The sequence below is a fragment of the Anser brachyrhynchus genome, assembly GCF_964034855.1.
Source record: "Anser brachyrhynchus genome assembly, chromosome: 23".
NCBI classification, from domain to species: Eukaryota; Metazoa; Chordata; class Aves; order Anseriformes; family Anatidae; genus Anser; species Anser brachyrhynchus.
Window position 1 is genome coordinate 897,649 of NC_137716.1, and position 72,089 is coordinate 969,737.

The window sequence follows — 72,089 nt, forward strand, 5'->3', positions numbered from 1 at the left end:
CCAGTGCACTCTCTAGAGTCACTGCACTCCAACCCCACTGGTACCAGTGCACTCTCTGGACTAACTGCACTGCATCCCCACTGGTGCCAGTGCACTGTCTGGAGTCACTGCACTGCATCCCCACTGGTGTCAGTGCACTCTCTGGACTCACTGCACTGCATCCCCACTGGTGCCAGTGCACTCTCTAGACTCACTGCACTGCATCCCCACTGCTGCCAGTGCACTCTCTGGAGTCACTGCACTGCATCCCCACTGCTGCCAGTGCACTCTCTGGACTCACTGCACTGCATCCCCAGTGGTGCCAGTGCACTCTCTGGAGTCACTGCACTGCATTCCCACTGGTGCCAATGCACTCTCTGGACTCACTGCACTGCATCCCCACTGGTGCCAGTACACTCTCTGGAGACACTGCAGTGCATCCCCACTGGTTCCAGTGCACTCTCTCAACTCACTGCACTGCATTCCCACTGGTGCCAGTGCACTCTCTGGACTCACTGCTTTGCATCCCCACTGGTGCCATTGCACTCTCTGGACTGACTGCACTGCATCCCCACTGGTGCCAGTGCACTCTCTGGACTCACTGCACTGCAACCCCACTGGTGCCAGTGCACTCTCTGGACTCACTGCACTGCATCCCCACTGGTGCCAGTGAACTCTCTGGACTCACTGCACTGCATCCCCACTGGTGCCAGTGCACTCTCTGGACTCATTGCACTGCATCCCCAGTGGTGCCAGTGCACTCTCTGGAGTCACTGCACTCCATCCCCATTGCTGCCAGTGCACTCTCTGGACTCACTGCACTGCATCCCCACTGGTGCCAGTGCACTCTCTGGACTCACTGCACTGCAACCCCACTGGTGCCAGTGCACTCTCTGGACTCACTGCACTGCATCCCCACTGGTGCCAGTGCACTCTCTGGACTCACTGCACTGCATCCCCAGTGGTGCCAGTGCACTCTCTGGACTCACTGCACTGCATCCCCACTGGTGCCAGTGCACTCTCTGGACTCAATGCACTGCATCCCCACTGGTGCCAGTGCACTCTCTGGACTCACTGCACTGCATCCCCAGTAGTGCCAGTGTACTCTCTGGACTCACTGCACTGCATCCCCACTGGTGCCAGTGCACTCTCTGGACTCACTGCACTGCAACCCCACTGGTGCCAGTGCACTCTCTGGACTCACTGCACTGCATCCCCAGTGGTGCCAGTGCACTCTCTGGACTCACTGCACTGCAACCCCACTGGTGCCAGTGCACTCTCTGGACTCACTGCACTGCATCCCCACTGGTGCCAGTGCACTCTCTGGACTCACTGCACTGCATCCCCACTGGTGCCAGTGCACTCTCTGGACTCACTGCACTGCATCCCCAGTAGTGCCAGTGTACTCTCTGGACTCACTGCACTGCATCCCCACTGGTGCCAGTGCACTCTCTGGACTCACTGCACTGCAACCCCACTGGTGCCAGTGCACTCTCTGGAGTCACTACACTGCATCCCTAGTGGTGCCAGTGCACTCTCTGGACTCACTGCACTGCATCCCCAGTGGTGCCAGTGCACTCTCTGGACTCACTGCACTCCATCCCCACTGGTGCCAGTGTACTCTCTGGAGTCACTGCACTGCATCCCCACTAGTGCCAGTGCACTCTCTGGACTCACTGCACTGCATCCCCACTGGTGCCAGTGCACTCTCTGCACTCACTGCACTGCATCCCCACTGGTGCCAGTGCACTCTCTAGAGTCACTGCACTCCAACCCCACTGGTACCAGTGCACTCTCTGGACTCACTGCACTGCATCCCCACTGCTGCCAGAGCACTCTCTGGAGTCACTGCACTGCATCCCTACTGGTGCCAGTGCACTCTCTGGACTCACTGCACTGCATCCCCAGTGGTGCCAGTGCACTCTCTAGACTCACTGCACTGCATCCCCACTGGTGCCAGTGCACTCTCTGGAGTCACTGCACTGCATCCCCAGTGGTGCCAGTGCACTCTATGGACTCACTGCACTGCATCCTCACTGGTGCCATTGCACTCTCTGGACTCACTGCACTGCATCCCCACTGGTGTCAATGCACTCTCTGGACTCACTGCACTGCATCCCCCGTGGTGCCAGTGCACTCTCTGGAGTCACTGCACTGCATCCCCACTGGTGCCAGTGCACTTTCTGGACTCACTGCAGTGCATCCCCACTGGTGCCAGTCCACTCTCTGGAGTCACTGCACTGCATCCCCACTGCTGCCAGTGCACTCTCTGGACTCACTGCACTGCAGCCCCACTGCTGCCAGTGCACTCTATGGACTCACTGCACTGCATCCCCAGTGGTGCCAGTGCACTCTCTGGACTCACTGCACTGCATCCCCAGTAGTGCCAGTGCACTTTCTGGAGTCACTGCACCGCATCCCAAGTGGTGCCAGTGAACTCTCTGGACTCACTGCACTGCATCCCCACTGGTGCCAGTGCACTCTCTGGACTCACTGCACTGCATCCCCAGTGGTGCCAGTGCACTCTCTGGACTCACTGCACTGCATCCCCACTGGTGCAAGTGCACTCTCTGGAGTCACTGCAGTGCATCCCCAGTGGTGCCAGTGCACTCTTCGGACCCACTGCACTGCATCCCAACTGGTGCCAGTGCACTCTCTGGACTCACTGCACTGCATCCCCACTGGTGCCAGTGCACTCTCTGGGCTCACTGCACTGCAACCCCACTGCTGCCAGTGCACTCTCTGGAGTCACTGCACTGCATGCCCACTGGTGCCAGTGCACTCTCTGGACTCACTGCACTGCAACCCCACTGGTGCCAGTGCACTCTCTGGACTCACTGCACTGCATCCCCACTGGTGCCAGTGCACTCTCTGGGCTCACTGCAGTGCATCCCCAGTGGTGCCAGTATACTCTCTGAAGACACTGCACTGCATCCCCACTGGTGCCAGTGAACTGCCTGGACTCACTGCACTGCATCCCCACTGGTGCCAGTGCACTCTCTGGACTCACTGCACTGCATCCCCAGTGGTGCCAGTGCACTCTCTGGAGTCACTGCACTGCATCCCCACTGGTGCCAGTGCACTCTCTGGACTCACTACACTGCAACCCCACTGGTGCCAGTGAACTCTCTGGACTCACTACACTGCATCCCCACTGGTGCCAGTGCACTCTCTGGACTCACTGCACTGCATCCCCACTGGTGCCAGTGCACTCTCTGGAGTCACTGCACTGCATCCCCACTGGTGCCAGTGCACTCTCTGGACTCACTGCACTGCATCCCCACTGGTGCCAGTGCACTCTCTGGAGTCACTGCACTGCATCCCCACTGGTGCCAATGCACTCTCTGGAGTCACTGCAGTGCATCCCCACTGGTGCCCGTGCACTCTCTGCAGTCACTGCACTGCATCCCCAGTGGTGCCCGTGAACTCTCTGGACTCACTGCACTGCATCCCCAGTGGTTCCAGTGCACTCTCTGGACTCACTGCACTGCATCCCCAGTGGTGCCAGTGCACTCTCTGGACTCACTGCACTGCATCCCCACTGCTGCCAGTGCACTCTCTGCACTCACTGCACTGCATCCCCACTGGTGACAGTGCACTCTCTAGAGTCACTGCACTGATCCGCAGTGGTGCCAGTGCACTCTCTACAGTCACTGCACTCCAACCCCACTGGTGCCAGTGCATTCTCTAGAGTCACTGCACTGATCCGCAGTGGTGCCAGTGCACTCTCTGAACTCACTGCACTGCATCTCCACTGGTACCAGTGCACTCTCTGGACTCACTGCACTGCATCCCCACTGGTGCCAATGCACTCTCTGGACTCACTGCAGTGCATCCCCACTGGTGCCAGTGCACTCTCTGGAGTCACTGCACTGCATCCCCAGTGGTGCCAGTGAACTCTCTGGACTCACTGCACTGCATCCCCACTGGTGCCAGTGCACTCTCTGGACTCACTGCACTGCATCCCCAGTGGTGCCAGTGCACTCTCTGGACTCACTGCACTGCATCCCCACTGGTGCCAGTGCACTCTCTGGACTCACTGCACTGCATCCCCACTGCTGCCAGAGCACTCTCTGGAGTCACTGCACTGCATCCCCACTGGTGCCAGTGCACTTTCTGGACTCACTGCACTGCATCCCCACTGGTGCCAGTGCACTCTCTAGACTCACTGCACTGCATCCCCACTGGTGCCAGTGCACTCTCTGGAGTCACTGCACTGCATCCCCACTGGTGCCAGTGCACTCTCTGGACTCACTGCACTGCATCCCCACTGCTGCCAGTGCACTCTCTGGAGTCACTGCACGGCATCCCCACTGGTGCCAGTGCACTCTCTGGACTCACTGCACTGCATCCCCAGTGGTGCCAGTGCACTCTCTGGAGACACTGCAGTGCATCCCCACTGGTTCCAGTGCACTCTCTGGACTCACTGCACTGCATTCCCACTGGTGCCAGTGCACTCTCTGGAGTCACTGCTTTGCATCCCCACTGGTGCCACTGCACTCTCTGGACTGACTGCACTGCATCCCCACTGGTGCCAGTGCACTCTCTGGACTCACTGCACTGCAACCCCACTGGTGCCAGTGCACTCTCTGGACTCACTGCACTGCATCCCCACTGGTGCCAGTGAACTCTCTGGACTCACTGCACTGCATCCCCACTGGTGCCAGTGCACTCTCTGGAGTCACTGCACTGCATCCCCAGTGGTGCCAGTGCACTCTCTGGACTCACTGCACTGCATCTCAACTGCTGCCAGTGCACTCTCTGGACTCACTGCACTGTATTCCCACTGGTGCCAGTGCACTCTCTGGACTCACTGCACTGCAACCCCACTGGTGCCAGTGCACTCTCTGGACTCACTACACTGCATCCCCACTGTTGTCAGTGCACTCTCTGGACTCACTGCACTGCATTCCCACTGGTGCCAGTGCACTCTCTGGACTCACTGCACTGCAACCCCACTGGTGCCAGTGCACTCTCTGGACTCACTGCACTGCATCCCCAGTGGTGCCAGTGCACTCTCTGGACTGACTGCACTGCATCCCCACTGGTGCCAGTGCACTCTCTGGACTCACTGCACTGCATACCCAGTAGTGCCAGTGCACTTTATGGAGTCACTACACTGCATCCCTAGTGGAGCCAGTGCACTCTCTGGACTCACTGCACTGCATCCCCACTGGTGCCAGTGCACTCTCTGGACTCACTGCACTGCATCCCCACTGGTGCCAGTGCAGTCTATGGAGTCACTGCACTGCATCCCCAGTGGTGCCAGTGCACTGTCTGGACTCACTGCAGTGCATCCCCACTGGTGCCAGTGCACTCTCTGGAGTCACTGCACTGCATCCCCACTGGTGCCAGTGAACTCTCTGGACTCACTGCACTGCATTCCCACTGGTGCCAGTGCACTCTCTGGACTCACTGCACTGCATCCCCAGTAGTGCCAGTGCACTTTCTGGACTCACTGCACTGCATCCCTAGTGGTGCCAGTGCACTCTCTGGACTCACTGCACTGCATCCCCACTGGTGACAGTGCACTCTCTGGACTCACTGCACTGCATCCCCACTGGTGCCAGTGAACTCTCTGGACTCACTGCACTGCATCCCCAGTGGTGCCAGTGGACTCTCTGGACTCACTGCAGTGCATCCCCAGTGGTGCCAGTGCACTGTCTGGACTCACTGCACTGCATCCCGACTGGTGCCAGTGCACTCTCTGGAGTCACTGCACTGCATTCCCACTGGTGCCAGTGCACTCTCAGGACTCACTGCACTGCATCCCCACTGGTGCCAGTGCACTCTCTGGACTCACTGCAATGCATCCCCAGTGGTGCCAGTGCACTCTCTGGAGTCACTGCACTGCAACCCCACTGGTGCCAGTGCACTCTCTGGAGTCACTGCACTGCATCCCCAGTGATGCCAGTGCACTCTCTGGACTCACTGCACTGCATCCCCACTGGTGCCAGTGCACTCTCTGGAGACACTGCAGTGCATCCCCAGTGGTGCCAGTGCACTCTCTGGAGTCACTGCTTTGCATCCCCACTGGTGCCATTGCACTCTCTGGACTGACTGCACTGCATCCCCACTGGTGCCAGTGCACTCTCTGCACTCACTGCACTGCATACCCACTGGTGCCAGTGCACTCTCTGGACTCACTGCACTGCAACCCCACTGGTGCCAGTGCACTCTCTGGACTCACTACACTGCATCCCCAGTGGTGCCAGTGCACTCTCTGGACTCACTGCACTGCATCTCCACTGGTGCCAGTGCACTCTCTGGACTCACTGCACTGCATCCCCAGTAGTGCCAGTGCACTTTCTGGACTCACTGCAGTGCATCCCCACTGGTGCCAGTGCACTCTCTGGACTCACTGCACTGCATCCCCACTGGTGCCAGTGCACTCTCTGGAGTCACTGCACTGCATCCCCAGTGGTGCCAGTGCACTCTCTGGACTCACTGCACTGCATCCCCACTGCTGCCAGTGCACTCTCTGGAGTCACTGCACTGCATCCCCACTGCTGCCAGTGCACTCTCTGGAGTCACTGCACTGCATCCCCACTGGTGACAGTGCACTCTCTGGACTCACTGCACTGCATCCCCACTGGTGCCAGTGAACTCTCTGGACTCACTGCACTGCATCCCCAGTGGTGCCAGTGCACTCTCTGGACTCACTGCAGTGCATCCCCAGTGGTGCCAGTGCACTGTCTGGACTCACTGCACTGCATCCCGACTGGTGCCAGTGCACTCTCTGGAGTCACTGCACTGCATCCCCACTGGTGCCAGTGCACTCTCAGGACTCACTGCACTGCATCCCCACTGGTGCCAGTGCACTCTCTGGACTCACTGCAATGCATTCCCAGTGGTGCCAGTGCACTCTCTGGAGTCACTGCACTGCAACCCCAGTGGTGCCAGTGCACTCTCTGGAGTCACTGCACTGCATCCCCAGTGATGCCAGTGCACTCTCTGGACTCACTGCACTGCATCCCCACTGGTGCCAGTGCACTCTCTGGAGACACTGCAGTGCATCTCCAGTGGTGCCAGTGCACTCTCTGGAGTCACTGCTTTGCATCCCCACTGGTGCCATTGCACTCTCTGGACTGACTGCACTGCATCCCCACTGGTGCCAGTGCACTCTCTGCACTCACTGCACTGCATACCCACTGGTGCCAGTGCACTCTCTGGAGTCACTGCACTGCAACCCCACTGGTGCCAGTGCACTCTCTGGACTCACTACACTGCATCACAAGTGGTGCCAGTGCACTCTCTGGACTCACTGCACTGCATCTCCACTGGTGCCAGTGCACTCTCTGGACTCACTGCACTGCATCCCCAGTAGTGCCAGTGCACTTTCTGGACTCACTGCAGTGCATCCCCACTGGTGCCAGTGAACTCTCTGGACTCACTGCACTGCATTCCCAGTGGTGCCAGTGCACTCTCTGGACTCACTGCACTGCATCCTCTCTGGTGCCAGTGCACTTTCTGGAGTCACTGCACTGCATCCCCACTGGTGCCAGTGCACTCTCTGGACTCACTGCACTACATCCCCACTGGTGCCAGTGCACTCTCTGGACTCACTGCACTGCATTCCCACTGGTGCCAGTGCACTCTCTGGACTCACTGCACTGCATCCCCACTGGTGCCAGTGCACTCTCTGGACTCACTGCACTGCATCCCCACTGGTGCCAGTGCACTTTCTGGAGTCACTGCACTGCATCCCTAGAGGTGCCAGTGAACTCTCTGGAGTCACTGCACTGAATCCCCGGTGGTGCCAGTGCACTCTCTGGACTCACTGCACTGCATCCCCACTGGTGCCAGTGCACTCTCGGGACTCACTGCACTGCATCCCCACTGGTGCCAGTGCACTCTCTGCACTCACTGCACTGCATCCCCAGTGGTGCCAGTGCACTCTCTGGACTCACTGCACTGCATTCCCACTGGTGCCAGTGCACTCTCTGGACTCACTGCTTTGCATCCCCACTGGTGCCAGTGCAGTCTCTGCAGTCACTGCACTGCATCCCCACTGGTGCCAGTGCACTCTCTGGACTCACTGCACTACATCCCCACTGGTGCCAGTGCACTCTCTGGACTCACTGCTTTGCATCCCCACTGGTGCCAGTGCACTCTCTGGAGTCACTGCTTTGCATCCCCACTGGTGCCAGTGCACTCTCTGGACTCACTGCACTACATCCCCACTGGTGCCAGTGCACTCTCTGGACTCACTGCACTGCATTCCCAGTGGTGCCAGTGCACTCTCTGGACTCACTGCACTGCATCTCCACTGGTGCCAGTGCACTTTCTGGAGTCACTGCACTGCATCCCTAGTGGTGCCAGTGAACTCTCTGGACTCACTGCACTGAATCCCCGGTGGTGCCAGTGCACTCTCTGGACTCACTGCACTGCATCCCCACTGGTGCCAGTGCACTCTCTGGAGTCACTGCAGTGCATCCCCACTGGTGCCAGTGCACTCTCTGGACTCACTGCACTGCATCCCCACTGGTGCCAGTGCACTCTAAGGACTCACTACACTGCACTGCATCCCCAGTGGTGCCAGTGAACTCTCTGGACTCACTGCACTGCATCCCCAGTGGTGCCAGTGAACTCTCTGGACTCACTGCACTGCATCCCCAGTGGTGCCAGTGCACTCTCTGGACTCACTGCACTGCATCCCCACTGGTGCCAGTGCACTCTCTGGACTCACTGCACTGCATCCCCACTGGTGCCAGTGCACTCTCTGGAGTCACTGCTTTGCATCCCCACTGGTGCCAGTGCACTCTCTGGACTCACTGCACTACATCCCCACTGGTGCCAGTGCACTCTCTGGACTCACTGCACTGCATCCCCACTGGTGCCAGTGCACTCTCTGGACTCACTGCACTGCATCCCCACTGCTGCCAGAGCACTCTCTGGAGTCACTGCACTGCATCCCCACTGGTGCCAGTGCACTCTCTGGACTCACTGCACTGCATCACCACTGCTGCCAGTGCACTCTCTAGACTCACTGCACTGCATCCCCACTGGTGCCAGTGCACTCTCTGGACTCACTGCACTGCAACCCCACTGGTGCCAGTGCACTCTCTGGACTCACTGCACTGCATCCCCACTGGTGCCATTGCACTCTCCGGACTCACTGCAGTGCATCCCCACTGGTGCCAGTGCACTCTCTGGACTCACTGCACTGCATCCCCAGTGGTGCCAGTGCACTCTATGGAGACACTGCAGTGCATCCCCAGTGGTGCCAGTGCACTCTCTGGTGTCACTGCTTTGCATCCCCACTGGTGCCAGTGCACTCTCTGGACTCACTGCACTGCATCCCCACTGGTGCCAGTGCACTCTCTGGACTCACTGCACTGCATCCCCAGTAGTGCCAGTGCACTTTCTGGAGTCACTTCACTGCATCCCTAGTGGTGCCAGTGCACTCTCTGGAGTCACTGCACTGCATCCCCAGTGGTGCCAGTGCACTCTCTGGACTCACTGCACTGCCTCCCCACTGGTGCCAGTGCACTCTCCGGAGTCACTGCTCTGCATCCCCACTGGTGCCAGTGCACTCTCTGGACTCACTGCAGTGCATCCCCACTGGTGCCAGTGCACTCCCTGGACTCACTGCACTGCATCCCCAGTGGTGCCAGTGCACTCTCTGGACTCACTGCACTGCATCCCCACTGGTGCCAGTGCACTCTCTGGACTCACTGCACTGCATCCCCAGTGGTGCCAGTGCACTCTCTGGACTCACTGCACTGCATCCCCACTGGTGCCAGTGCACTCTCTGGAGTCACTGCACGACATCCCCACTGGTGCCAGTGCACTCTCTGCACTCACTGCAATGCATCCCCACTGGTGCCAGTGCACTCTCTGGACTCACTGCACTGCAAACCCACTGGTGCCAGTGCACTCTCTGGAGTCACTGCACTGCATCCCCAGTGATGCCAGTGCACTCTCTGGACTCACTGCACTGCATCCCCAGTGGTGCCAGTGCACTCTATGGAGACACTGCAGTGCATCCCCAGTGGTGCCAGTGCACTCTCTGGTGTCACTGCTTTGCATCCCCACTGGTGCCAGTGCACTCTCTGGACTGACTGCACTGCATCCCCACTGGTGCCAGTGCACTCTCTGGACTCACTGCACTGCATCCCCAAGAGTGCCAGTGCACTTTCTGGAGTCACTGCACTGCATCCCTAGTGGTGCCAGTGCACTCTCTGGACTCACTGCACTGAATCCCCGGTGGTGCCAGTGCACTCTCTGGACTCACTGCACTGCATCCCCAGTGGTGCCAGTGCACTCTCTGGACTCACTGCACTGCATCCCCAGTGGTGCCAGTGCACTCTCTGGGCTCACTGCACTGCATCCCCACTGGTGCCAGTGGACTCTCTGGACTCACTGCACTGCATCCCCACTGGTGCCAGTGCACTCTCTGGAGTCACTGCACTTCATCCCCAGTGGTGCCAGTGCACTCTCTGGACTCACTGCACTGCATCCCCACTGCTGCCAGTGCACTCTCTGGACTCACTGCACTGCATCCCCACTGGTGACAGTGCACTCTCTGGACTCACTGCACTGCAACCCCACTGGTGCCAGTGCACTCTCTGGACTCACTACACTGCATCCCCACTGGTGCCAGTGCACTCTCTGGACTCACTGCACTGCATCCCCAGTGGTGTCAGTGCACTGTCTGGACTCACTGCACTGCATCCCCACTGGTGCCAGTACACTCTAAGGACTCACTACACTGCACTGCATCCCCAGTGGTGCCAGTGAACTCTCTGGACTCACTGCACTGCATCCCCAGTGGTGACAGTGCACTCTCTGGACTCACTGCACTGCATCACCACTGGTGCCAGTGCACTCTCTGGACTCACTGCACTGCATCCCCACTGGTGCCAGTGCACTCTCTGGACTCACTGCACTACATCCCCACTGGTGCCAGTGCACTCTCTGCACTCACTGCACTGCATCCCCACTGGTGTCAGTGCACTCTCTGGAGTCACTGCTTTGCATACCCACTAGTGCCAGTGCACTCTCTGGACTCACTGCACTACATCCCCACTGGTGCCAGTGCACTCTCTGGACTCACTGCACTGCATCCCCACTGGTGCAACTGCACTCTCTGGACTCACTGCACTGCATCCCCACTGGTGCCAGTGCACTCTCTGGGCTCACTGCACTGCATCCCCACTGGTGCCAGTGGACTCTCTGGACTCACTGCACTGCATCCCCAGTGGTGCCAGTGCACTCTCTGGAGTCACTGCACTGCATCCCCACTGGTGCCAGTGCACTCTCTGGACTCACTGCACTGCATCCCCAGTGGTACCAATGCACTCTCTGGACTCACTGCACTGCATCCCCACTGGTGCCAGTGCACTCTCTGGACTCACTGCACTGCATCCCCACTGGTGCCACTGCACTCTCTGGAGACACTGCAGTGCATCCCCACTGGTTCCAGTGCACTCTCTCAACTCACTGCACTGCATTCCCACTGGTGCGAGTGCACTCTCTGGACTCACTGCTTTGCATCCCCACTGGTGCCATTGCACTCTCTGGACTCACTGCACTGCATCCCCACTGGTGCCAGTGCACTCTCTGGAGTCACTGCTTTGCATCCCCACTGGTGCCAGTGCACTCTCTGGACTCACTGCACTACATCCCCAAAGGTGCCAGTGCACTCTCTGGACTCACTGCTTTGCATCCCCACTGGTGCCATTGCACTCTCTGGACTGACTGCACTGCATCCCCAGTGGTGCCAGTGCACTCTCTGGACTCACTGCACTGCATCCCCAGTGTTGCCAGTGCACTCTCTGGGCTCAATGCACTGCATCCCCACTGGTGCCAGTGGACTCTCTGGACACACTGCACTGCATCCCCACTGCTGCCAGTGCACTCTCTGGACTCACTGCACTGCATCCCCACTGGTTCCAGTGCACTCTGTCAACTCACTGCACTGCATTCCCACTGGTGCCAGTGCACTCTCTGGACTCAATACACTGCATCCCCACTGGTGCCAGTGCACTCTCTGGACTCACTGCACTGCATCCCCACTGGTGCCAGTGCACTCTCTGGACTCACTGCACTGCATCCCGACTGGTGCCAGTGCACTCTCTGGACTCACTGCACTGCATCTCCAGTAGTGCCAGTGCACTTTCTGGAGTCACTGCACTGCATCCCTAGTGGTGCCAGTGCACTCTCTGGACTCACTGCACTGCATCCCCAGTGGTGCCACGGCACTCTCTGGACTCACTGCACTGCATCCCCACTGGTGCCAGTGCACTCTCTGGAGTCACTGCACTGCATCCCCACTGGTGCCAGTGCACTCTCTGGACTCACTGCACTGCATCCCCACTGGTGCCAGTGCACTCTCTGGACTCACTGCACTGCATCCCCAGTGGTGCCAGTGAACTCTCTGGACTCACTGCACTGCATCCCCACTGGTGCCAGTGCACTCTCTGGACTCACTGCACTGCATCCCCAGTAGTGCCAGTGCACTTTCTGGACTCACTGCACTGCATCCCCACTGGTGCCAGTGAACTCTCTGGATTCACTGCACTGCATCCCCACTGGTGCCAGTGCACTCTCTGGACTCACTGCACTGCATCCCCACTGGTGCCAGTGAACTCTCTGGACTCACTGCACTGCATCCCCACTGGTGCCAGTGCACTCTCTGGACTCATTGCACTGCACGCCCACTGGTGCCAGTGCACTCTCGGGACTCACTGCACTGCATCCCCACTGGTGCCAGTGCACTCTCTGCACTCACTGCACTGCATCCCCACTGGTGCCAGTGCACTCTCTGGACTCACTGCACTGCATCCCCACTGGTGCCAGTGCACTCTCTAGAGTCACTACACTGAATCCCCACTGGTGCCAGTTCACTCTCTAGAGTCACTGCACTGATCCCCACTGGTGCCAGTGCACTCTCTGGACTCACTGCACTGCATCCCCACTGGTACCAGTGCACTCTCTGGACTCACTGCACTGCATCCCCACTGGTGCCAGTGCACTCTTTGGAGTCACTGCAAAGCATCCCCAGTGGTGCCAGTGCACTCTCTGGAGACACTGCAGTGCATCCCCACTGGTGCCAGTGCACTCTCTGGACTCACTACACTGCATCCCCACTGGTGCCAGTGCACTCTCTGGACTCACTGCACTGCATCCCCACTGGTGCCAGTGCACTCTCTGGACTCACTGCACTGCATCCCCAGTAGTGCCAGTGCACTTTCTGGAGTCACTGCACTGCATCCCTAGTGGTGCCAGTGAACTCTCTGGACTCACTGCACTGCATCCCCACTGGTGCCAGTGCACTCTAAGGACTCACTACACTGCACTGCATCCCCAGTGGTGCCAGTGAACTCTCTGGACTCACTGCACTGCATCCCCACTGGTGCCAGTGCACTCTCTGGACTCACTGCACTGCATCCCCACTGGTGCCAGTGCACTCTCTGGACTCACTGCACTGCATCCCCAGTAGTGCCAGTGCACTCTCTGGAGACACTGCACTGCATCCCCAGTGGTGCCAGTGCACTCTCTGGACTCACTGCACTGCATCCCCAGTGGTGCCAGTGCACTCTCTGGACTCACTGCACTGCATCCCCACTGCTGCCAGTGCACTCTCTGGACTCACTGCACTGCATCCCCACTGGTGCCAGTGCACTCTCTGGACTCACTGCACTGCATTCCCACTGGTGCCAGTGCACTCTCTGGACTCACTGCACTGAATCCCCACTGCTCACAGTGCACTCTCAGGAGTCACTGCACTCCAACCCCACTGGTGCCAGTGCACTCTATGGAGTCACTGCACTTATCCCCACTAGTGCCAGTGCACTCTCTGGACTCACTGCACTGCATCCCCACTGGTGCCAGTGCACTCTCTGGACTCACTGCACTGCATCCCCACTGGTGCCAGTGCACTCTCTGGACTCACTGCACTGCATCCCCACAGATGCCAGTGCACTCTCTGGACTCACTGCACTGCATCCCCACTGGTGCCAGTGCACTATCTGAACTCACTGCACTGCATTCCCATTGATACCAGTGTACTCTCCGGAGACACTGCAGTGCATCCCCAGTTGTTGCTAGTGCACTCTCTGGAGTCACTGCACTGCATTCCCACTGGTGCCAGTGCACTCTCTGGACTCACTGCTTTGCATCCCCACTGGTGCCAGTTCACTCTCTAGAGTCACTGCACTGATCCGCAGTGGTGCCAGTGCACTCTCTGGACTCACTGCACTGCATCCCCACTGGTACCAGTGCACTCTCTGGACTCACTGCACTGCATCCCCACTGGTGCCAGTGCACTCTCTGGAGTCACTGCACTGCATCCCCAGTGGTGCCAGTGCACTCTCTGGACTCACTGCACTGCATCCCCACTGGTGCCAGTGCATTCTCTGCACTCACTGCTCTGCATCCCCACTGGTGCCAGTGCACTTTCTGGAGTCACTGCACTGCATAACCACTGTTGACAGTGCACTCTCTGGACTCACTACACTGCATCCCCACTGGTGCCAATGCACTCTCTGGACTCACTGCACTGCATCCCCAGTGGTGCCAGTGCACTCTCTGGACTCACTGCACTGCATCCCCACTGGTGCCAGTACACTCTCTGGACTCACTGCACTGCATCCCCAGTAGTTCCAGTGCACTCTCTGGAGTCACTGCACTGCATCCCCACTGGTGCCAGTGCACTCTCTGGACTCACTGCACTGCATCCCCACTGGTGCCAGTGCACTATCTGGACTGACTGCACTGCATCCCCAGTGGTGCCAGTGCACTTTCTGGACTCACTGCACTGCATCCCCACTGGTGCCAGTGCACTCTCTGGGCTCACTACACTGCATCCCCACTGGTGCCAGTGGACTCTCTGGACTCACTGCACTGCATCCCCACTGGTGCCAATGCACTCTCTGGACTCACTGCACTGCATCCCCAGTGGTGCCAGTGCACTCTCTGGACTCACTGCACTGCATCCCCACTGGTGCCAGTGCACTCTCTAGAGTCGCTGCACTGCATCCCCACTGCTGCCAGTGCACTCTCTGGAGTCACTGCACTGCATCCCCAGTAGTGCCAGTGAACTCTCTGGACTCACTGCACTGCATCCCCAGTGGTGCCAGTGCACTCTCTGGACTCACTGCACTGCATCCCCAGTGGTGCCAGTGAACTCTCTGGACTCACTGCACTGCATCCCCAGTGGTGCCAGTGCACTCTCTGGACTCACTTCACTGCATCCCCAGTGGTGCCAGTGCACTCTCTGGAGTCACTGCACTGCATCCCCAGTGGTGCCAGTGCACTCTCTGGACTCACTGCACTGCATCCCCACTGGTGCCAGTGCACTCTCTGGACTCACTACACTGCATCCCCACTGGTGCCAATGCACTCTGTGGACTCACTGCACTGCATCCCCAGTGGTGCCAGTGCACTCTCTGGACTCACTGCACTGCATCCCCACTGGTGCCAGTGCACTCTCTAGAGTCGCTGCACTGCATCCCCACTGGTGCCAGTGCACTTTCTGGAGTCACTGCACTGCATGCCAAGCGGTGCCAGTGAACTCTCTCAGGACTCACTGCACTGCATCCCCACGTGGTGCCAGTGCACTCTCTGGACTCACTGCACTGCATCCCCACTGGTGCCAGTGCACTCTCTGGACTCACTTCACTGCATCCCTACTGGTGCCAGTGCACTCTCTGGAGTCACTGCACTGCATCCCCAGTGGTGCCAGTACACTCTCTGGACTCACTGCACTGCATCCCCACTGGTGCCAGTGCACTCTCTGGACTCACTGCACTGCATCCCCACTGGTGCCAATGCACTCTCTGGACTCACTGCACTGCATAACCACTGCTGCCAGTGCACTCTCTGGACTCACTGCACTGCATCCCCAGTAGTGCCAGTGACCTCTCTGGACTCACTGCACTGCATCCCCACTGGTGCCAGTGCACTCTCTGGACTCATTGCACTGCACGCCCACTGGTGCCAGTGCACTCTCGGGACTCACTGCACTGCATCCCCACTGGTGCCAGTGCACTCTCTGCACTCACTGCACTGCATCCCCACTGGTGCCAGTGCACTCTCTGGACTCACTGCACTGCATCCCCACTGGTGCCAGTGCACTCTCTAGAGTCACTGCACTGAATCCCCACTGGTGCCAGTTCACTCTCTAGAGTAACTGCACTGATCCGCAGTGGTGCCAGTGCACTCTCTGGACTCACTGCACTGCAACCCCACTGGTGCCAGTGCACTCTCTGGACTCACTGCACTGCATCCCCACTGGTGCCAGTGCACTCTCTGGACTCACTGCACTGCATCCCCAGTGGTGCCAGTGCACTCTCTGGAGACACTGCAGTGCATCCCCACTGGTGCCAGTGCACTCTCTGGACTCACTGCACTGCAACCCCACTGGTGCCAGTGCACTCTCTGGACTCACTACACTGCATCCCCACTGGTGCCAGTGCACTCTCTGGACTCACTGCACTGCATCTCCACTGGTGCCAGTGCACTCTCTGGACTCACTGCACTGCATCCCCAGTAGTGCCAGTGCACTTTCTGGAGTCACTGCACTGCATCTCCAGTAGTGCCAGTGCACTTTCTGAAGTCACTGCACTGCATCCCCACTGCTGCCAGTGCACTCTCTAGACTCACTGCACTGCATCCCCAGTGGTGCCACGGCACTCTCTGGACTCACTGCACTGCATCCCCACTGGTGCCAATGCACTCTCTGGAGTCACTGCACTGCATCCCCACTGGTGCCAGTGCACTCTCTGGAGTCACTGCACTGCATCCCCACTGGTTCCAGTGCACTGTCTGGACTCACTGCAGTGCATCCCCACTGGTGCCAGTGCACTCTCTGGAGTCACTGCACTGCATCCCCACTGGTGCCAGTGAACTCTCTGGACTCACTGCACTGCATGCCCACTGGTGCCAGTGCACTCTCTGGACTCACTGCACTGCATCCCCAGTAGTGCCAGTGAACTCTCTGGACTCACTGCACTGCATCCCCACTGGTGCCAGTGCACTCTCTGGACTCATTGCACTGCACGCCCACTGGTGCCAGTGCACTCTCGGGACTCACTGCACTGCATCCCCACTGGTGCCAGTGCACTCTCTGCACTCATTGCACTGCATCCCCACTGGTGCCAGTGCACTCTCTGGACTCACTGCACTGCATTCCCACTGGTGCCAGTGCACTCTCTAGAGTCACTGCACTGATCCGCAGTGGTGCTTGTTCACTCTCTGGACTCACTGCACTGCATCCCCACTGGTACCAGTGCACTCTCTGGACTCACTGCACTGCATCCCCACTGGTGCCAGTGCACTCTCTGGACTCACTGCACTGCATCCCCACTGGTGCCAATGCACTCTCTGGACTCACTGCACTGCATAACCACTGCTGCCAGTGCACTCTCTGGAGACACTGCAGTGCATCCGCACTGGTTCCAGTGCACTCTCTGCACTCACTGCACTGCATTCCCACTGGTGCCAGTGCACTCTCTGGACTCACTGCTTTGCATCCCCACTGGTGCCATTGCACTGTCTGGACTGACTGCACTGCATCCCCACTGGTGCCAGTGCACTCTCTGTACTCACTGCACTGCATCCCCACTGGTGCCAGTGCACTCTCTGGGCTCACTGAACTGCATCCCCACTGGTGCCAGTGCACTCTCTGGACTCACTGCACTGCATCCCCACTGGTGCCAGTGCACTCTCTGGAGTCACTGCACTGCATCCCCAGTGGTGCCAGTGCACTCTCTGGACTCACTGCACTGCATCCCCACAGATGCCAGTGCACTCTCTGGACTCACTGCACTGCATCTCCACTGGTGCCAGTGCACTCTCTGGACTCACTGCACTGCAACCCCACTGGTGCCAGTGCACTCTCTGGACTCACTACACTGCATCCCCACCGGTGCCAGTGCACTCTCTGGACTCACTGCACTGCATCCCCAGTGGTGCCAGTGCACTCTCTGGACTCACTGCACTGCATCCCCACTGGTGCCAGTGCACTCTCTGGACTCACTGCACTGCATCTCCAGTAGTGCCAGTGCACTTTCTGGAGTCACTGCACTGCATCCCTAGTGGTGCCAGTGCACTCTCTGGACTCACTGCACTGCATCCCCAGTGGTGCCACGGCACTCTCTGGAGTCACTGCACTGCATCCCCACTGGTTCCAGTGCACTCTCTGGACTCACTGCACTGCATCCCCACTGCTGCCAGTGCACTCTCTGGACTCACTGCACTGTATTCCCACTGGTGCCAGTGCACTCTCTGGACTCACTGCACTGCAACCCCACTGGTGCCAGTGCACTCTCTGGACTCACTACACTGCATCCCCACTGCTGCCAGTGCACTCTCTGGACTCACTGCACTGCATTCCCACTGGTGCCAGTGCACTCTCTGGACTCACTGCACTGCAACCCCAGTGGTGCCAGTGCACTCTCTGGACTCACTGCACTGCATCCCCAGTGGTGCCAGTGCACTCTCTGGACTGACTGCACTGCATCCCCACTGGTGCCAGTGCACTCTCTGGACTCACTGCACGGCATCCCCACTGGTGCCAGTGCACTCTCTGGAGTCACTGCAGTGCATCCCCAGTGGTGCCAGTGCACTCTCTGGACTCACTGCACTGCATACCCACTGGTGTCAATGCACTCTCTGGAGTCACTGCACTGCATCCCTACTGGTGCCAGTGCACTCTCTGGACTCACTGCACTGCATCCCCACTGGTGCCAGTGCACTATAAGGACTCACTGCACTGCATCCCCAGTGGTGCCAGTGCACTCTCTGGACTCACTGCACTGCATCCCCACTGGTGCCAGTGCACTCTCTGCACTCACTGCACTGCATCCCCACTGGTGCCAGTGCACTCTCAGGACTCACTACACTGCATCCCCAGTGGTGCCAGTGCACTCTCTAGAGTCACTGCACTCCAACCCCACTGGTGCCAGTGCACTCTCTAGAGTCACTGCACTGATCCGCAGTGGTGCCAGTGCACTCTCTGGACTCACTGCACTGCATCCCCACTGGTGCCATTGCACTCTCTGGACTGACTGCACTGCATCCCCACTGGTGCCAGTGCACTCTCTGGACTCACTGCACTGCAACCCCACCGGTGCCAGTGCACTCTCGGGACTCACTACACTGCATCCCCACTGCTGCCAGTGCACTCTCTGGACTCACTGCACTGCATCCCCAGTGGTGCCAGTGCACTCTCTGGAGTCACTGCACTGCATCCCCACTGGTGCCAGTGCACTCTCTGGACTCACTGCACTGCATCCCCAGTAGTGCCAGTGCACTTTCTGGAGTCACTGCACTGCATCCCTAGTGGTGCCAGTGCACTCTCTGGAGCCACTGCACTGCATCCCCACTGGTGCCAGTGCACTCTCTGGAGTCACTGCACTGCATCCCCAGTGGTGCCAGTGCACTCTCTGGACTCACTGCAGTGCATCCCCACTGGTGCCAGTGCACTCTCTGGACTCACTGCACTGCAACCCCACTGGTGCCAGTGCACTCTCTGGACTCACTACACTGCATCCCCACTGGTGCTAGTGCAGTCTCTGGACTCACTGCAGTGCATCCCCGGTGGTGCCAGTGCACTCTCTGGACTCACTGCACTGCATCCCCACTGGTGCCAGTGCACTCTCTGGACTCACTGCACTGCATCCCCAGTAGTGCCAGTGCACTTTCTGGAGTCACTGCACTGCATCCCTAGTGGTGCCAGTGCACTCTCTGGACTCACTGCACTGCATCCCCAGTGGTGCCAGTGCACTCTCTGGTCTCACTGCACTGCATCCCCAGTGGTGCCGGTGCACTGTCTGGACTCACTGCACTGCATCCCCACTACTGCCATTGCACTCTCTGGAGTCACTGCACTGCATCCCAACTGGTGCCAGTGAACTCTCTGGACTCACTGCACTGCAACCCCACTGGTGCCAGTGCACTCTCTGGACTCACTGCACTGCATCCCCAGTGGTGCCAGTGCACTCTCTGGACTCACTGCACTGCATCCCCTGTGGTGCCAGTGCACTCTCTGGACTCACTGCACTGCATCCCCACTGGTGCCAGTGCACTCTCTGTACTCACTGCACTGCATCCCCAGTGGAGCCAGAGCACTCTCTGGCCTCACTGCATTGCATCCCCAGTGGTGCCAGTGCACTCTCTGGACTCACTGCACTGCATCCCCACTGGTGCCAGTGCACTCTCTGGACTCACTGCAGTGCATTCCCAGTGGTACCAATACACTCTCTGGACTCACTGCACTGCATCACCAGTGGTGCCAGTGCACTCTCTGGAATCACTGCAGTGCATCCCCTGTGCTGCCATTGCACTCTCTGTACTCACTGCACTGCATCCCCAGTGGTGCCAGTGCACTCTCTGGACTCACTGCAGTGCATCCCCAGTGGTGCCAGTGCACTCTCTGGACTCATTGCACTGCATCCCCAGTGGTGCCAGTGCACTCTCTGGACTCACTGCAGTGCATTCCCAGTGGTATCAATGCACTCTCTGGACTCACTGCACTGCATCACCAGTGGTGCCAGTGCACTCTCTGGAATCACTGCAGTGCATCCCCAGTGGTGCCAGTGCACTCTTTGGACTCACTGCACTGCATCCCCATTAGTGCCAGGTCATTCTCTGGACTCACTGCAGTGCATCCCCAGTGTTGACAGTGTACTCTCTGGACTCACTGCACTGCATCCCCAGTGGTGCCAGTGCACTCTCTGGACACACTGCATTGTATCCCCAGTGGTGCAAGGGCACTCTCTGGACTAACTGCACTAAAACCCCAGTGGTGCCAGTGCACTCTCTGGACTCACAGCACTGCATCCCCAATGGTGCCACTGCACTCTCTGGACTCACTGCAGTGCATCCCCACTGGTGCCAGTGCACTCTCTGGAGTCACTGCACTGCATCCCCACTGGTGCCAGTGCACTCTCTGGACTCACTGCACTGCATCCCCACTGGTGCCAGTGCACTCTCTGGAGTCACTGCACTGCATCCCCACTGGTGCCAGTGAACTCTCTGGACTCACTGCACTGCATGCCCACTGCTGCCAGTGCACTCTCTGGACTCACTGCACTGCATCCCCAGTAGTGCCAGTGAACTCTCTGGACTCACTGCACTGCATCCCCACTGGTGCCAGTGCACTCTCTGGACTCATTGCACTGCACGCCCACTGGTGCCAGTGCACTCTCGGGACTCACTGCACTGCATCCCCACTGGTGCCAGTGCACTCTCTGCACTCACTGCACTGCATCCCCACTGGTGCCAGTGCACTCTCTGGACTCACTGCACTGCATCCCCACTGGTGCCAGTGCACTCTCTAGAGTCACTGCACTGAATCCCCACTGGTGCCAGTTCACTCTCTAGAGTCACTGCACTGATCCGCAGTGGTGCCAGTGCACTCTCTGGACTCACTGCACTGCATCCCCACTGGTACCAGTGCACTCTCTGGACTCACTGCACTGCATCCCCACTGGTGCCAGTGCACTCTCTGGACTCACTGCACTGCATCCCCAGTGGTGCCAGTGCACTCTCTGGAGACACTGCAGTGCATCCCCACTGGTGCCAGTGCACTCTCTGGACTCACTGCACTGCAACCCCACTGGTGCCAGTGCACTCTCTGGACTCACTACACTGCATCCCCACTGGTGCCAGTGCACTCTCTGGACTCACTGCACTGCATCTCCACTGGTGCCAGTGCACTCTCTGGACTCACTGCACTGCATCCCCAGTAGTGCCAGTGCACTTTCTGGAGTCACTGCACTGCATCTCCAGTAGTGCCAGTGCACTTTCTGAAGTCACTGCACTGCATCCCCACTGCTGCCAGTGCACTCTCTAGACTCACTGCACTGCATCCCCAGTGGTGCCACGGCACTCTCTGGACTCACTGCACTGCATCCCCACTGGTGCCAATGCACTCTCTGGAGTCACTGCACTGCATCCCCACTGGTGCCAGTGCACTCTCTGGAGTCACTGCACTGCATCCCCACTGGTTCCAGTGCACTGTCTGGACTCACTGCAGTGCATCCCCACTGGTGCCAGTGCACTCTCTGGAGTCACTGCACTGCATCCCCACTGGTGCCAGTGAACTCTCTGGACTCACTGCACTGCATGCCCACTGGTGCCAGTGCACTCTCTGGACTCACTGCACTGCATCCCCAGTAGTGCCAGTGAACTCTCTGGACTCACTGCACTGCATCCCCACTGGTGCCAGTGCACTCTCTGGACTCATTGCACTGCACGCCCACTGGTGCCAGTGCACTCTCGGGACTCACTGCACTGCATCCCCACTGGTGCCAGTGCACTCTCTGCACTCATTGCACTGCATCCCCACTGGTGCCAGTGCACTCTCTGGACTCACTGCACTGCATTCCCACTGGTGCCAGTGCACTCTCTAGAGTCACTGCACTGATCCGCAGTGGTGCCTGTTCACTCTCTGGACTCACTGCACTGCATCCCCACTGGTACCAGTGCACTCTCTGGACTCACTGCACTGCATCCCCACTGGTGCCAGTGCACTCTCTGGACTCACTGCACTGCATCCCCACTGGTGCCAATGCACTCTCTGGACTCACTGCACTGCATAACCACTGCTGCCAGTGCACTCTCTGGAGACACTGCAGTGCATCCGCACTGGTTTCAGTGCACTCTCTCAACTCACTGCACTGCATTCCCACTGGTGCCAGTGCACTCTCTGGACTCACTGCTTTGCATCCCCACTGGTGCCATTGCACTGTCTGGACTGACTGCACTGCATCCCCACTGGTGCCAGTGCACTCTCTGTACTCACTGCACTGCATCCCCACTGGTGCCAGTGCACTCTCTGGGCTCACTGAACTGCATCCCCACTGGTGCCAGTGCACTCTCTGGACTCACTGCACTGCATCCCCACTGGTGCCAGTGCACTCTCTGGAGTCACTGCACTGCATCCCCAGTGGTGCCAGTGCACTCTCTGGACTCACTGCACTGCATCCCCACAGATGCCAGTGCACTCTCTGGACTCACTGCACTGCATCTCCACTGGTGCCAGTGCACTCTCTGGACTCACTGCACTGCAACCCCACTGGTGCCAGTGCACTCTCTGGACTCACTACACTGCATCCCCACTGGTGCCAGTGCACTCTCTGGACTCACTGCACTGCATCCCCAGTGGTGCCAGTGCACTCTCTGGACTCACTGCACTGCATCCCCACTGGTGCCAGTGCACTCTCTGGACTCACTGCACTGCATCTCCAGTAGTGCCAGTGCACTTTCTGGAGTCACTGCACTGCATCCCTAGTGGTGCCAGTGCACTCTCTGGACTCACTGCACTGCATCCCCAGTGGTGCCACGGCACTCTCTGGACTCACTGCACTGCATCCCCACTGGTGCCAGCGCACTCTCTGGACTCACTGCACTGCATCCCCACTGCTGCCAGTGCACTCTCTGGACTCACTGCACTGTATTCCCACTGGTGCAAGTGCACTCTCTGGACTCACTGCACTGCAACCCCACTGGTGCCAGTGCACTCTCTGGACTCACTACACTGCATCCCCACTGCTGCCAGTGCACTCTCTGGACTCACTGCACTGCATTCCCACTGGTGCCAGTGCACTCTCTGGACTCACTGCACTGCAACCCCAGTGGTGCCAGTGCACTCTCTGGACTCACTGCACTGCATCCCCAGTGGTGCCAGTGCACTCTCTGGACTGACTGCACTGCATCCCCACTGGTGCCAGTGCACTCTCTGGACTCACTGCACGGCATCCCCACTGGTGCCAGTGCACTCTCTGGAGTCACTGCAGTGCATCCCCAGTGGTGCCAGTGCACTCTCTGGACTCACTGCACTGCATACCCACTGGTGTCAATGCACTCTCTGGAGTCACTGCACTGCATCCCTACTGGTGCCAGTGCACTCTCTGGACTCACTGCACTGCATCCCCACTGGTGCCAGTGCACTATAAGGACTCACTGCACTGCATCCCCAGTGGTGCCAGTGCACTCTCTGGACTCACTGCACTGCATCCGCACTGGTGCCAGTGCACTCTCTGCACTCACTGCACTGCATCCCCACTGGTGCCAGTGCACTCTCAGGACTCACTACACTGCATCCCCTCTGGTGCCAGTGCACTCTCTAGAGTCACTGCACTCCAACCCCACTGGTGCCAGTGCACTCTCTAGAGTCACTGCACTGATCCGCAGTGGTGCCAGTGCACTCTCTGGACTCACTGCACTGCATCCCCACTGGTACCAGTGCACTCTCTGGACTGACTGCACTGCATCCCCACTGGTGCCAGTGCACTCTCTGGACTCACTGCACTGCAACCCCACCGGTGCCAGTGCACTCTCGGGACTCACTACACTGCATCCCCACTGCTGCCAGTGCACTCTCTGGACTCACTGCACTGCATCCCCAGTGGTGCCAGTGCACTCTCTGGAGTCACTGCACTGCATCCCCACTGGTGCCAGTGCACTCTCTGGACTCACTGCACTGCATCCCCAGTAGTGCCAGTGCACTTTCTGGAGCCACTGCACTGCATCCCCACTGGTGCCAGTGCACTCTCTGGAGTCACTGCACTGCATCCCCAGTGGTGCCAGTGCACTCTCTGGACTCACTGCACTGCATCCCCACTGGTGCCAGTGCACTCTCTGGACTCACTGCACTGCAACCCCACTGGTGCCAGTGCACTCTCTGGACTCACTACACTGCATCCCCACTGGTGCTAGTGCAGTCTCTGGACTCACTGCAGTGCATCCCCGGTGGTGCCAGTGCACTCTCTGGACTCACTGCACTGCATCCCCACTGGTGCCAGTGCACTCTCTGGACTCACTGCACTGCATCCCCAGTAGTTCCAGTGCACTTTCTGGAGTCACTGCACTGCATCCCTAGTGGTGCCAGTGCACTCTCTGGACTCACTGCACTGCATCCCCAGTGGTGCCAGTGCACTCTCTGGTCTCACTGCACTGCATCCCCAGTGGTGCCAGTGCACTCTCTGGACTCACTGCACTGCATCCCCACTACTGCCATTGCACTCTCTGGAGTCACTGCACTGCATCCCAACTGGTGCCAGTGAACTCTCTGGACTCACTGCACTGCAACCCCACTGGTGCCAGTGCACTCTCTGGACTCACTGCACTGCATCCCCAGTGGTGCCAGTGCACTCTCTGGACTCACTGCACTGCATCCCCTGTGGTGCCAGTGCACTCTCTGGACTCACTGCACTGCATCCCCACTGGTGCCAGTGCACTCTCTGTACTCACTGCACTGCATCCCCAGTGGAGCCAGAGCACTCTCTGGCCTCACTGCATTGCATCCCCAGTGGTGCCAGTGCACTCTCTGGACTCACTGCACTGCATCCCCACTGGTGCCAGTGCACTCTCTGGACTCACTGCAGTGCATTCCCAGTGGTACCAATGCACTCTCTGGACTCACTGCACTGCATCACCAGTGGTGCCAGTGCACTCTCTGGAATCACTGCAGTGCATCCCCTGTGCTGCCATTGCACTCTCTGTACTCACTGCACTGCATCCCCAGTGGTGCCAGTGCACTCTCTGGACTCACTGCAGTGCATCCCCAGTGGTGCCAGTGCACTCTCTGGACTCATTGCACTGCATCCCCAGTGGTGCCAGTGCACTCTCTGGACTCACTGCAGTGCATTCCCAGTGGTATCAATGCACTCTCTGGACTCACTGCACTGCATCACCAGTGGTGCCAGTGCACTCTCTGGAATCACTGCAGTGCATCCCCAGTGGTGCCAGTGCACTCTTTGGACTCACTGCACTGCATCCCCATTAGTGCCAGGTCATTCTCTGGACTCACTGCAGTGCATCCCCAGTGTTGACAGTGTACTCTCTGGACTCACTGCACTGCATCCCCAGTGGTGCCAGTGCACTCTCTGGACACACTGCATTGTATCCCCAGTGGTGCAAGGGCACTCTCTGGACTAACTGCACTAAAACCCCAGTGGTGCCAGTGCACTCTCTGGACTCACAGCACTGCATCCCCAATGGTGCCACTGCACTCTCTGGACTCACTGCAGTGCATCCCCAGTGGTGCCAGTGCACTCTCTGCAGTCACTGCACTGCATCCCCAGTGGTGCCAGTGCACTCTCTGCACTCACTGAACTGCATCTCCAGTGATGCCAGTGCACTCTCTGGACTCACTGCACTGCAGCCCCAGTGGTGCCAGTGCACTCTCTGGAGACACTGCAGTGCATCCCCAGTGGTGCCAGTGCACTCTCTGGAGTCACTGCTTTGCATCCCCACTGGTGCCATTGCACTCTCTGGACTGACTGCACTGCATCCCCACTGGTGCCAGTGCACTCTCTGCACTCACAGCACTGCATACCCACTGGTGCCAGTGCACTCTCTGGACTCACTGCACTGCATCCCCAGTGGTGCCAGTGCACTCTCTGGACTCACTGCACTGCATCCCCAGTGGTGCCAGTGCACTCTCTGGACTAACTGCACTGCATCCCCTGTGGTGCCAGGGCACTCTCCGGACTCACTGCAGTGCATTCACAGTGGTGCCAGTGCACTCTTTGGACTCACTGCACTGCATCCCCATTAGTGCCAGGTCATTCTCTGGACTCACTGCAGTGCATCCCCAGTGTTGACAGTGCACTCTCTGGACTCACTGCACTGCATCCCCAGTGGTGCCAGTGCACTCTCTGGACACACTGCAGTGTATCCCCAGTGGTGCAAGGGCACTCTCTGGACTAACTGCACTAAAACCCCAGTGGTGCCAGTGCACTCTCTGGACTCACAGCACTGCATCCCCAATGGTGCCACTGCACTCTCTGGACTCACTAAACTGCATCCCCACTGGTGCCAGTGCAGTCTCTGCAGTCACTGCAGTGCATCCCCAGTGGTGCCAGTGCACTCTTTGGACTCACTGCACTGCATCCCCACTGGTGCCAGTGCACTCTCTGGACTCACTGCACTGCATCCCCAGTAGTGCCAGTGCACTTTCTGGAGTCACTGCACTGCATCCCTAGTGGTGCCAGTGCACTCTCTGGACTCACTGCACTGCATCCCCAGTGGTGCCAGTGCACTCTCTGGACTCACTGCACTGCATCACCAGTGGTGCCAGTGCACTCTCTGGACTCACTGCACTGCATCCCCACTGCTGCCAGTGCACTCTCTGGAGTCACTGCACTGCATCCCCACTGGTGCCAGTGAACTCTCTGGACTCACTGCACTCCATCCCCACTGGTGCCAGTGCGCTCTCTGGACTCACTGCACTGCATTCCCACTGGTGCCAGTGCACTCTCTGGAATCACTGCACTGCATCCCAGATGGTGCCAGTGCACTCTCTGGACTTACTGCACTGCATCCCCAGTGGTGCCAGTGCACTCTCTGGACTCACTGCAGTGCATCCCCTGTGGTGCCAGTGCACTCTCTGGACTCACTGCACTGCATCCCCAGTGGTTCCAGTGCACTCTCTGGACTCACTGCACTGCATCCCCAGTGGTGCCAGTGCACTCTCTGGACTCACTGCACTGCATCCCCAGTGGTGCCAGTGCACTCTCTGGACTCACTGCAGTGCATTCCCACTGGTGCCAATGCACTCTCTGGACTCACTGCACTGCATCACCAGTGGTGCCAGTGCACTCTCTGGCTTCACTGTAGTGCATCCCCTGTGCTGCCATTGCACTCTCTGTACTCACTGCACTGCATCCCCAGTGGTGCCAGTGCACTCTCTGTACTCACTGCACTGCATCCCCAGTGGAGCCAGAGCACTCTCTGGACTCACTGCATTGCATCCCCAGTGGTGCCAGTGCACTCTCTGGACTCACTGCACTGCATCCCCAGTGGTGCCACTGCACTCTCTGGACTCACTGCACTGCATCCCCACTGGTGCCAGTGCACTCTCTGGACTAACTGCACTGCATCCCCTGTGGTGCCAGGGCACTCTCCGGACTCACTGCAGTGCATCCGCAGTCGTGCCAGTGCACTCTTTCGAGTCACTGCACTGCATCCCCAGTGGTGCCAGTGCACTCTCTGGACTCACTGCAGTGCATCCCCACTGGTGCCAGTGCACTCTCTGGACTCACTGCACTGCAACCCCACTGGTGCCAGTGCACTCTCTGGACTCACTACACTGCATCCCCACTGGTGCCAGTGCACTCTCTGGACTCACTGCAGTGCATCCCCGGTGGTGCCAGTGCACTCTCTGGACTCACTGCACTGCATCCCCACTGGTGCCAGTGCACTCTCTGGACTCACTGCACTGCATCCCCAGTAGTGCCAGTGCACTTTCTGGAGTCACTGCACTGCATCCCTAGTGGTGCCAGTGCACTCTCTGGACTCACTGCACTGCATCCCCAGTGGTGCCAGTGCACTCTCTGGACTCACTGCACTGCATCCCCAGTGGTGCCAGTGCACTCTCTGGACTCACTGCACTGCATCCCCACTACTGCCATTGCACTCTCTGGAGTCACTGCACTGCATCCCCACTGGTGCCAGTGAACTCTCTGGACTCACTGCACTCCATCCCCAGTGGTGCCAGTGCACTCTCTGGACTCACTGCACTGCATCCCCAGTGGTGCCAGTGCACTCTCTGGACTCACTGCACTGCATCCCCTGTGGTGCCAGTGCACTCTCTGGACTCACTGCAGTGCATCCCCAGTGGTGCCAGTGCACTCTCTGGACTCATTGCACTGCATCCCCAGTGGTGCCAGTGCACTCTCTGGACTCACTGCAGTACATTCCCAGTGGTACCAATGCACTCTCTGGACTCACTGCACTGCATCACCAGTGGTGCCAGTGCACTCTCTGGAATCACTGCAGTGCATCCCCTGTGCTGCCATTGCACTCTCTATACTCACTGCACTGCATCCCCACTGGTGCCAGTGCACTCTCTGTACTCACTGCACTGCATCCCCAGTGGAGCCAGAGCACTCTCTGGACTCACTGCATTGCATCCCCAGTGGTGCCAGTGCACTCTCTGGACTCACTGCACTGCATCCCCACTGGTGCCAGTGCACTCTCTGGACTCACTGCAGTGCATTCCCAGTGGTACCAATGCACTCTCTGGACTCACTGCACTGCATCACCAGTGGTGCCAGTGCACTCTCTGGAATCACTGCAGTGCATCCCCAGTGGTGCCAGTGCACTCTCTGGAATCACTGCAGTGCATCCCCTGTGCTGCCATTGCACTCTCTGTACTCACTGCACTGCATCCCCAGTGGTGCCAGTGCACTCTCTGTACTCACTGCACTGCATCCCCAGTGGAGCCAGAGCACTCTCTGGACTCACTGCAGTGCATCCCCAGTGGTGCCAGTGCACTCTCTGGAGTCACTGCACTGCATCCCCAGTGGCGCCAGTACACTCTCTGGAGACACTGCACTGCATCCCCAGTGGTGCCAGTGCACTCTCTGGACTCACTGCACTGCATTCCCACTGGTGCCAGTGCACTCTCTGGAGTCACTGCACTGCATCCCCACTGGTGCCAGTGAACTGCCTGGACTCACTGCACTGCATCCCCACTGGTGCCAGTGCACTCTGTGGACTCACTGCACTGCATCCCCAGTAGTGCCAGTGCACTTTCTGCAGTCACTGCACTGCCTCCCTAGTGGTGCCAGTGCACTCTCTGCACTCACTGCACTGCATCCCCACTGGTGCCAGTGCACTCTCTAGAGTCACTGCACTCCAACCCCACTGGTGCCAGTGCACTCTCTAGAGTCACTGCACTGATCCGAAGTGGTACCACTGCACTCTCTGGACTCACTGCACTGCATCCCCACTGGTGCCAGTGCACTCTCTGGACTCACTGCACGGCATTCCCACTGGTGGCAGTGCACTCTCTGGAGTCACTGCAGTGCATCCCCAGTGGTGCCAGTGCACTCTCTGGACTCACTGCACTGCATCCCCACTGGTGCCAGTGCACTATAAGGACTCACTGCACTGCATCCCCAGTGGTGCCAGTGCACTCTCTGGACTCACTGTACTGCATCCCCACTGGTGCCAGTGCACTATAAGGACTCACTGCACTGCATCCCCAGTGGTGCCAGTGCACTCTCTGGACTCACTGCACTGCATCCCCAGTGGTGCCAGTGCACTCTCTGCACTCACTGCACTGCATCCCCACTGGTGCCAGTGCACTCTCAGGACTCACTACACTGCATCCCCACTGGTGCCAGTGCACTCTCTAGAGTCACTGCACTCCAACCCCACTGGTGCCAGTGCACTCTCTAGAGTCACTGCACTGATCCGCAGTGGTGCCAGTGCACTCTCTGGACTCACTGCACTGCATCCCCACTGGTGCCAGTGCACTCTATGGAGTCACTGCACTGCATCCCCACTGCTGCCAGTGCACTCTCTGGACTCACTGCACTGCATCCCCAGTGGTGCCAGTGCACTCTCTGGACTCACTGCACTGCATCCCCACTGGTGCCAGTGCACTCTCTGGACTCAATGCACTACATCCCCACTGGTGCCAATGCACTCTCTGGACTCACTGCACTGCATCCCCACTGGTGCCAGTGCACTCTCTGGACTGACTGCACTGCATCCCCACTGGTGCCAGTGCAGTCTCTGTAGTCACTGCAGTGCATCCCCAGTGGTGCCAGTGCACTCTCTGGACTCACTGCACTGCATCCCCAGTGGTGCCAGTGCACTCTCTGTACTCACTGCACTGCATCCCCAGTGGAGCCAGAGCACTCTCTGGACTCACTGCATTGCATCCCCAGTGGTGCCAGTGCACTCTCTGGACTCACTGCACTGCATCCCCAGTGGTGCCAGTGCACTCTCTGGACTCACTGCACTGCATCCCCACTGGTGCCAGTGCACTCTCTGGACTAACTGCACTGCATCCCCTGTGGTGCCAGGGCACTCTCCGGACTCACTGCAGTGCATCAACAGTCGTGCCAGTGCACTCTTTCGAGTCACTGCACTGCATCCCCAGTGGTGCCAGTGCACTCTCTGGACTCACTGCAGTGCATCCCCACTGGTGCCAGTGCACTCTCTGGACTCACTGCACTGCAACCCCACTGGTGCCAGTGCACTCTCTGGACTCACTACACTGCATCCCCACTGGTGCCAGTGCAGTCTCTGGACTCACTGCAGTGCATCCCCGGTGGTGCCAGTGCACTCTCTGGACTCACTGCACTGCATCCCCACTGGTGCCAGTGCACTCTCTGGACTCACTGCACTGCATCCCCAGTAGTGCCAGTGCACTTTCTGGAGTCACTGCACTGCATCCCTAGTGGTGCCAGTGCACTCTCTGGACTCACTGCACTGCATCCCCAGTGGTGCCAGTGCACTCTCTGGACTCACTGCACTGCATCCCCAGTGGTGCCAGTGCACTCTCTGGACTCACTGCACTGCATCCCCACTACTGCCATTGCACTCTCTGGAGTCACTGCACTGCATCCCCACTGGTGCCAGTGAACTCTCTGGACTCACTGCACTCCATCCCCAGTGGTGCCAGTGCACTCTCTGGACTCACTGCACTGCATCCCCAGTGGTGCCAGTGCACTCTCTGGACTCACTGCACTGCATCCCCTGTGGTGCCAGTGCACTCTCTGGACTCACTTCAGTGCATCCCCAGTGGTGCCAGTGCACTCTCTGGACTCACTGCAGTGCATCCCCAGTGGTGCCAGTGCACTCTCTGGACTCATTGCACTGCATCCCCAGTGGTGCCAGTGCACTCTCTGGACTCACTGCAGTACATTCCCAGTGGTACCAATGCACTCTCTGGACTCACTGCACTGCATCACCAGTGGTGCCAGTGCACTCTCTGGAATCACTGCAGTGCATCCCCTGTGCTGCCATTGCACTCTCTATACTCACTGCACTGCATCCCCACTGGTGCCAGTGCACTCTCTGTACTCACTGCACTGCATCCCCAGTGGAGCCAGAGCACTCTCTGGACTCACTGCATTGCATCCCCAGTGGTGCCAGTGCACTCTCTGGACTCACTGCACTGCATCCCCACTGGTGCCAGTGCACTCTCTGGACTCACTGCAGTGCATTCCCAGTGGTACCAATGCACTCTCTGGACTCACTGCACTGCATCACCACTGGTGCCAGTGCACTCTCTGGAATCACTGCAGTGCATCCCCAGTGGTGCCAGTGCACTCTCTGGAATCACTGCAGTGCATCCCCTGTGCTGCCATTGCACTCTCTGGACTCACTGCACTGCATCCCCAGTGGTGCCAGTGCACTCTCTGTACTCACTGCACTGCATCCCCAGTGGAGCCAGAGCACTCTCTGGACTCACTGCACTGCATCCCCAGTGGTGCCAGTGCACTCTCTGGAGTCACTGCACTGCATCCCCAGTGGCGCCAGTACACTCTCTGGAGACACTGCACTGCATCCCCACTGGTGCCAGTGCACTCTCTGGACTCACTGCACTGCATTCCCACTGGTGCCAGTGCACTCTCTGGAGTCACTGCACTGCATCCCCACTGGTGCCAGTGAACTGCCTGGACTCACTGCACTGCATCCCCACTGGTGCCAGTGCACTCTGTGGACTCACTGCACTGCATCCCCAGTAGTGCCAGTGCACTTTCTGCAGTCACTGCACTGCCTCCCTAGTGGTGCCAGTGCACTCTCTGCACTCACTGCACTGCATCCCCAGTGGTGCCAGTGCACTCTCTAGAGTCACTGCACTCCAACCCCACTGGTGCCAGTGCACTCTCTAGAGTCACTGCACTGATCCGAAGTGGTACCACTGCACTCTCTGGACTCACTGCACTGCATCCCCACTGGTGCCAGTGCACTCTCTGGACTCACTGCACGGCATTCCCACTGGTGGCAGTGCACTCTCTGGAGTCACTGCAGTGCATCCCCAGTGGTGCCAGTGCACTCTCTGGACTCACTGCACTGCATCCCCACTGGTGCCAGTGCACTATAAGGACTCACTGCACTGCATCCCCAGTGGTGCCAGTGCACTCTCTGGACTCACTGCACTGCATCCCCACTGGTGCCAGTGCACTATAAGGACTCACTGCACTGCATCCCCAGTGGTGCCAGTGCACTCTCTGGACTCACTGCACTGCATCCCCACTGGTGCCAGTGCAGTCTCTGGACTCACTGCACTGCATCCCCACTGGTGCCAGTGCACTCTCAGGACTCACTACACTGCATCCCCACTGGTGCCAGTGCACTCTCTAGAGTCACTGCACTCCAACCCCACTGGTGCCAGTGCACTCTCTAGAGTCACTGCACTGATCCGCAGTGGTGCCAGTGCACTCTCTGGACTCACTGCACTGCATCCCCACTGGTGCCAGTGCACTCTCTGGAGTCACTGCACTGCATCCCCACTGGTGCCAGTGCACTCTCTGGACTCAATGCACTACATCCCCACTGGTGCCAATGCACTCTCTGGACTCACTGCACTGCATCCCCACTGGTGCCAGTGCACTCTCTGGACTGACTGCACTGCATCCCCACTGGTGCCAGTGCAGTCTCTGTAGTCACTGCAGTGCATCCCCAGTGGTGCCAGTGCACTCTCTGGACTCACTGCACTGCATCCCCACTGGTGCCAGTGCACTCTCTGGACTCACTGCACTGCATCCCCACTAGTGCCAGTGCACTTTCTGGAGTCACTGCACTGCATCCCTAGTGGTGCCAGTGCACTCTCTGGACTCACTGCACTGCATCCCCAGTGGTGCCAGTGCACTCTCTGGAGTCACTGCACTGCATCCCCAGTGGTGCCAGTGCACTCTCTGGACTCACTGCACTGCATCCCCATTGCTGCCAGTGCACTCTCTGGAGTCACTGCACTGCATCCCCACTGGTGCCAGTGAACTCTCTGGACTCACTGCACTCCATCCCCACTGGTGCCAGTGCACTCTCTGGACTCACTGCAGTGCATCCCCAGTGGTGCCAGTGCACTCTCTGGACTCACTGCACTGCATCCCCAGTGGTGCCAGTGCACTCTCTGGACTTACTGCACTGCATCCCCAGTGGTGCCAGTGCACTCTCTGGACTCACTGCAGTGCATCCCCTGTGGTGCCAGTGCACTCTCTGTACTCACTTCAGTGCATCCCCAGTGGTGCCAGTGCACTCTCTGGACTCACTGCAGTGCATCCCCAGTGGTGCCAGTGCACTCTCTGGACTCATTGCACTGCATCCCCAGTGGTGCCAGTGCACTCTCTGGACTCACTGCAGTGCATTCCCAGTGGTATCAATGCACTCTCTGGACTCACTGCACTGCATCACCAGTGGTGCCAGTGCACTCTCTGGAATCACTGCAGTGCATCCCCAGTGGTGCCAGTGCACTCTCTGTACTCACTGCACTGCATCCCCAGTGGTGCCAGTGCACTCTCTGTACTCACTGCACTGCATCCCCAGTGGAGCCAGAGCACTCTCTGGACTCACTGCATTGCATCCCCAGTGGTGCCAGTGCACTCTCTGGACTCACTGCACTGCATCCCCAGTGGTGCCAGTGCACTCTCTGGACTCACTGCACTGCATCCCCAGTGGTGCCAGTGCACTCTCTGGACTAACTGCACTGCATCCCCTGTGGTGCCAGGGCACTCTCCGGACTCACTGCAGTGCATTCGCAGTGGTGCCAGTGCACTCTTTGGACTCACTGCACTGCATCCCCATTAGTGCCAGGTCATTCTCTGGACTCACTGCAGTGCATCCCCAGTGTTGACAGTGCACTCTCTGGACTCACTGCACTGCATCCCCAGTGGTGCCAGTGCACTCTCTGGACACACTGCAGTGTATCCCCAGTGGTGCAAGGGCACTCTCTGGACTAACTGCACTAAAACCCCAGTGGTGCCAGTGCACTCTCTGGACTCACAGCACTGCATCCCCAATGGTGCCACTGCACTCTCTGGACTCACTGCAGTGCATCCCCAGTGGTGCCAGTGCACTCTCTGCACTCACTGCACTGCATCCCCAGTGGTGCCAGTGCACTCTCTGCACTCACTGAACTGCATCTCCAGTGATGCCAGTGCACTCTCTGGACTCACTGCACTGCAGCCCCAGTGGTGCCAGTGCACTCTCTGGAGACACTGCAGTGCATCCCCAGTGGTGCCAGTGCACTCTCTGGAGTCACTGCTTTGCATCCCCACTGGTGCCATTGCACTCTCTGGACTGACTGCACTGCATCCCCACTGGTGCCAGTGCACTCTCTGCACTCACAGCACTGCATACCCACTGGTGCCAGTGCACTCTCTGGACTCACTGCACTGCATCCCCAGTGGTGCCAGTGCACTCTCTGGACTCACTGCACTGCATCCCCAGTGGTGCCAGTGCACTCTCTGGACTAACTGCACTGCATCCCCTGTGGTGCCAGGGCACTCTCCGGACTCACTGCAGTGCATTCGCAGTGGTGCCAGTGCACTCTTTGGACTCACTGCACTGCATCCCCATTAGTGCCAGGTCATTCTCTGGACTCACTGCAGTGCATCCCCAGTGTTGACAGTGCACTCTCTGGACTCACTGCACTGCATCCCCAGTGGTGCCAGTGCACTCTCTGGACACACTGCAGTGTATCCCCAGTGGTGCAAGGGCACTCTCTGGACTAACTGCACTAAAACCCCAGTGGTGCCAGTGCACTCTCTGGACTCACAGCACTGCATCCCCAATGGTGCCACTGCACTCTCTGGACTCACTACACTGCATCCCCACTGGTGCCAGTGCAGTCTCTGCAGTCACTGCAGTGCATCCCCAGTGGTGCCAGTGCACTCTTTGGACTCACTGCACTGCATCCCCACTGGTGCCAGTGCACTCTCTGGACTCACTGCACTGCATCCCCAGTAGTGCCAGTGCACTTTCTGGAGTCACTGCACTGCATCCCTAGTGGTGCCAGTGCACTCTCTGGACTCACTGCACTGCATCCCCAGTGGTGCCAGTGCACTCTCTGGACTCACTGCACTGCATCACCAGTGGTGCCAGTGCACTCTCTGGACTCACTGCACTGCATCCCCACTGCTGCCAGTGCACTCTCTGGAGTCACTGCACTGCATCCCCACTGGTGCCAGTGAACTCTCTGGACTCACTGCACTCCATCCCCACTGGTGCCAGTGCACTCTCTGGACTCACTGCACTGCATCCCCACTGGTGCCAGTGCACTCCCTGGAATCACTGCACTGCATCCCCTGTGGTGCCAGTGCACTCTCTGGACTTACTGCACTGCATCCCCAGTGGTGCCAGTGCACTCTCTGGACTCACTGCAGTGCATCCCCTGTGGTGCCAGTGCACTCTCTGGACTCACTGCACTGCATCCCCAGTGGTGCCAGTGCACTCTCTGGACTCACTGCACTGCATCCCCAGTGGTGCCAGTGCACTCTCTGGACTCACTGCACTGCATCCCCAGTGGTGCCAGTGCACTCTCTGGACTCACTGCAGTGCATTCCCACTGGTGCCAATGCACTCTCTGGACTCACTGCACTGCATCACCAGTGGTGCCAGTGCACTCTCTGGCATCACTGCAGTGCATCCCCTGTGCTGCCATTGCACTCTCTGTACTCACTGCACTGCATCCCCAGTGGTGCCAGTGCACTCTCTGTACTCACTGCACTGCATCCCCAGTGGAGCCAGAGCACTCTCTGGACTCACTGCATTGCATCCCCAGTGGTGCCAGTGCACTCTCTGGACTCACTGCACTACATCCCCACTGGTGCCAGTGCACTCTCTGGACTCACTGCACTGCATCCCCAGTGGTGCCAGTGCACTCTCTGGACTAACTGCACTGCATCCCCTGTGGTGCCAGGGCACTCTCCGGACTCACTGCAGTGCATCCGCAGTCGTGCCAGTGCACTCTTTCGAGTCACTGCACTGCATCCCCATTAGTGCCAGGTCATTCTCTGGACTCACTGCAGTGCATCCCCAGTGTTGACAGTGCACTCTCTGGACTCACTGCACTGCATCCCCAGTGGTGCCAGTGCAGTCTCTGGACACACTGCAGTGTATCCCCAGTGGTGCAAGGGCACTCTCTGGACTAACTGCACTAAAACCCCAGTGGTGCCAGTGCACTCTCTGGACTCACAGCACTGCATCCCCAATGGTGCCACTGCACTCTCTGCCCTCACTGCACTGCATCCCCAGTGGTGCCAGTGCACTCTCTGCACTCACTGAAATGCATCCCCAGTGATGCCAGTGCACTCTCTGGACTCACTGCACTGCATCCCCAGTGGTGCCAGTGCACTCTCTGGAGACACTGCAGTGCATCCCCAGTGCGGCCAGTGCACTCTCTGGAGTCACTGCTTTGCATCCCCACTGGTGCCATTGCACTCTCTGAACTGACTGCACTGCATCCCCTGTGGTGCCAGTGCACTCTCTGCACTCACTGCACTGCATACCCACTGGTGCCAGTGCACTCTCTGGACTCACTGCACTGCAACCCCACTGGTGCCAGTGCACTCTCTGGACTCACTACACTGCATCCCCACTGGTGCCAGTGCACTCTCTGGACTCACTGCACTGCACCCCACTGGTGCCAGTCGACTCTCTGGAGTCACTGCACTGCATCCCCACTGGTGCCAGTGCACTCTCTGGACTCACTGCACTGCATCCCCAGTGGCGCCAGTACACTCTCTGGAGACACTGCACATCATCCCCACTGGTGCCAGTGCACTCTCTGGACTCACTGCACTGCATTCCCACTGGTGCCAGTGCACTCTCTGGAGTCACTGCACTGCATCCCCAGTGGTGCCAGTGCACTCTCTGGAGTCAGTGCACTGCATCCCCACTGGTGCCAGTGCACTCTGTGGACTCACTGCACTGCATCCCCTGTAGTGCCAGTGCACTTTCTGCAGTCACTGCACTGCCTCCCTAGTGGTGCCAGTGCACTCTCTGGACTCACTGCACTGCATCCCCACTGGTGCCAGTGCACTCTCTAGAGTCACTACACTCCAACCCCACTGGTGCCAGTGCACTCTCTAGAGTCACTGCACTGATCCGAAGTGGTGCCAGTGCACTCTCTGGACTCACTGCACTGCATCCCCACTGGTACCAGTGCACTCTCTGGAGTCACTGCACTGCATCCCCACTGGTGCCAGTGCACTCTATGGAGTCACTGCACTGCATCCCCACTGGTGCCAGTGCACTCTCAGGACTCACTGCACTGCATCCCCAGTGGTGCCAGTGCACTCTCTGGACTCACTGCACTGCATCCCCACTGGTGCCAGTGCACTCTCTGGACTCACTGCACTACATCCCCACTGGTGCCAATGCACTCTCTGGACTCACTGCACTGAATCCCCGGTGGTGCCAGTGCACTCTCTGGACTTACTGCACTGCATCCCCACTGGTGCCAGTGCACTCTCTGGACTCACTGCACTGCATCCCCAGTGGTGCCAGTGCACTCTCTGGACTCACTGCACTGCAACCCCACTGGTGCCAGTGCACTCTCTGGACTCACTACACTGCATCCCCACTGGTGCCAGTGCATTCTCAGGACTCACTGCACTGCATCCCCAGTGGTGCCAGTGCACTCTCTGGACTCACTGCACTGCATCCCCACTGGTGCCAGTGCACTCTCTGGACTCACTGCACTGCAACCCCAGTGGTGCCAGTGCACTCTCTGGACTCACTACACTGCATCCCCACTGGTGCCAGTGCAGTCTCTGGAGTCACTGCAGTGCATCCCCAGTGGTGCCAGTGCACTCTCTGGACTCACTGCACTGCATCCCCACTGGTGCCAGTGCACTCTCTGGACTCACTGCACTGCATCCCCAGTAGTGCCAGTGCACTTTCTGGAGTCACTGCACTGCATCCCTAGTGGTGCCAGTGCACTCTCTGGACTCACTGCACTGCAACCCCAGTGGTGCCAGTGCACTCTCTGGAGTCACTGCACTGCATCCCCACTGGTGCCCGTGCACTCTCTGGACTCACTGCACTGCATCCCCACTGCTGCCAGTGCACTCTCTGGAGTCACTGCACTGCATCCCCACTGGTGCCAGTGAACTCTCTGGACTCACTGCACTCCATCCCCACTGGTGCCAGTGCACTCCCTGGACTCACTGCACTGCATCCCCAGTGGTGCCAGTGCACTCTATGGAATCACTGCACTGCATCCCCTGTGGTGCCAGTGCACTCTCTGGACTTACTGCACTGCATCCCCAGTGGTGCCAGTGCACTCTCTGGACTCACTGCAGTGCATCCCCTGTGGTGCCAGTGCACTCTCTGGACTCACTTCAGTGCATCCCCATTGTTGCCAGTGCACTCTCTGGACTCACTGCAGTGCATTCCCAGTGGTACCAATGCACTCTCTGGACTCACTGCACTGCATCACCAGTGGTGCCAGTGCACTCTCTGGAATCACTGCAGTGCATCCCCTGTGCTGCCATTGCACTCTCTGTACTCACTGCACTGCATCCCCAGTGGTGCCAGTGCACTCTCTGGACTCACTACACTGCATCCCCACTGGTGCCAGTGCACTCTCTGGACTCACTGCACTGCACCCCACTGGTGCCAGTCGACTCTCTGGAGTCACTGCACTGCATCCCCACTGGTGCCAGTGCACTCTCTGGACTCACTGCACTGCATCCCCAGTGGCGCCAGTACACTCTCTGGAGACACTGCACATCATCCCCACTGGTGCCAGTGCACTCTCTGGACTCACTGCACTGCATTCCCACTGGTGCCAGTGCACTCTCTGGAGTCACTGCACTGCATCCCCACTGGTGCCAGTGCACTCTCTGGAGTCAGTGCACTGCATCCCCACTGGTGCCAGTGCACTCTGTGGACTCACTGCACTGCATCCCCACTGGTGCCAGTGCACTCTCGGGACTCACTGCACTGCATCCTCACTGGTGCCAGTGCACTCTCGGGACTCACTGCACTGCAACCCCACTGGTGCCAGTGCACTCTCTGGACTCACTACACTGCATCCCCACTGGTGCCAGTGCAGTCTCTGGAGTCACTGCAGTGCATCCCCAGTGGGTGCCAGTGCACTCTCTAGAGTCACTACACTCCAACCCCACTGGTGCCAGTGCACTCTCTAGAGTCACTGCACTGATCCGAAGTGGTGCCAGTGCACTCTCTGGACTCACTGCACTGCATCCCCACTGGTACCAGTGCACTCTCTGGAGTCACTGCACTGCATCCCCACTGATGCCAGTGCACTCTATGGAGTCACTGCACTGCATCCCCACTGGTGCCAGTGCACTCTCAGGACTCACTGCACTGCATCCCCAGTGGTGCCAGTGCAGTCTCTGGACTCACTGCACTGCATCCCCACTGGTGCCAGTGCACTCTCTGGACTCACTGCACTACATCCCCACTGGTGCCAATGCACTCTCTGGACTCACTGCAGTGCATCCCCACTGGTGCCAGTGCACTCTCTGGACTGACTGCACTGCATCCCCACTGGTGCCAGTGCACTCTCTGGACTCACTGCACTGCATCCCCACTGGTGCCAGTGCACTCTCTGGACTCACTGCACTGCAACCCCACTGGTGCCAGTGCACTCTCTGGACTCACTACACTGCATCCCCACTGGTGCCAGTGCACTCTCAGGACTCACTGCACTGCATCCCCAGTGGTGCCAGTGCACTCTCTGGACTCACTGCAGTGCATCCCCACTGGTGCCAGTGCACTCTCTGGACTCACTGCACTGCAACCCCACTGGTGCCAGTGCACTCTCTGGACTCACTGCAGTGCATTCCCAGTGGTATCAATGCACTCTCTGGACTCACTGCACTGCATCACCAGTGGTGCCAGTGCACTCTCTGGAATCACTGCAGTGCATCCCCAGTGGTGCCAGTGCACTCTCTGTACTCACTGCACTGCATCCCCAGTGGTGCCAGTGCACTCTCTGTACTCACTGCACTGCATCCCCAGTGGAGCCAGAGCACTCTCTGGACTCACTGCATTGCATCCCCAGTGGTGCCAGTGCACTCTCTGGACTCACTGCACTGCATCCCCAGTGGTGCCAGTGCACTCTCTGGACTCACTGCACTGCATCCCCAGTGGTGCCAGTGCACTCTCTGGACTAACTGCACTGCATCCCCTGTGGAGCCAGGGCACTCTCCGGACTCACTGCAGTGCATTCGCAGTGGTGCCAGTGCACTCTTTGGACTCACTGCACTGCATCCCCATTAGTGCCAGGTCATTCTCTGGACTCACTGCAGTGCATCCCCAGTGTTGACAGTGCACTCTCTGGACTCACTGCACTGCATCCCCAGTGGTGCCAGTGCACTCTCTGGACACACTGCAGTGTATCCCCAGTGGTGCAAGGGCACTCTCTGGACTAACTGCACTAAAACCCCAGTGGTGCCAGTGCACTCTCTGGACTCACAGCACTGCATCCCCAATGGTGCCACTGCACTCTCTGGACTCACTGCAGTGCATCCCCAGTGGTGCCAGTGCACTCTCTGCACTCACTGCACTGCATCCCCAGTGGTGCCAGTGCACTCTCTGCACTCACTGAACTGCATCTCCAGTGATGCCAGTGCACTCTCTGGACTCACTGCACTGCAGCCCCAGTGGTGCCAGTGCACTCTCTGGAGACACTGCAGTGCATCCCCAGTGGTGCCAGTGCACTCTCTGGAGTCACTGCTTTGCATCCCCACTGGTGCCATTGCACTCTCTGGACTGACTGCACTGCATCCCCACTGGTGCCAGTGCACTCTCTGCACTCACAGCACTGCATACCCACTGGTGCCAGTGCACTCTCTGGACTCACTGCACTGCATCCCCAGTGGTGCCAGTGCACTCTCTGGACTCACTGCACTGCATCCCCAGTGGTGCCAGTGCACTCTCTGGACTAACTGCACTGCATCCCCTGTGGTGCCAGGGCACTCTCCGGACTCACTGCAGTGCATTCGCAGTGGTGCCAGTGCACTCTTTGGACTCACTGCACTGCATCCCCATTAGTGCCAGGTCATTCTCTGGACTCACTGCAGTGCATCCCCAGTGTTGACAGTGCACTCTCTGGACTCACTGCACTGCATCCCCAGTGGTGCCAGTGCACTCTCTGGACACACTGCAGTGTATCCCCAGTGGTGCAAGGGCACTCTCTGGACTAACTGCACTAAAACCCCAGTGGTGCCAGTGCACTCTCTGGACTCACAGCACTGCATCCCCAATGGTGCCACTGCACTCTCTGGACTCACTACACTGCATCCCCACTGGTGCCAGTGCAGTCTCTGCAGTCACTGCAGTGCATCCCCAGTGGTGCCAGTGCACTCTTTGGACTCACTGCACTGCATCCCCACTGGTGCCAGTGCACTCTCTGGACTCACTGCACTGCATCCCCAGTAGTGCCAGTGCACTTTCTGGAGTCACTGCACTGCATCCCTAGTGGTGCCAGTGCACTCTCTGGACTCACTGCACTGCATCCCCAGTGGTGCCAGTGCACTCTCTGGACTCACTGCACTGCATCACCAGTGGTGCCAGTGCACTCTCTGGACTCACTGCACTGCATCCCCACTGCTGCCAGTGCACTCTCTGGAGTCACTGCACTGCATCCCCACTGGTGCCAGTGAACTCTCTGGACTCACTGCACTCCATCCCCACTGGTGCCAGTGCACTCTCTGGACTCACTGCACTGCATCCCCACTGGTGCCAGTGCACTCTCTGGAATCACTGCACTGCATCCCCTGTGGTGCCAGTGCACTCTCTGGACTTACTGCACTGCATCCCCAGTGGTGCCAGTGCACTCTCTGGACTCACTGCAGTGCATCCCCTGTGGTGCCAGTGCACTCTCTGGACTCACTGCACTGCATCCCCAGTGGTGCCAGTGCACTCTCTGGACTCACTGCACTGCATCCCCAGTGGTGCCAGTGCACTCTCTGGACTCACTGCACTGCATCCCCAGTGGTGCCAGTGCACTCTCTGGACTCACTGCAGTGCATTCCCACTGGTGCCAATGCACTCTCTGGACTCACTGCACTGCATCACCAGTGGTGCCAGTGCACTCTCTGGCATCACTGCAGTGCATCCCCTGTGCTGCCATTGCACTCTCTGTACTCACTGCACTGCATCCCCAGTGGTGCCAGTGCACTCTCTGTACTCACTGCACTGCATCCCCAGTGGAGCCAGAGCACTCTCTGGACTCACTGCATTGCATCCCCAGTGGTGCCAGTGCACTCTCTGGACTCACTGCACTGCATCCCCAGTGGTGCCAGTGCACTCTCTGGACTAACTGCACTGCATCCCCTGTGGTGCCAGGGCACTCTCCGGACTCACTGCAGTGCATCCGCAGTCGTGCCAGTGCACTCTTTCGAGTCACTGCACTGCATCCCCATTAGTGCCAGGTCATTCTCTGGACTCACTGCAGTGCATCCCCAGTGTTGACAGTGCACTCTCTGGACTCACTGCACTGCATCCCCAGTGGTGCCAGTGCAGTCTCTGGACACACTGCAGTGTATCCCCAGTGGTGCAAGGGCACTCTCTGGACTAACTGCACTAAAACCCCAGTGGTGCCAGTGCACTCTCTGGACTCACAGCACTGCATCCCCAATGGTGCCACTGCACTCTCTGCCCTCACTGCACTGCATCCCCAGTGGTGCCAGTGCACTCTCTGCACTCACTGAAATGCATCCCCAGTGATGCCAGTGCACTCTCTGGACTCACTGCACTGCATCCCCAGTGGTGCCAGTGCACTCTCTGGAGACACTGCAGTGCATCCCCAGTGGTGCCAGTGCACTCTCTGGAGTCACTGCTTTGCATCCCCACTGGTGCCATTGCACTCTCTGAACTGACTGCACTGCATCCCCTGTGGTGCCAGTGCACTCTCTGCACTCACTGCACTGCATACCCACTGGTGCCAGTGCACTCTCTGGACTCACTGCACTGCAACCCCACTGGTGCCAGTGCACTCTCTGGACTCACTACACTGCATCCCCACTGGTGCCAGTGCACTCTCTGGACTCACTGCACTGCACCCCACTGGTGCCAGTCGACTCTCTGGAGTCACTGCACTGCATCCCCACTGGTGCCAGTGCACTCTCTGGACTCACTGCACTGCATCCCCAGTGGCGCCAGTACACTCTCTGGAGACACTGCACATCATCCCCACTGGTGCCAGTGCACTCTCTGGACTCACTGCACTGCATTCCCACTGGTGCCAGTGCACTCTCTGGAGTCACTGCACTGCATCCCCACTGGTGCCAGTGCACTCTCTGGAGTCAGTGCACTGCATCCCCACTGGTGCCAGTGCACTCTGTGGACTCACTGCACTGCATCCCCTGTAGTGCCAGTGCACTTTCTGCAGTCACTGCACTGCCTCCCTAGTGGTGCCAGTGCACTCTCTGGACTCACTGCACTGCATCCCCACTGGTGCCAGTGCACTCTCTAGAGTCACTACACTCCAACACCACTGGTGCCAGTGCACTCTCTAGAGTCACTGCACTGATCCGAAGTGGTGCCAGTGCACTCTCTGGACTCACTGCACTGCATCCCCACTGGTACCAGTGCACTCTCTGGAGTCACTGCACTGCATCCCCACTGGTGCCAGTGCACTCTATGGAGTCACTGCACTGCATCCCCACTGGTGCCAGTGCACTCTCAGGACTCACTGCACTGCATCCCCAGTGGTGCCAGTGCAGTCTCTGGACTCACTGCACTGCATCCCCACTGGTGCCAGTGCACTCTCTGGACACACTGCAGTGTATCCCCAGTGGTGCAAGGGCACTCTCTGGACTAACTGCACTAAAACCCCAGTGGTGCCAGTGCACTCTCTGGACTCACAGCACTGCATCCCCAATGGTGCCACTGCACTCTCTGGACTCACTGCAGTGCATCCCCAGTGGTGCCAGTGCACTCTCTGCACTCACTGCACTGCATCCCCAGTGGTGCCAGTGCACTCTCTGCACTCACTGAACTGCATCTCCAGTGATGCCAGTGCACTCTCTGGACTCACTGCACTGCAGCCCCAGTGGTGCCAGTGCACTCTCTGGAGACACTGCAGTGCATCCCCAGTGGTGCCAGTGCACTCTCTGGAGTCACTGCTTTGCATCCCCACTGGTGCCATTGCACTCTCTGGACTGACTGCACTGCATCCCCACTGGTGCCAGTGCACTCTCTGCACTCACAGCACTGCATACCCACTGGTGCCAGTGCACTCTCTGGACTCACTGCACTGCATCCCCAGTGGTGCCAGTGCACTCTCTGGACTCACTGCACTGCATCCCCAGTGGTGCCAGTGCACTCTCTGGACTAACTGCACTGCATCCCCACTGGTGCCAGGGCACTCTCCGGACTCACTGCAGTGCATTCGCAGTGGTGCCAGTGCACTCTTTGGACTCACTGCACTGCATCCCCATTAGTGCCAGGTCATTCTCTGGACTCACTGCAGTGCATCCCCAGTGTTGACAGTGCACTCTCTGGACTCACTGCACTGCATCCCCAGTGGTGCCAGTGCACTCTCTGGACACACTGCAGTGTATCCCCAGTGGTGCAAGGGCACTCTCTGGACTAACTGCACTAAAACCCCAGTGGTGCCAGTGCACTCTCTGGACTCACAGCACTGCATCCCCAATGGTGCCACTGCACTCTCTGGACTCACTACACTGCATCCCCACTGGTGCCAGTGCAGTCTCTGCAGTCACTGCAGTGCATCCCCAGTGGTGCCAGTGCACTCTTTGGACTCACTGCACTGCATCCCCACTGGTGCCAGTGCACTCTCTGGACTCACTGCACTGCATCCCCAGTAGTGCCAGTGCACTTTCTGGAGTCACTGCACTGCATCCCTAGTGGTGCCAGTGCACTCTCTGGACTCACTGCACTGCATCCCCAGTGGTGCCAGTGCACTCTCTGGACTCACTGCACTGCATCACCAGTGGTGCCAGTGCACTCTCTGGACTCACTGCACTGCATCCCCACTGCTGCCAGTGCACTCTCTGGAGTCACTGCACTGCATCCCCACTGGTGCCAGTGAACTCTCTGGACTCACTGCACTCCATCCCCACTGGTGCCAGTGCACTCTCTGGACTCACTGCACTGCATCCCCACTGGTGCCAGTGCACTCTCTGGAATCACTGCACTGCATCCCCTGTGGTGCCAGTGCACTCTCTGGACTTACTGCACTGCATCCCCAGTGGTGCCAGTGCACTCTCTGGACTCACTGCAGTGCATCCCCTGTGGTGCCAGTGCACTCTCTGGACTCACTGCACTGCATCCCCAGTGGTGCCAGTGCACTCTCTGGACTCACTGCACTGCATCCCCAGTGGTGCCAGTGTACTCTCTGGACTCACTGCACTGCATCCCCAGTGGTGCCAGTGCACTCTCTGGACTCACTGCAGTGCATTCCCACTGGTGCCAATGCACTCTCTGGACTCACTGCACTGCATCACCAGTGGTGCCAGTGCACTCTCTGGCATCACTGCAGTGCATCCCCTGTGCTGCCATTGCACTCTCTGGACTCACTGCACTGCATCCCCAGTGGTGCCAGTGCACTCTCTGGACTCACTGCACTGCATCCCCAGTGGAGCCAGAGCACTCTCTGGACTCACTGCATTGCATCCCCAGTGGTGCCAGTGCACTCTCTGGACTCACTGCACTACATCCCCACTGGTGCCAGTGCACTCTCTGGACTCACTGCACTGCATCCCCAGTGGTGCCAGTGCACTCTCTGGACTAACTGCACTGCATCCCCTGTGGTGCCAGGGCACTCTCCGGACTCACTGCAGTGCATCCGCAGTCGTGCCAGTGCACTCTTTCGAGTCACTGCACTGCATCCCCATTAGTGCCAGGTCATTCTCTGGACTCACTGCAGTGCATCCCCAGTGTTGACAGTGCACTCTCTGGACTCACTGCACTGCATCCCCAGTGGTGCCAGTGCAGTCTCTGGACACACTGCAGTGTATCCCCAGTGGTGCAAGGGCACTCTCTGGACTAACTGCACTAAAACCCCAGTGGTGCCAGTGCACTCTCTGGACTCACAGCACTGCATCCCCAATGGTGCCACTGCACTCTCTGCCCTCACTGCACTGCATCCCCAGTGGTGCCAGTGCACTCTCTGCACTCACTGAAATGCATCCCCAGTGATGCCAGTGCACTCTCTGGACTCACTGCACTGCATCCCCAGTGGTGCCAGTGCACTCTCTGGAGACACTGCAGTGCATCCCCAGTGGTGCCAGTGCACTCTCTGGAGTCACTGCTTTGCATCCCCACTGGTGCCATTGCACTCTCTGAACTGACTGCACTGCATCCCCTGTGGTGCCAGTGCACTCTCTGCACTCACTGCACTGCATACCCACTGGTGCCAGTGCACTCTCTGGACTCACTGCACTGCAACCCCACTGGTGCCAGTGCACTCTCTGGACTCACTACACTGCATCCCCACTGGTGCCAGTGCACTCTCTGGACTCACTGCACTGCACCCCACTGGTGCCAGTCGACTCTCTGGAGTCACTGCACTGCATCCCCACTGGTGCCAGTGCACTCTCTGGACTCACTGCACTGCATCCCCAGTGGCGCCAGTACACTCTCTGGAGACACTGCACATCATCCCCACTGGTGCCAGTGCACTCTCTGGACTCACTGCACTGCATTCCCACTGGTGCCAGTGCACTCTCTGGAGTCACTGCACTGCATCCCCACTGGTGCCAGTGCACTCTCTGGAGTCAGTGCACTGCATCCCCACTGGTGCCAGTGCACTCTGTGGACTCACTGCACTGCATCCCCTGTAGTGCCAGTGCACTTTCTGCAGTCACTGCACTGCCTCCCTAGTGGTGCCAGTGCACTCTCTTGACTCACTGCACTGCATCCCCACTGGTGCCAGTGCACTCTCTAGAGTCACTACACTCCAACCCCACTGGTGCCAGTGCACTCTCTAGAGTCACTGCACTGATCCGAAGTGGTGCCATTGCACTCTCTGGACTCACTGCACTGCATCCCCACTGGTACCAGTGCACTCTCTGGAGTCACTGCACTGCATCCCCACTGGTGCCAGTGCACTCTATGGAGTCACTGCACTGCATCCCCACTGGTGCCAGTGCACTCTCAGGACTCACTGCACTGCATCCCCAGTGGTGCCAGTGCAGTCTCTGGACTCACTGCACTGCATCCCCACTGGTGCCAGTGCACTCTCTGGACTCACTGCACTACATCCCCACTGGTGCCAATGCACTCTCTGGACTCACTGCACTGAATCCCCGGTGGTGCCAGTGCACTCTCTGGACTTACTGCACTGCATCCCCACTGGTGCCAGTGCACTCTCTGGACTCACTGCACTGCATCCCCAGTGGTGCCAGTGCACTCTCTGGACTCACTGCACTGCAACCCCACTGGTGCCAGTGCACTCTCTGGACTCACTACACTGCATCCCCACTGGTGCCAGTGCACTCTCAGGACTCACTGCACTGCATCCCCAGTGGTGCCAGTGCACTCTCTGGACTCACTGCACTGCATCCCCACTGGTGCCAGTGCACTCTCTGGACTCACTGCACTGCAACCCCACTGGTGCCAGTGCACTCTCTGGACTCACTACACTGCATCCCCACTGGTGCCAGTGCAGTCTCTGGAGTCACTGCAGTGCATCCCCAGTGGTGCCAGTGCACTCTCTGGACTCACTGCACTGCATCCCCACTGGTGCCAGTGCACTCTCTGGACTCACTGCACTGCAACCCCACTGGTGCCAGTGCACTCTCTGGACTCACTGCACTGCACCCCACTGGTGCCAGTCGACTCTCTGGACTCACTGCACTGCATCCCCACTGGTGCCAGTGCACTCTCTGGAGTCACTGCACTGCATCCCCAGTGGCGCCAGTACACTCTCTGGAGACACTGCACTGCATCCCCACTGGTGCCAGTGCACTCTCTGGACTCACTGCACTGCATTCCCAGTGGTGCCAGTGCACTCTCTGGAGTCACTGCACTGCATCCCCACTGGTGCCAGTGAGCTGCCTGGACTCACTGCACTGCATCCCCACTGGTGCCAGTGCACTCTGTGGACTCACTGCACTGCATCCCCAGTAGTGCCAGTGCACTTTCTGCAGTCACTGCACTGCCTCCCTAGTGGTGCCAGTGCACTCTCTGGACTCACTGCACTGCATCCCCACTGGTGCCAGTGCACTCTCTAGAGTCACTACACTCCAACCCCACTGGTGCCAGTGCACTCTCTAGAGTCACTGCACTGATCCGTAGTGGTGCCAGTGCACTCTCTGGACTCACTGCACTGCATCCCCACTGGTACCAGTGCACTCTCTGGAGTCACTGCACTGCATCCCCACTGGTGCCAGTGCACTCTATGGAGTCACTGCACTGCATCCCCACTGGTGCCACTGCACTCTCAGGACTCACTGCACTGCATCCCCAGTGGTGCCAGTGCAGTCTCTGGACTCACTGCACTGCATCCCCACTGGTGCCAGTGCACTCTCTGGACTCACTGCACTACATCCCCACTGGTGCCAATGCACTCTCTGGACTCACTGCAGTGCATCCCCACTGGTGCCAGTGCACTCTCTGGACTGACTGCACTGCATCCCCACTGGTGCCAGTGCACTCTCTGGACTCACTGCACTGCATCCCCACTGGTGCCAGTGCACTCTCTGGACTCACTGCACTGCAACCCCACTGGTGCTAGTGCACTCTCTGGACTCACTACACTGCATCTCCACTGGTGCCAGTGCACTCTCAGGACTCACTGCACTGCATCCCCAGTGGTGCCAGTGCACTCTCTGGACTCACTGCACTGCAACCCCACTGGTGCCAGTGCACTCTCTGGACTCACTACACTGCATCCCCACTGGTGCCAGTGCAGTCTCTGGAGTCACTGCAGTGCATCCCCAGTGGGTGCCAGTGCACTCTCTAGAGTCACTACACTCCAACCCCACTGGTGCCAGTGCACTCTCTAGAGTCACTGCACTGATCCGAAGTGGTGCCAGTGCACTCTCTGGACTCACTGCACTGCATCCCCACTGGTACCAGTGCACTCTCTGGAGTCACTGCACTGCATCCCCACTGGTGCCAGTGCACTCTATGGAGTCACTGCACTGCATCCCCACTGGTGCCAGTGCACTCTCAGGACTCACTGCACTGCATCCCCAGTGGTGCCAGTGCAGTCTCTGGACTCACTGCACTGCATCCCCACTGGTGCCAGTGCACTCTCTGGACTCACTGCACTACATCCCCACTGGTGCCAATGCACTCTCTGGACTCACTGCAGTGCATCCCCACTGGTGCCAGTGCACTCTCTGGACTGACTGCACTGCATCCCCACTGGTGCCAGTGCACTCTCTGGACTCACTGCACTGCATCCCCACTGGTGCCAGTGCACTCTCTGGACTCACTGCACTGCAACCCCACTGGTGCCAGTGCACTCTCTGGACTCACTACACTGCATCCCCACTGGTGCCAGTGCACTCTCAGGACTCACTGCACTGCATCCCTAGTGGTGCCAGTGCACTCTCTGGACTCACTGCAGTGCATCCCCACTGGTGCCAGTGCACTCTCTGGACTCACTGCACTGCAACCCCACTGGTGCCAGTGCACTCTCTGGACTCACTACACTGCATCCCCACTGGTGCCAGTGCAGTCTCTGGAGTCACTGCAGTGCATCCCCAGTGGTGCCAGTGCACTCTCTGGACTCACTGCACTGCATCCCCACTGGTGCCAGTGCACTCTCTGGACTCACTGCACTGCATCCCCAGTAGTGCCAGTGCACTTTCTGGAGTCACTGCACTGCATCCCTAGTGGTGCCAGTGCACTCTCTGGACTCACTGCACTGCATCCCCAGTGGTGCCAGTGCACTCTCTGGAGTCACTGCACTGCATCCCCACTGGTGCCAGTGCACTCTCTGGACTCACTGCACTGCATCCCCACTGCTGCCAGTGCACTCTCTGGAGTCACTGCACTGCATCCCCACTGGTGCCAGTGAACTCTCTGGACTCACTGCACTCCATCCCCACTGGTGCCAGTGCACTCCCTGGACTCACTGCACTGCATCCCCAGTGGTGCCAGTGCACTCTATGGAATCACTGCACTGCATCCCCTGTGGTGCCAGTGCACTCTCTGGACTTACTGCACTGCATCCCCAGTGGTGCCAGTGCACTCTCTGGACTCACTGCAGTGCATCCCCTGTGGTGCCAGTGCACTCTCTGGACTCACTTCAGTGCATCCCCATTGGTGCCAGTGCACTCTCTGGACTCACTGCACTGCATCCCCAGTGGTACCAATGCACTCTCTGGACTCACTGCACTGCATCACCAGTGGTGCCAGTGCACTCTCTGGAATCACTGCAGTGCATCCCCTGTGCTGCCATTGCACTCTCTGTACTCACTGCACTGCATCCCCAGTGGTGCCAGTGCACTCTCTGGACTCACTGCACTGCATCCCCAGTGGAGCCAGAGCACTCTCTGGACTCACTGCATTGCATCCCCAGTGGTGCCAGTGCACTCTCTGGACTTACTGCACTGCATCCCCAGTGGTGCCAGTGCACTCTCTGGACTCACTGCAGTGCATCCCCTGTGGTGCCAGTGCACTCTCTGGACTCACTTCAGTGCATCCCCAGTGGTGCCAGTGCACTCTCTGGACTCACTGCAGTGCATCCCCAGTGGTGCCAGTGCACTCTCTGGACTCATTGCACTGCATCCCCAGTGGTGCCAGTGCACTCTCTGGACTCACTGCAGTGCATTCCCAGTGGTACCAATGCACTCTCTGGACTCACTGCACTGCATCACCAGTGGTGCCAGTGCACTCTCTGGAATCACTGCACTGCATCCCCTGTGCTACCATTGCACTCTCTGTACTCACTGCACTGCATCCCCAGTGGTGCCAGTGCACTCTCTGTACTCACTGCACTGCATCCCCAGTGGAGCCAGAGCACTCTCTGGACTCACTGCATTGCATCCCCAGTGGTGCCAGTGCACTCTCTGGACTCACTGCACTGCATCCCCAGTGGTGCCAGTGCACTCTCTGGACTCACTGCACTGCATCCCCAGTGGTGCCAGTGCACTCTCTGGAGTCACTGCTTTGCATCCCCACTGGTGCCAATGCACTCTCTGGACTCACTGCACTGCAGCCCCACTGCTGCCAGTGCACTCTCTGGAGTCACTGCACTGCATCCCCACTGGTACCAGTGCACTCTCTGGAGTCACTGCACTGCAACCCCACTGGTGCCAGTGCACTCTCTGGACTCACTGCACTGCATCCCCACTGGTGCCAGTGCACTCCCTGGAGTCACTGCACTGCATCCCCACTGGTGCCAGTACACTCTCTGGAGACACTGCACTGCATCCCCACTGGTGCCAGTGCACTCTCTGGACTCACTGCACTGCATCCCCAGTGGTGCCAGTGCACTCTCTGGAGTCACTGCACTGCATCCCCACTGGTGCCAGTGAACTGCCTGGACTCACTGCACTGCATCCCCACTGGTGCCAGTGCACTCTCTGGACTCACTGCACTGCATCCCCAGTAGTGCCAGTGCACTTTCTGGAGTCACTGCACTGCCTCCCTAGTGGTGCCAGTGCACTCTCTGGACTCACTGCACTGCATCCCCACTGGTGCCAGTGCACTCTCTAGAGTCACTGCACTGCATCCCCACTGGTGCCAGTGCACTTTCTAGAGTCACTGCACTGATCCGAAGTGGTGCCAGTGCACTCTCTGGACTCACTGCACTGCATCCCCACTGGTGCCAGTGCACTCTCTGGACTCACTGCACGGCATCCCCACTGGTGCCAGTGCACTCTCTGGAGTCACTGCAGTGCATCCCCAGTGGTGCCAGTGCACTCTCTGGACTCACTGCACTGCATCCCCACTTTTGTCAATGCACTCTCTGGAGTCACTGCACTGCATCCCTACTGGTGCCAGTGCACTCTCTGGACTCACTGCACTGCATCCCCACTGGTGCCAGTGCACTATAAGGACTCACTGCACTGCATCCCCAGTGGTGCCAGTGCACTCTCTGGACTCACTGCACTGCATCCCCACTGGTGCCAGTGCACTCTCTGCACTCACTGCACTGCATCCCCACTGGTGCCAGTGCACTCTCAGGACTCACTGCACTGCATCCCCACTGGTGCCAGTGCACTCTCTGGACTCACTGCACTACATCCCCAGTGGTGCCAATGCACTCTCTGGACTCACTGCAGTGCATCCCCACTGGTGCCAGTGCACTCTCTGGACTGACTGCACCGAATCCCCACTGGTGCCAGTGCACTCTCTGGACTCACTGCACTGCATCCCCACTGGTGCCAGTGCAGTCTCTGGACTCACTGCAGTGCATCCCCGGTGGTGCCAGTGCACTCTCTGGACTCACTACACTGCATCCCCACTGGTGCCAGTGCACTCTCAGGACTCACTGCACTGCATCCCCAGTGGTGCCAGTGCACTCTCTGGACTCACTGCACTGCATCCCCACTGGTGCCAGTGCACTCTCTGGAGTCACTGCACTGCAACCCCACTGGTGCCAGTGCACTCTCTGGACTCACTACACTGCATCCCCACTGGTGCCAGTGCAGTCTCTGGAGTCACTGCAGTGCATCCCCAGTGGTGCCAGTGCACTCTCTGGACTCACTGCACTGCATCCCCACTGGTTCCAGTGCACTCTCTGGACTCACTGCACTGCATCCCCAGTAGTGCCAGTGCACTCTCTGGACTCACTGCACTGCATCCCCACTGCTGCCAGTGCACTCTCTGGAGTCACTGCACTGCAACCCCACTGGTGCCAGTGCACTCTCTGGACTCACTACACTGCATCCCCACTGGTGCCAGTGCACTCTCAGGACTCACTGCACTGCATCCCCAGTGGTGCCAGTGCACTCTCTGGACTCACTGCACTGCATCCCCAGTGGTGCCAGTGCACTCTCTGGACTCACTGCACTGCATCCCCAGTGGTGCCAGTGCACTCTCTGGACTCACTGCACTGCATCCCCACTGGTGCCAGTGCACTCTCTGGAGTCACTGCACTGCAACCCCACTGGTGCCAGTGCACTCTCTGGACTCACTACACTGCATCCCCACTGGTGCCAGTGCAGTCTCTGGACTCACTGCAGTGCATCCCCAGTGGTGCCAGTGCACTCTCTGGACTCACTGCACTGCATCCCCTGTGGTGCCAGTGCACTCTCTGGACTCACTGCACTGCATCCCCAGTGGTGCCAGTGCACTCTCTGGACTCACTGCAGTGCATCCCCTGTGGTGCCAGTGCACTCTCTGGACTCACTTCAGTGCATCCCCAGTGGTGCCAGTGCACTCTCTGGACTCACTGCAGTGCATCCCCAGTGGTGCCAGTGCACTCTCTGGACTCATTGCACTGCATCCCCAGTGGTGCCAGTGCACTCTCTGGACTCACTGCAGTGCATTCCCAGTCGTACCAATGCACTCTCTGGACTCACTGCACTGCATCACCAGTGGTGCCAGTGCACTCTCTGGAATCACTGCACTGCATCCCCTGTGCTGCCAGTGCACTCTCTGTACTCACTGCAGTGCATCCCCAGTGGTGCCAGTGCACTCTCTGTACTCACTGCACTGCATTCCCACTGGTGCCAGTGCACTCTCTGGAGTCACTGCACTGCATCCCCACTGGTGCCAGTGAACTGCCTGGACTCACTGCACTGCATCCCCACTGGTGCCAGTGCACTCTCTGGACTCACTGCACTGCATCCCCAGTAGTGCCAGTGCACTTTCTGGAGTCACTGCACTGCCTCCCTAGTGGTGCCAGTGCACTCTCTGGACTCACTGCACTGCATCCCCACTGGTGCCAGTGCACTCTCTAGAGTCACTGCACTCCAACCCCACTGGTGCCAGTGCACTCTCTAGAGTCACTGCACTGATCCGAAGTGGTGCCAGTGCACTCTCTGGACTCACTGCACTGCATCCCCACTGGTGCCAGTGCACTCTCTGGACTCACTGCACGGCATCCCCACTGGTGCCAGTGCACTCTCTGGAGTCACTGCAGTGCATCCCCAGTGGTGCCAGTGCACTCTCTGGACTCACTGCACTGCATCCCCACTGGTGTCAATGCACTCTCTGGAGTCACTGCACTGCATCCCTACTGGTGCCAGTGCACTCTCTGGACTCACTGCACTGCATCCCCACTGGTGCCAGTGCACTATAAGGACTCTCTGCACTGCATCCCCAGTGGTGCCAGTGCACTCTCTGGACTCACTGCACTGCATCCCCACTGGTGCCAGTGCACTCTCTGCACTCACTGCACTGCATCCTCACTGGTGCCAGTGCACTCTCGGGACTCACTGCACTGCAACCCCACTGGTGCCAGTGCACTCTCTGGACTCACTACACTGCATCCCCACTGGTGCCAGTGCAGTCTCTGGAGTCACTGCAGTGCATCCCCAGTGGGTGCCAGTGCACTCTCTAGAGTCACTACACTCCAACCCCACTGGTGCCAGTGCACTCTCTAGAGTCACTGCACTGATCCGAAGTGGTGCCAGTGCACTCTCTGGACTCACTGCACTGCATCCCCACTGGTGCCAGTGCACTCTCTGGAGTCACTGCACTGCATCCCCACTGGTGCCAGTGCACTCTATGGAGTCACTGCACTGCATCCCCACTGGTGCCAGTGCACTCTCAGGACTCACTGCACTGCATCCCCAGTGGTGCCAGTGCAGTCTCTGGACTCACTGCACTGCATCCCCACTGGTGCCAGTGCACTCTCTGGACTCACTGCACTACATCCCCACTGGTGCCAATGCACTCTCTGGACTCACTGCAGTGCATCCCCACTGGTGCCAGTGCACTCTCTGGACTGACTGCACTGCATCCCCACTGGTGCCAGTGCACTCTCTGGACTCACTGCACTGCATCCCCACTGGTGCCAGTGCACTCTCTGGACTCACTGCACTGCAACCCCACTGGTGCCAGTGCACTCTCTGGACTCACTACACTGCATCCCCACTGGTGCCAGTGCACTCTCAGGACTCACTGCACTGCATCCCCACTGGTGCCACTGCACTCTCTGGACTCACTGCAGTGCATCCCCTGTGGTGCCAGTGCACTCTCTGGACTCACTGCACTGCAACCCCACTGGTGCCAGTGCACTCTCTGGACTCACTACACTGCATCCCCACTGGTGCCAGTGCAGTCTCTGGAGTCACTGCAGTGCATCCCCAGTGGTGCCAGTGCACTCTCTGGACTCACTGCACTGCATCCCCACTGGTGCCAGTGCACTCTCTGGACTCACTGCACTGCATCCCCAGTAGTGCCAGTGCACTTTCTGGAGTCACTGCACTGCATCCCTAGTGGTGCCAGTGCACTCTCTGGACTCACTGCACTGCATCCCCAGTGGTGCCAGTGCACTCTCTGGAGTCACTGCACTGCATCCCCACTGGTGCCAGTGCACTCTCTGGACTCACTGCACTGCATCCCCACTGCTGCCAGTGCACTCTCTGGAGTCACTGCACTGCATCCCCACTGGTGCCAGTGAACTCTCTGGACTCACTGCACTCCATCCCCACTGGTGCCAGTGCACTCCCTGGACTCACTGCACTGCATCCCCAGTGGTGCCAGTGCACTCTATGGAATCACTGCACTGCATCCCCTGTGGTGCCAGTGCACTCTCTGGACTTACTGCACTGCATCCCCAGTGGTGCCAGTGCACTCTCTGGACTCACTGCAGTGCATCCCCTGTGGTGCCAGTGCACTCTCTGGACTCACTTCAGTGCATCCCCATTGGTGCCAGTGCACTCTCTGGACTCACTGCACTGCATCCCCAGTGGTACCAATGCACTCTCTGGACTCACTGCACTGCATCCCCACTGGTGCCAGTGCACTCTCTGGAATCACTGCAGTGCATCCCCTGTGCTGCCATTGCACTCTCTGTACTCACTGCACTGCATCCCCAGTGGTGCCAGTGCACTCTCTGGACTCACTGCACTGCATCCCCAGTGGAGCCAGAGCACTCTCTGGACTCACTGCATTGCATCCCCAGTGGTGCCAGTGCACTCTCTGGACTTACTGCACTGCATCCCCAGTGGTGCCAGTGCACTCTCTGGACTCACTGCAGTGCATCCCCTGTGGTGCCAGTGCACTCTCTGGACTCACTTCAGTGCATCCCCAGTGGTGCCAGTGCACTCTCTGGACTCACTGCAGTGCATCCCCAGTGCTGCCAGTGCACTCTCTGGACTCATTGCACTGCATCCCCAGTGGTGCCAGTGCACTCTCTGGACTCACTGCAGTGCATTCCCAGTGGTACCAATGCACTCTCTGGACTCACTGCACTGCATCACCAGTGGTGCCAGTGCACTCTCTGGAATCACTGCACTGCATCCCCTGTGCTACCATTGCACTCTCTGTACTCACTGCACTGCATCCCCAGTGGTGCCAGTGCACTCTCTGTACTCACTGCACTGCATCCCCAGTGGAGCCAGAGCACTCTCTGGACTCACTGCATTGCATCCCCAGTGGTGCCAGTGCACTCTCTGGACTCACTGCACTGCATCCCCAGTGGTGCCAGTGCACTCTCTGGACTCACTGCACTGCATCCCCAGTGGTGCCAGTGCACTCTCTGGAGTCACTGCTTTGCATCCCCACTGGTGCCAATGCACTCTCTGGACTCACTGCACTGCAGCCCCACTGCTGCCAGTGCACTCTCTGGAGTCACTGCACTGCATCCCCACTGGTACCAGTGCACTCTCTGGAGTCACTGCACTGCAACCCCACTGGTGCCAGTGCACTCTCTGGACTCACTGCACTGCATCCCCACTGGTGCCAGTGCACTCCCTGGAGTCACTGCACTGCATCCCCACTGGTGCCAGTACACTCTCTGGAGACACTGCACTGCATCCCCACTGGTGCCAGTGCACTCTCTGGACTCACTGCACTGCATCCCCAGTGGTGCCAGTGCACTCTCTGGAGTCACTGCACTGCATCCCCACTGGTGCCAGTGAACTGCCTGGACTCACTGCACTGCATCCCCACTGGTGCCAGTGCACTCTCTGGACTCACTGCACTGCATCCCCAGTAGTGCCAGTGCACTTTCTGGAGTCACTGCACTGCCTCCCTAGTGGTGCCAGTGCACTCTCTGGACTCACTGCACTGCATCCCCACTGGTGCCAGTGCACTCTCTAGAGTCACTGCACTGCATCCCCACTGGTGCCAGTGCACTTTCTAGAGTCACTGCACTGATCCGAAGTGGTGCCAGTGCACTCTCTGGACTCACTGCACTGCATCCCCACTGGTGCCAGTGCACTCTCTGGACTCACTGCACGGCATCCCCACTGGTGCCAGTGCACTCTCTGGAGTCACTGCAGTGCATCCCCAGTGGTGCCAGTGCACTCTCTGGACTCACTGCACTGCATCCCCACTTTTGTCAATGCACTCTCTGGAGTCACTGCACTGCATCCCTACTGGTGCCAGTGCACTCTCTGGACTCACTGCACTGCATCCCCACTGGTGCCAGTGCACTATAAGGACTCACTGCACTGCATCCCCAGTGGTGCCAGTGCACTCTCTGGACTCACTGCACTGCATCCCCACTGGTGCCAGTGCACTCTCTGCACTCACTGCACTGCATCCCCACTGGTGCCAGTGCACTCTCAGGACTCACTGCACTGCATCCCCACTGGTGCCAGTGCACTCTCTGGACTCACTGCACTACATCCCCAGTGATGCCAATGCACTCTCTGGACTCACTGCAGTGCATCCCCACTGGTGCCAGTGCACTCTCTGGACTGACTGCACTGAATCCCCACTGGTGCCAGTGCACTCTCTGGACTCACTGCACTGCATCCCCACTGGTGCCAGTGCAGTCTCTGGACTCACTGCAGTGCATCCCCGGTGGTGCCAGTGCACTCTCTGGACTCACTACACTGCATCCCCACTGGTGCCAGTGCACTCTCAGGACTCACTGCACTGCATCCCCAGTGGTGCCAGTGCACTCTCTGGACTCACTGCACTGCATCCCCACTGGTGCCAGTGCACTCTCTGGAGTCACTGCACTGCAACCCCACTGGTGCCAGTGCACTCTCTGGACTCACTACACTGCATCCCCACTGGTGCCAGTGCAGTCTCTGGAGTCACTGCAGTGCATCCCCAGTGGTGCCAGTGCACTCTCTGGACTCACTGCACTGCATCCCCACTGGTGCCAGTGCACTCTCTGGACTCACTGCACTGCATCCCCAGTAGTGCCAGTGCACTCTCTGGACTCACTGCACTGCATCCCCACTGCTGCCAGTGCACTCTCTGGAGTCACTGCACTGCAACCCCACTGGTGCCAGTGCACTCTCTGGACTCACTACACTGCATCCCCACTGGTGCCAGTGCACTCTCAGGACTCACTGCACTGCATCCCCAGTGGTGCCAGTGCACTCTCTGGACTCACTGCACTGCATCCCCAGTGGTGCCAGTGCACTCTCTGGACTCACTGCACTGCATCCCCAGTGGTGCCAGTGCACTCTCTGGACTCACTGCACTGCATCCCCACTGGTGCCAGTGCACTCTCTGGAGTCACTGCACTGCAACCCCACTGGTGCCAGTGCACTCTCTGGACTCACTGCACTGCATCCCCTGTGGTGCCAGTGCACTCTCTGGAGTCACTGCACTGCAACCCCACTGGTGCCAGTGCACTCTCTGGACTCACTACACTGCATCCCCACTGGTGCCAGTGCAGTCTCTGGAGTCACTGCAGTGCATCCCCAGTGGTGCCAGTGCACTCTCTGGACTCACTGCACTGCATCCCCACTGGTGCCAGTGCACTCTCTGGACTCACTGCACTGCATCCCCAGTAGTGCCAGTGCACTCTCTGGACTCACTGCACTGCATCCCCACTGCTGCCAGTGCACTCTCTGGAGTCACTGCACTGCAACCCCACTGGTGCCAGTGCACTCTCTGGACTCACTACACTGCATCCCCACTGGTGCCAGTGCACTCTCAGGACTCACTGCACTGCATCACCAGTGGTGCCAGTGCACTCTCTGGACTCACTGCACTGCATCCCCAGTGGTGCCAGTGCACTCTCTGGACTCACTGCACTGCATCCCCAGTGGTGCCAGTGCACTCTCTGGACTCACTACACTGCATCCCCACAGGTGCCAGTGCAGTCTCTGGAGTCACTGCAGTGCATCCCCAGTGGTGCCAGTGCACTCTCTGGACTCACTGCACTGCATCCCCTGTGGTGCCAGTGCACTCTCTGGACTCACTGCACTGCATCCCCAGTGGTGCCAGTGCACTCTCTGGACTCACTGCAGTGCATCCCCTGTGGTGCCAGTGCACTCTCTGGACTCACTTCAGTGCATCCCCAGTGGTGCCAGTGCACTCTCTGGACTCACTGCAGTGCATCCCCAGTGGTGCCAGTGCACTCTCTGGACTCATTGCACTGCATCCCCAGTGGTGCCAGTGCACTCTCTGGACTCACTGCAGTGCATTCCCAGTCGTACCAATGCACTCTCTGGACTCACTGCACTGCATCACCAGTGGTGCCAGTGCACTCTCTGGAATCACTGCACTGCATCCCCTGTGCTGCCAGTGCACTCTCTGTACTCACTGCACTGCATCCCCAGTGGTGCCAGTGCACTCTCTGTACTCACTGCACTGCATTCCCACTGGTGCCAGTGCACTCTCTGGAGTCACTGCACTGCATCCCCACTGGTGCCAGTGAACTGCCTGGACTCACTGCACTGCATCCCCACTGGTGCCAGTGCACTCTCTGGACTCACTGCACTGCATCCCCAGTAGTGCCAGTGCACTTTCTGGAGTCACTGCACTGCCTCCCTAGTGGTGCCAGTGCACTCTCTGGACTCACTGCACTGCATCCCCACTGGTGCCAGTGCACTCTCTAGAGTCACTGCATTCCAACCCCACTGGTGCCAGTGCACTCTCTAGAGTCACTGCACTGATCCGAAGTGGTGCCAGTGCACTCTCTGGACTCACTGCACTGCATCCCCACTGGTGCCAGTGCACTCTCTGGACTCACTGCACGGCATCCCCACTGGTGCCAGTGCACTCTCTGGAGTCACTGCAGTGCATCCCCAGTGGTGCCAGTGCACTCTCTGGACTCACTGCACTGCATCCCCACTGGTGTCAATGCACTCTCTGGAGTCACTGCACTGCATCCCTACTGGTGCCAGTGCACTCTCTGGACTCACTGCACTGCATCCCCACTGGTGCCAGTGCACTATAAGGACTCTCTGCACTGCATCCCCAGTGGTGCCAGTGCACTCTCTGGACTCACTGCACTGCATCCCCACTGGTGCCAGTGCACTCTCTGCACTCACTGCACTGCATCCCCACTGGTGCCAGTGCACTCTCAGGACTCACTACACTGCATCCCCACTGGTGCCAGTGCACTCTCTAGAGTCACTGCACTCCAACCCCACTGGTGCCAGTGCACTCTCTAGAGTCACTGCACTGATCCGCAGTGGTGCCAGTGCACTCTCTGGACTCACTGCGCTGCATCCCCACTGGTACCAGTGCACTCTCTGGACTCACTGCACTGCATCCCCACTGGTGCCAGTGCACTCTATGGAGTCACTGTACTGCATCCCCACTGGTGCCAGTGCACTCTCTGGACTCACTGCACTGCATCCCCAGTGGTGCCAGTGCAGTCTCTGGACTCACTGCACTGCATCCCCACTGGTGCCAGTGCACTCTCTGGACTCAATGCACTACATCCCCACTGGTGCCAATGCACTCTCTGGACTCACTGCAGTGCATCCCCACTGGTGCCAGTGCACTCTCTGGACTGACTGCACTGCATCCCCACTGGTGCCAGTGCACTCTCTGGACTCACTGCACTGCATCCCCACTGGTGCCAGTGCACTCTAAGGACTCACTGCACTGCAACCCCACTGGTGCCAGTGCACTCTCTGGACTCACTACACTGCATCCCCAGTGGTGCCAGTGCACTCTCAGGACTCACTGCACTGCATCCCCAGTGGTGCCAGTGCACTTTCTGGACTCACTGCACTGCATCCCCACTGATGCCAGTGCACTCTCTGGACTCACTGCACTGCATCTGCAGTAGTGCAAGTGCACTTTCTGGAGTCACTGCACTGCATCCCTAGTGGTGCCAGTGCACTCTCTGGAGTCACTGCACTGCATCCCCACTGGTGCCAGTGCACTCTCTGGACTCACTGCACTGCATCCCCAGTGGTGCCAGTGCACTCTCTGGACTCACTGCACTGCATCCCCACTGGTGCCAGTGCACTCTCTGGACTCACTGCACTGCAACCCCACTGGTGCCAGTGCACTCTCTGGACTCACTACACTGCATCCCCACTGGTGCCAGTGCAGTCTCTGGAGTCACTGCAGTGCATCCCCAGTGGTGCCAGTGCACTCTCTGGACTCACTGCACTGCATCCCCACTGGTGCCAGTGCACTCTCTGGACTCACTGCACTGCATCCCCAGTAATGCCAGTGCACTTTCTGCAGTCACTGCACTGCATCCCTAGTGGTGCCAGTGCACTCTCTGGACTCACTGCACTGCATCCCCACTGGTGCCAGTGCACTCTCTGGAGTCACTGCACTGCATCCCCAGTGGTGCCAGAGCACTCTCTGGACTCACTGCACTGCATCCCCACTGGTGCCAGTGCACTCTCTGGAGTCACTGCACTGCATCCCCACTGGTGCCAGTGCACTCTCTGGACTCACTGCACTGCATCCCCACTGGTGCCAGTGCACTCTCTGGACTCACTGCACTGCATCCCCAGTGGTGCCAGTGCACTCTCTGGAATCACTGCACTGCATCCCCTGTGGTGCCAGTGCACTCTCTGGACTTACTGCACTGCATCCCCACTGGTGCCAGTGCACTCTCTGGACTCACTGCAGTGCATCCCCTGTGGTGCCAGTGCACTCTCTGGACTCACTGCAGTGCATCCCCAGTGGTGCCAGTGCACTCTCTGGACTCATTGCACTGCATCCCCAGTGGTGCCAGTGCACTCTCTGGACTCACTGCAGTGCATTCCCAGTGGTACCAATGCACTCTCTGGACTCACTGCACTGCATCCCCAGTGGTGCCAGTGCACTCTCTGGATTCACTGCAGTGCATCCCCTGTGCTGCCATTGCACTCTCAGGACTCACTGCACTGCATCCCCAGTGGTGCCAGTGCACTCTCTGGACTCACTGCACTGCATCCCCAGTGGAGCCAGAGCACTCTCTGGACTCACTGCAGTGCATCCCCAGTGGTGCCAGTGCACTCTCTGGACTCACTGCACTGCATCCCCAGTGGTGCCAGTGCACTCTCTGGACTCACTGCACTGCATCCCCAGTGGTGCCAGTGCACTCTCTGGACTAACTGCACTGCATCCCCTGTGGTGCCAGGGCACTCTCCTGGACTCACTGCAGTGCATTCGCAGTGGTGCCAGTGCACTCTTTCGAGTCACTGCACTGCATCCCCATTAGTGCCAGGTTATTCTCTGGACTCACTGCAGTGCATCCCCAGTGTTGACAGTGCACTCTCTGGACTCACTGCACTGCAACCCCAGTGGTGCCAGTGCACTCTCTGGACACACTGCAGTGTATCCCCAGTGGTGCAAGGGCACTCTCTGGACTAACTGCACTAAAACCCCAGTGGTGCCAGTGCACTCTCTGGACTCACAGCACTGCATCCCCAATGGTGCCACTGCACTCTCTGCACTCACTGCACTGCATCCCCACTGGTGCCAGTGCACTCTCTGCACTCATTGAACTGCATCCCCAGTGATGCCAGTGCACTCTCTGGACTCACTGCACTGCAGCCCCAGTGGTGCCAGTGCACTCTCTGGAGACACTGCAGTGCATCCCCAGTGGTGCCAGTGCACTCTCTGGAGTCACTGCTTTGCATCCCCACTGGTGCCAGTGCACTCTCTGGACTGACTGCACTGCATTCCCACTGGTGCCAGTGCACTCTCTGCACTCACAGCACTGCATAACCACTGGTGCCAGTGCACTCTCTGGACTCACTGCACTGCATCCCCACTGGTGCCAGTGCACTCTCTGGACTCACTGCACTGCAACCCCACTGGTGCCAGTGCACTCTCTGGACTCACTACACTGCATCCCCACTGGTGCCAGTGCAGTCTCTGCAGTCACTGCAGTGCATCCCCAGTGGTGCCAGTGCACTCTTTGGACTCACTGCACTGCATCCCCACTGGTGCCAGTGCACTCTCTGGACTCACTGCACTGCATCACCACTGGTGCCAGTGCACTCTCTGGACTCACTGCACTGCATCCCCACTGGTGCCAATGCACTCTCTGGACTCACTGCACTACATCCCCACTGGTGCCAGTGCACTCTCTGCACTCACTGCACTGCATCCCCACTGGTGTCAGTGCACTCTCTGGAGTCACTGCTTTGCATACCCACTAGTGCCAGTGCACTCTCTGGACTCACTGCACTACATCCCCACTGGTGCCAGTGCACTCTCTGGACTCACTGCACTGCATCCCCACTGGTGCAACTGCACTCTCTGGACTCACTGCACTGCATCCCCACTGGTGCCAGTGCACTCTCTGGGCTCACTGCACTGCATCCCCACTGGTGCCAGTGGACTCTCTGGACTCACTGCACTGCATCCCCAGTGGTGCCAGTGCACTCTCTGGAGTCACTGCACTGCATCCCCACTGGTGCCAGTGCACTCTCTGGACTCACTGCACTGCATCCCCAGTGGTGCCAGTGCACTCTCTGGACTCACTGCACTGCATCCCCAGTGGTGCCAGTGCACTCTCTGGACTCACTGCACTGCAACCCCAGTAGTGCCAGTGCACTTTCTGGAGTCACTGCACTGCATCCCTACTGGTGCCAGTGCACTCTCTGGACTCACTGCACTGCATCCCCAGTGGTGCCAGTGCACTCTCTGGACTCACTGCACTGCATCCCCAGTGGTGCCAGTGCACTCTCTGGACTCACTGCACTGCAACCCCACTGGTGCCAGTGCACTCTCTGGACTCACTGCACTGCATCCCCACTGGTGCCAGTGAACTCTCTGGACTCACTGCACTCCATCCCCACTGGTGCCAGTGCACTCTCTGGACTCACTGCACTGCATCCCCACTGGTGCCAGTGCACTTTCTGGAATCACTGCAGTGCATCCCCTGTGGTGCCAGTGCACTCTCTGGTCTTACTGCACTGCATCCCCAGTGGTGCCAGTGAACTCTCTGGACTCACTGCAGTGCATCCCCTGTGGTGCCAGTGCACTCTCTGGACTCACTGCAGTGCATCCCCAGTGGTGCCAGTGCACTCTCTGGACTCACTGCACTGCATCCCCAGTGGTGCCAGTGCACTTTCTGGACTCACTGCACTGCATCCCCAGTGCTGACCGTGCACTCTCTGGACTCACTGCACTGCATCCCCAGTGGTGCCAGTGCACTCTCTGGACTCACTGCAGTGCATCCCCAGTGGTGCCAGTGCACTCTCTGGACTCACTGCACTGCATCCCCAGTGGTGCAAGTGCACTCTCTGGTCTCACTGCAGTGCATTCCCAGTGGTGCCAATGCACTCTCTGGACTCACTGCACTGCATCACCAGTGGTGCCAGTGCACTCTCTGGAATCACTGCAGTGCATCCCCTGTGCTGCCATTGCACTCTCTGTACTCACTGCACTGCATCCCCAGTGGTGCCAGTGCACTCTCTGTACTCACTGCACTGCATCCCCAGTGGAGCCAGAGCACTCTCTGGACTCACTGCATTGCATCCCCAGTGGTGCCAGTGCACTCTCTGGACTCACTGCACTGCATCCCCAGTGGTGCCAGTGCACTCTCTGGACTCACTGCACTGCATCCCCAGTGGTGCCAGTGCACTCTCTGGACTAACTGCACTGCATCCCCTGTGGTGCCAGGGCACTCTCCGGACTCACTGCAGTGCATCCGCAGTGGTGCCAGTGCACTCTTTCGAATCACTGCACTGCATCCCCATTAGTGCCAGGTCATTCTCTGGACTCACTGCAGTGCATCCCCAGTGTTGACAGTGCACTCTCTGGACTCACTGCACTGCATCCCCAGTGGTGCCAGTGCACTCTCTGGACACACTGCAGTGTATCCCCAGTGGTGCAAGGGCACTCTCTGGACTAACTGCACTGCATCCCCAGTGGTGCCAGTGCACTCTCTGGATTCACAGCACTGCATCCCCAATGGTGCCACTGCACTCTCTGGACTCACTGCAGTGCATCCCCAGTGATGCCAGTGCACTCTCTGCACTCACTGCACTGCATCCCCAGTGGTGCCAGTGCACTCTCTGGAGACACTGCACTGCATCCCCAGTGATGCCAGTGCACTCTCTGGACTCACTGCTTTGCATCCCCACTGGTGCCATTGCACTCTCTGAACTGACTGCACTGCATCCCCACTGGTGCCAGTGCACTCTCTGCACTCACTGCACTGCATACCCACTGGTGCCAGTGCACTCTCTGGACTCACTGCACTGCAACCCCACTGGTGCCAGTGCACTCTCTGGACTCACTACACTGCATCCCCACTGGTGCCAGTGCACTCTCTGGACTCACTGCACTGCACCTCCACTGGTGCCAGTCGACTCTCTGGACTCACTGCACTGCATCCCCAGTAGTGCCAGTGCACTTTCTGGAGTCACTGCACCGCATCCCAAGTGATGCCAGTGAACTCTCTGGACTCACTGCACTGCATCCCCACAGGTGCCAGTGCACTCTCTGGACTCACTGCAGTGAATCCCCGGTGGTGCCAGTGCACTCTCTGGACTCACTGCACTGCATCCCCAGTGGTGCCAGTGCACTCTCTGGACTCACTGCACTGCATCCCCACTGGTGCCAGTGCACTCTCTGGACTCACTGCACTGCATCCCCACTGGTGCCAATGCACTCTCTGGACTCACTGCACTGCATCCCCACTGGTGCCAGTGCACTATAAGGACTCACTGCACTGCATGCCCACTGGTGCCAGTGCACTCTCTGGACTCACTGCACTGCATCCCCACTGGTGCCAGTGCACTCTCAGGACTCACTACACTGCATCCCCACTGGTGCCAGTGCACTCTCTAGAGTCACTGCACTCCAACCCCACTGGTGCCAGTGCACTCTCTAGAGTCACTGCACTGATCCGCAGTGGTGCCAGTGCACTCTCTGGACTCACTGTACTGCATCCCCAGTAGTGCCAGTGGACTCTCGGTACTCACTGCAGTGCATCCCCTGTGGGGCCAGTGCACTCTCTGGACTCACTGCACTGCATCCCCAGTGGTGCCAGTGCAATCTCTGGACTCACTGCACTGCATCACGACTTGTGCCAGTGCACTCTCTGGACTCACTGCACTGCATCCCCACTGCTGCCAGTGCACTCTCTGGACTCACTGCACTGCATCCCCAGTGGTGCCAGTGCACTCTCTGGACTCACTGCACTGCATCCCCACTGGTGCCAATGCACTCTCTGGAGTCACTGCAGTGCATCCCCACTGGTGCCAGTGCACTCTCTGGAGTCACTGCACTGCATCCCCACTGGTGCCAGTGCACGGTCTGGACTCACTGCAGTGAATCCCCAGTGGTGCCAGTGCACTCTCTGGAGTCACTGCACTGCATCCCCAGTGGTGCCAGTGCACTCTCTGGACTCACTGCAGTGCATCCCCACTGGTGCCAGTGCACTCTCTGGACTCACTGCACTGCATCCCCTGTGGTGCCAGTGCACTCTCTGGACTTACTGCACTGCATCCCCAGTGGTGCGAATGCACTCTCTGGACTAACTGCACTGCATCTCCTGTGGTGCCAGTGCACTCTCGGGACTCACTGCACTGCATCCCCAGTGGTGCCAGTGCACTCTCTGGACTCACTGCACTGCATCCCCACTGGTGCCAGTGCACTCTCTGGACTCACTGCACTGCATCCCCTGTGGTGCCAGTGCACTCTCTGGAGTCACTGCACTGCATCCCCAGTGGTGCCAGTGCACTCTCTCGACTAACTGCACTGCATCCCCTGTGGTGCCAGGGCACTCTCCGGACTCACTGCAGTGCATCCGCAGTGGTGCCAGTGCACTCTTTCGAGTCACTGCACTGCATCCCCATTAGTGCCAGGTCATTCTCTGGACTCACTGCAGTGCATCCCCAGTGTTGACAGTGCACTCTCTGGACTCACTGCACTGCATCCCCAGTGGTGCCAGAGCACTCTCTGGACACACTGCAGTGTATCCCCAGTAGTGCAAGGGCACTCTCTGGACTAACTGCACTAAAACCCCTGTGGTGCCAGTGCACTCTCTGGACTCACTGCACTGCATCCCCAATGGTGCCACTGCACTCTCTGGACTCACTGCAGTGCATCCCCAGTGGTGCCAGTGCACTCTCTGCACTCACTGCACTGCATCCCCAGTGGTGCCAGTGCACTCTCTGCACTCACTGAACTGCATCGCCAGTGATGCCAGTGCACTCTCTGGACTCACTGCACTGCATCCCCACTGGTGCCAGTGCACTCTCTGCACTCACTGCACTGCATACCCACTGGTGACAGTGCACTCTCTGGACTCACTGCACTGCAACCCCACTGGTGCCAGTGCACTCTCTGGACTCACTACACTGCATCCCCACTGGTGCCAGTGCACTCTCTGGACTCACTGCACTGCACCTCCACTGGTGCCAGTCGACTCTCTGGACTCACTGCACTGCATCCCCAGTAGTGCCAGTGCACTTTCTGGAGTCACTGCACTGCATCCCAAGTGGTGCCAGTGCACTCTCTGGACTCACTGCACTGCATCCCCAGTGGTGCCAGTGCACTTTCTGGAGTCACTGCACTGCATCCCTAGTGGTGCCAGTGAACTCTCTGGACTCACTGCACTGCATCCCCAGTGGTACCAGTGCACTCTCTGGACTCACTGCACTGCATCCCCACTGGTGCCAGTGCACTCTCTGGAGTCACTGCACTGCATCCCCACTCGTGCCAATGCACTCTCTGGACTCACTGCACTGCATCCCCAGTGGTGCCAGTGCACTCTCTGGACTCACTGCACTGCATCCCCACTGGTGCCAGTGCACTCTCTGCACTCACTGCACTGCATCCCCACTGGTGCCAGTGCACTCTCAGGACTCACTACACTGCATCCCCTCTGGTGTCAGTGCACTCTCTAGAGTCACTGCACTCCAACCCCACTGGTGCCAGTGCACTCTCTAGAGTCACTGCACTGATCCGCAGTGGTGCCAGTGCACTCTCTCGACTCACAGCACTGCATCCCCAGTAGTGCCAGTGGACTCTCTGTACTCACTGCAGTGCATCCCCTGTGGGGCCAGTGCACTCTCTGGACTCACTGCACTGCATCCCCAGTGGTGCCAGTGCACTCTCTGGACTCACTGCACTGCATCCCCAGTGGTGCCAGTGCACTCTCTGGACTCACTGCACTGCATCCCCACTGGTGCCAGTGCACTCTCTGGACTCACTGCACTGCATCCCCACTGGTGCCAGTGCACTCTCTGGACTCACTGCACTGCATCCCCAGTGGTGCCAGTGCACTCTCTGGAGTCACTGCACTGCATCCCCACTGGTGACTGTGCACTCTCTGGACTCACTGCACTGCATCCCCAGTAGTGCCAGTGCACTTTCTGGAGTCACTGCACTGCATCCCTAGTGGTGCCAGTGAACTCTCTGGACTCACTGCACTGAATCCCCGGTGGTGCCAGTGCACTCTCTGGACTCACTGCACTGCAACCCCACTGGTGCCAGTGCACTCTCTGGAGTCACTGCACTGCATCCCCAGTGGTGCCAGTGCACTCTCTGCACTCACTGCACTGCATCCCCACTGGTGCCAGTGCACTCTAAGGACTCACTACACTGCACTGCATCCCCAGTGGTGCCAGTGCACTCTCTGGACTCACTGTACTGCATCCCCACTGGTGCCAGTGCACTCTCTGGACTCACTGCAGTGCATCCCCACTGGTGCCAGTGCACTCTCTGGAGTCACTGCACTGCATCCCCACTCGTGCCAATGCACTCTCTGGACTCACTGCACTGCATCCCCACTGGTGCCAGTGCACTATAAGGACTCACTGCACTGCATGCCCACTGGTGCCAGTGCACTCTCTGCACTCACTGCACTGCATCCCCACTGGTGCCAGTGCACTCTCAGGACTCACTACACTGCATCCCCACTGGTGTCAGTGCACTCTCTAGAGTCACTGCACTCCAACCCCACTGGTGCCAGTGCACTCTCTAGAGTCACTGCACTGATCCGCAGTGGTGCCAGTGCACTCTCTCGACTCACAGCACTGCATCCCCAGTAGTGCCAGTGGACTCTCTGTACTCACTGCAGTGCATCCCCTGTGGGGCCAGTGCACTCTCTGGACTCACTGCACTGCATCCCCAGTGGTGCCAGTGCACTCTCTGGACTCACTGCACTGCATCCCCAGTGGTGCCAGTGCACTCTCTGGACTCACTGCACTGCATCCCGACTGGTGCCAGTGCACTCTCTGGACTCACTGCACTGCATCCCCCGTGGTGCCAGTGCACTCTCTGGACTCACTGCACTGCATCCCCACTGGTGCCAGTGCACTCTCTGGAGTCACTGCACTGCATCCCCACTGGTGCCAATGCACTCTCTGGAGTCACTGCAGTGCATCCCCACTGGTGCCAGTGCACTCTCTAGAGTCACTGCACTGCATCCCCACTGGTGCCAGTGCACGGTCTGGACTCACTGCAGTGCATCCCCAGTGGTGCCAGTGCACTCTCTGGACTCACTGCACTGCATCCCCAGTGGTGCCAGTGCACTCTCTGGACTCACTGCACTGCATCCCCAGTGGGGCCAGTGCACTCTCTGGACTCACTGCACTGCATCCCCAGTGGTGCCAATGCACTCTCTGGACTCACTGCACTGCAGCCCCACTGCTGCCAGTGCACTCTCTGGACTCACTGCACTGCATCCCCACTGGTGCCAGTGCACTCTCTGGACTCACTGCACTGCAACCCCAGTGGTGCCAGTGCACTCTCTGGACTCACTGCACTGCATCCCCAGTGGTGCCAGTGCACTCTCTGGGCTCACTGCACTGCATCCCCAGTGGTGCCAGTACACTCTCTGGAGAGACTGCACTGCATCCCCACTGGTGCCAGTGCACTCTCTGGACTCACTGCACTGCATCCCCACTGGTGCCAGTGCACTCTCTGGAATCACTGCACTGCATCCCCAGTAGTGCCAGTGCACTTTCTGGAGTCACTGCACTGCCTCCCTAGTGGTGCCAGTGCACTCTCTGGACTCACTACACTGCATCCCCACTGGTGACAGTGCACTCTCTAGAGTCACTGCACTCCAACCCCACTGGTGCCAGTGCACTCTCTAGAGTCACTGCACTGATCCGCAGTGGTGCCAGTGCACTCTCTGGACTCACTGCACTGCATCCCCACTGGTGCCAGTGCACTCTCTGGACTCACTGCACGGCATCCCCACTGATGCCAGTGCACTCTCTGGAGTCACTGCAGTGCATCCCCAGTGGTGCCAGTGTACTCTCTGGACTCACTGCACTGAATCCCCGGTGGTGCCAGTGCACTCTCTGGAGTCACTGCACTGCATCCCCAGTAGTGCCAGTGCACTCTCTGGACTCACTGCACTGCATCCCCACTGGTGCCAGTGCACTATAGGGACTCACTGCACTGCATACCCACTGGTGCCAGTGCACTCTCTAGAGTCACTGCACTGATCCGCAGTGGTGCCAATGCACTCTCTCGACTCACAGCACTGCATCCCCAGTAGTGCCAGTGGACTCTCTGTACTCACTGCAGTGCATCCCCTGTGGGGCCAGTGCACTCTCTGGACTCACTGCACTGCATCCCCAGTGGTGCCAGTGCACTCTCTGGACTCACTGCACTGCATCCCCAGTGGTGCCAGTGCACTCTCTTAACTCACTGCACTGCATCCCCACTGGTGCCAGTGCACTCTCTGGACTCACTGCACTGCATCCCCACTGCTGCCAGTGCACTCTCTGGACTCACTGCACTGCATCCCCACTGGTGCCAGTGCACTCTCTGGACTCACTGCACTGCATCCCCACTGGTGCCAATGCACTCTCTGGAGTCACTGCAGTGCATCCCCACTGGTGCCAGTGCACTCTCTGGAGTCACTGCATTGCATCCCCACTGGTGCCAGTGCACGGTCTGGACTCACTGCAGTGCATCCCCACTGGTGCCAGTGCACTCTCTGGAGTCACTGCACTGCATCCCCAGTGGTGCCAGTGCACTCTCTGGACTCACTGCACTGCATCCCCAGTGGGGCGAGTGCACTCTCTGGACTCACTGCACTGCATCCCCACTGGTGCCAATGCACTCTCTGGACTCACTGCACTGCAGCCCCACTGGTGCCAGTGCACTCTCTGGACTCACTGCACTGCATCCCCACTGGTGCCAGTACACTCTACACTCTCTGGAGACACTGCACTGCATCCCCACTGGTGCCAGTGCACTCTCTGGACTCACTGCACTGCATCCCCACTGGTGCCAGTGCACTCTCTGGACTCACT